The 72089-nt window shown below is 39.3% G+C and overlaps 1 protein-coding gene and 4 long non-coding RNA genes across 5 annotated transcripts; all 5 read right to left on the reverse strand.

Annotated features, from left to right (window-relative positions):
* Positions 1-6417: 6417 nt before the first annotated feature.
* On the reverse strand, positions 6418-30052 carry LOC121801220 (kinesin-like protein KIN-14A). The gene is made up of 4 exons (XM_042200669.1): positions 29920-30052; positions 29662-29760; positions 29432-29572; positions 6418-6746 (listed from the first exon to the last, which is right to left on the reverse strand). Exons 1-4 carry the CDS (start codon positions 30034-30036, stop codon positions 6741-6743), a joined length of 363 nt encoding a protein of 120 aa, XP_042056603.1. The 5' UTR covers positions 30037-30052; the 3' UTR covers positions 6418-6740.
* A 31-nt stretch (positions 30053-30083) lies between these two features.
* On the reverse strand, positions 30084-30669 carry LOC121801221. Its single transcript, XR_006050562.1, has 3 exons — positions 30646-30669; positions 30361-30520; positions 30084-30181 (listed from the first exon to the last, which is right to left on the reverse strand). It is a non-coding gene; the product is annotated as an uncharacterized LOC121801221 (long non-coding RNA).
* Positions 30670-30742: 73 nt separating this feature from the next.
* On the reverse strand, positions 30743-32035 carry LOC121800462. The gene is made up of 3 exons (XR_006050512.1): positions 31998-32035; positions 31532-31574; positions 30743-30836 (listed from the first exon to the last, which is right to left on the reverse strand). It is a non-coding gene; the product is annotated as an uncharacterized LOC121800462 (long non-coding RNA).
* Positions 32036-34605: 2570 nt separating this feature from the next.
* LOC121800416 lies at positions 34606-35214 on the reverse strand. Its single transcript, XR_006050499.1, has 2 exons — positions 34907-35214; positions 34606-34838 (listed from the first exon to the last, which is right to left on the reverse strand). It is a non-coding gene; the product is annotated as an uncharacterized LOC121800416 (long non-coding RNA).
* Positions 35215-55947: 20733 nt separating this feature from the next.
* Positions 55948-57751, reverse strand: LOC121801236. The gene is made up of 2 exons (XR_006050568.1): positions 56444-57751; positions 55948-56312 (listed from the first exon to the last, which is right to left on the reverse strand). It is a non-coding gene; the product is annotated as an uncharacterized LOC121801236 (long non-coding RNA).
* Positions 57752-72089: the final 14338 nt, after the last annotated feature.

Here is a 72089-nt window from a genome sequence, read left to right on the forward strand (position 1 = left end):
GCCAAAAGGACATTATCATTAAGGAGCCTTCCCTTCACAAAACCATTCTGGTTTGGTGCGATAACCCTCGGAAGGAGTGGTGTCAATCTCTTCGACAGGATCTTCGTGATAATCTTGTTGAAAACGTTGCACAAACTAATGGGGCGGTAATCACTCCATGACTCCGGCACTAGATTTTTTGGAATGAGGACTATATTCGTGGCCGTGACGCTTCGTGGGAGGTAGGCACCCCCGAAGAATTGACCAATTGTCGAAACCACATCTGGCCCGAGTGTCGCCCAACAGGCTTGGTAGAAAGCGGCCGTGAACCCATCCAGCCCTAAGGCACTGTCCCCGGAAATGTCAAAGACGGCTTTTCTATCTTCTTCTGTGGATGGGGGCTCGGGGAGTGCAGACACTTCATCCGAGAATGGGAGTTGTTGAATCAAACTGAGGTCTGGTTCCGAGAGAGTGAGGGCACCCGGAGCAAGAAGGTCTCGGAAGAACTCCACTGTCCGAGTTTCTAATTTCAACTTCATTCGAAATCTCTCGATCGCCCACCTTGATCTTACGAATGCGCATGCGAATCCTTTTTTGCTTGACCCAACTTTGGTAGAATTTAGTATTCTTGTCGCCCTCCTCTAGCCATCTAAGGGTTGCCTTTTGCCTCTAAAAATCCTCTTCCATTTTGAGGAGGCGAATGTACTCGGCGATGCATCTATTAACCTCTGTCCTGTTTCCCGGTGTTGGCCTTTCTTCAAACTCAACTTGGGCCAACGCAATCTTCGCCTCCATGTCCTTGAGGTTGCTATGAATATTTCCCGAAGGTGTCCTTATTCCACGCCTTTAAGGTTCTCTTTAGCCGAGCAAGTTTAATTTGGAAGTTGAGGAGACCATCGGACTCCGTCGGTTGGATCCAATCTCCCCGAACAAGGTCCTCAAATCCTTCGTGTCTAAGCCACATGTTTTGGAACTTGAAAGGCCTCCCCACGGCGTTGTTGCTCGTCAGTTTACATCTTACCAACATAGGCCCATGATCCGATGCAATCCGGGGCAGGTTCGTCACCCGAGTGGCTTCCAACCTCTGTGCCCACCACTCATTCACAAGGATTCTATCCAACCTTTCAAACAGGCCGTTCTTAGCACATGTGAACTCTGACCCATCGAAACCCAGATCTAGTATTCTGCAATCTTCAATAGCCTCTGCAAAGTCCACCATTTCAGCTTGGCGGTTTGTGTCACTCCCTATTCTGTCTCGCGGGTGGAGGATGGTGTTAAAATCCACTCTGATCATCCAAGGTGTGCCCTCCATGAGTATAGAACACTCCATCAATTCATCCCATAACTGGATTCGTTCGGCCCTAGAGCATTTTGCGTATACTGCCGAGACGCAAAGGTGGCTAGCTAGGCGAGGGGATCCAAAGCGGCCGAATAATGCCTGATCCGTGTCTCTCTCGGCCACGAAGCTGGCCCCCTCTTCAACGAACACCCAAATCTTCCCATTTCTATTCGAGCCTTGGAAAACCAACCCCAAAGCCTTTGAGAACTTCTCCGGGTTAGGGCTTGTAAGCGGCTCCATTATTGCAAGAAAGTGAATATTATGAGTTTTAATTAATTCTTTGAGAACATTTTGGGTAGATGCATTAGCAACTCCCCTAACGTTCCAAAACATAAGATTGATAGACATAATCAATGTTGAAGGATCTTACCCGGTGACCGCGAGAGGTCCCCCTGAAAATCCACCAATTGTAGTTGTTCATCTCCTTGGATCTCATCCTCATGCATGATCATGGGGTCTTCCCATTTGTCTTCGGGGATGGTTCGGGGTATCCCTTCTACACCTCCCCCCTCCTTGACATCATCATTATCATCTAAGAAGTCTTCATTCTCCATGAGAGAATAGTATTGGTTTGAACTTAGGACATTTCGGGAAGCTTGGGACCCTCGGCCTCTTGTCGAGGTTAATCTCAATTGCCCCCCGTCCGAAGGTATCCTCACCGATCCCCATGCACCACCCCACCAACTAGTGAAAGCCCCACGCCGTGAGAGCGTGTACCCCGTCACTGCCCCATGAAATTCACCCCCATGGGGGGTGGGCCTAGTGATCATGCCAATGTTTTAATTGAAAGTTTCTCGACCAAGGAGCTCTCGCCACCCGCTTGATCGCACACATCCGGAGCCACGTCGAAGCTCCCATGCAACTCGCCCATGATGTCCGGACCCGACCACTCCCTCGGCTCAGCTGCTTTAGCCGAGGGCCCAACCTTTGGCTGCCCCTTCGGCCCCTTGTGTTTACCTTGATGTTTCCCCTCATTGTTGCTTGGCATTTGCTTTTGTTGTTCCGGTTTTTCTTTGCTACCTTGACTTTCATGGTGAGGTTGTTTGTGTACAACAATGTTGTAGTTCTTCTTCGGTGGCCTTTCTCCCCTTCCCATCGCATAGCACATTTCACTTTTGTGGCCTACATGTTTGCACTCCCGACAGTAAAATGGTATCTTGTCCCACCTAACTTGTTGCACCGATTCCCGGCCGCAAATGTCAATGATGATCTCTTCGGGTGGAGGCTTTGAAATGTCAATTTCGACGCAAATGCGGGCGAAAGATAGCCGTATCCTATTGGCTGTGGCTCGGTCGACTTGAATTGGCGTGCCTAAGAGCTTTCCGATGGCGAACAAGGCCGACTGGTCGTATAAATGGATTGGGAGACCGATTAGGTTGCACCAAATTGCCGCAATGGGGGATTCACAATACGCGTCAAAATCCGGGGACCATATGAACACTCTCATCGGATGACGATCAATGTACCAAACCGGTGTTCCTTTGGGGCGCTTAACAACCGTGCATAGTCCGCAATATCCTCAAATTGGACGAGAATGTGTTTCGCATTAATGTATGTCCAAGTAAATCCCCGACAAAATTTAATATTCTCAAGAGATTTTTGAATTTGAAATGCGGCCGGGATGGAATGAGAGAACTTACCAACTATGGCATGGCTGAGGGACGTTGCCAATTTTTGGGTCTCGGCGCCGGAGAAATAGATCGCGGGAATGCCATTTGAGGAGGACGCAAATCCGATATTTTAGATATTCTCGGGGATGAACACTTGCGGCCCCTCGGCACTCGGTGTTCCCCTAACCAAATCCGCTAGAGTCTTTGGCTTCGTTCCTCCCTCACTCGCTCCGTGGTGATGAGACGGCTTCGGCGGCTTGTTCACGTCCCCGCCATCCTCGGTGTTGTGTCCATCGGTGGCTTCGTTTGGGATAGTTCGCTTCAACTCCGAGGCGGACGACACGTAACCCGCTCCCCCTTTTGACGCGTCCTTATCTCCAAGGCTCCCGTATGGTTCCATGTTGTCCTCCTTGTCGGCTCCACCCTTTCCTTCCCGAGCAAGGTTTGGCTCTGTTCCCCCGGTCTTAGCGGTTGAGGTGGTCTCAAAGGTCTCTCGGATTCGTCGGGTCCTCCCCTTCTCAAGGGGTGGGAAGTCTTCGAGCGATGGTACATGGGGCGGTGTGGCATTCGGCATATTTATGTCGCCGATCCGAGACCAAGTAAGGTGAAATGGCCCGTCCATCTTTTCTCCGTCCGGCGGGGCTCCGGTCAAAAGAGGTTGTACCTCCATCATGTCTAGTCTCTCCGCTTCACCTAGGGATGCAAGGTGTAGGATCATGTCCTTTTTCGGCTGCATGTGAGACTCAACGGTCTCAACCCCACGTGATTCCCCACCTAGGTAGTTGACCAAGCTACTTTCCAAAAGAGGATTTGTCTCCATTTCCAATTCCGGTAATGTACCTTTCTCTCCATCCAAAGCACCATGTGGCTCGCATGTGACATCCTCCTTTGGTCGGGAAATATGTAGCGTCAAGGCCTTTCCCTCTAGCGGCGGCTCGACGTCGGCGACGTCGCCGGAAAAGGCTGCATTTAGCACGGCAACCTCGGTACCTTCCATTCCAAGCTTGTCCTCCTCCATCCGAGTTTCCGAAGTGTCTTCCTTGGGACCTTGAGGGACTTCCGTAGAGGCGCTACCCGAGCTTGCCGGGAAGATAGCGACCTTGCATTTCGGGGGTTCGACGTTGGGTCCGTCTTCCTCACCAAAAGAGTGCTTTTTGCGGAGTTGTTTATCCTCCGGAAGAGGGGAGGGAACAAACCTCTTCCGGCCGTTTGCTTTGGAGGGGGGGCCGGAGTATTTTTCCGCCGAGCTTTCACGTTCTTTATTTTCTCGGCCTTCGTTGTCCTCTCCGGTTGTTTGTCGTCGCTTGACCGGAAGACCATTTGTTGGTCCGACATTATTCTCTCCTTCTCTCTTTCAACTGTACGGACGCTTTGTTGGTGCTCCATCTCGCGTTGTGCCCCCTCGAGATCGGGAGGGGTGAACGGTGGGGGCTCCGGGATATCCGGGATGCGCGTAGAGCCGGGGCAGCCGCTACGTTAAGAAGTTCCGGCAAAGAGAGGTCTAGGGTGGTGGGGATTTTGAGGGGAGGTATGGTGATTGCGGGATGGTAGGTGGCGGGGGATGGGAAAGAGATTGCCGGAGAAAAGGGGTTATGGCCGGGCGAGGTATGGTGGTAGACGATGAATGGTCGTGGGGGGAGGGGGTGGGCGGCGGCGGATGTCAAAGATGGTACAATAGGGTGGAATATTAGAGAGAAAGGAGAGCTTCTCTCTCTAATCTTTTGGTTTATACACAAAACATATGTACAACAATAATACTTATATACATTGCAAACGCTACGCTACATATACTAAAACAAAATACTCTATTAACATACTATACAACAAATATATACATAAAATTCACAATTTATACAGACATGACACCTACTACGCACACTCACTACAGACAATTTATACTACGCACTAAATGGACTGCACTAACAACCCACAGTCACTACGTACACAAAACACACAATTTAAATATACTATACAACAAACGCTCACATAAAATACACGATATATACATGACACATACTACAAATATTAAATACTTTATAAATAAAATACACAAACACAATATAAATAAAACACACTTCATACACATTGCGCACTATATACACACTACACATACCACAAATATTAAATACACTATAAATAAAATACACTACACATGTACTATAAACATACATGCCTACATTGCACACACTACGGGTAGTAGCACAAAATACACAATTTATACACTATACAACAATATACATATAAAATACACAATTTATACATACGTGGCACATATTACAAATATTAAACACAACATAAATAAAATACACAAACACAATATAAACAAACATTAAATGGACCTCACATACCACTCACGTTATACAAAATACACGCTAGTACACAATTTACAAAATAAACATACTAAACATCACTATACAAAAATAAAAACTTTACACTATAGACAATACACACACTACACTACATAAAATACGCAATACACACTACACAAGATACATGCACACACATTAAACACATAAATATAAAATAAACAATTAGGGATGTCAATTTAGCCCGCAACCCGTGGGCTGGCCCGAATAGCCCGCCAAATTTATAGGGTTAGGGCTGAAAATTTCTAGCCCGATAAAATTACAGCCCGATTAGCCCGCACCCGATTAACCCGCAACCCGTTAGGGCCAGACCCGAAAACCCGATGGGCTGGCCCGGAAACCCGATAAAATTTATATTGTTCTATTTGTTTGACTCTAATTCGACACTTCATTGATTATTTTATAATATAGATTACTGAAAAAATAACTTTCCATTTTATATATTAAATATATAAATTATATGTTAAGTTTTTATTAATATAATAATAGATAAATGAATTAGATACTTCAAATTCACTAAAAATATATTTAAATTTCTAAACATGCGTTAAAATTTCTTGTTTATGCTTTATTTTGCATAAATCTCAAATATTAGTATTTGATCATGTTTATGTTTGAGTTTAAGCATATATCTCAAATTTATAATAATTAAATATTTTACATTTTATAAATATAACTAATTTTCACCATTATTTATTGGATTGGTCGCATGTTAATTTTATCGATAGCAACCCGATTAACCCGATGGGCTAGCCCGAAACCCGAGCTTTTAGGGTTAGGGTTGAACTTTTATAACCCGGAAAAACAACAGCCCGATTAGCCCGCACCCGATTGACCCGCAACCCGAATAGGGTTGGCCCGAAACCCGGTGGGCTGGCCCGATTGACATCCCTACAAACAATACACACTGTACATAAAAAACTAAATACAAATATTATAAAACATACTATACATACTCGGCACATACTACGAAATTTCATCCTTTCTTTTTAGATAAACCGGGATATCAGATTGACTAATTCTCGTTGAGAGGACGTAAAATTTTCGTTGTAATATCTGACTTCGGAATAAATTAAATACTATTGTCAAGGGAAAAACAAAGTGCATTAAATTACTTCAAGGATAAAAGTGAAAGATATACTTTTATTAGATAAATACTTTGAGGAGTATTATTACAAGAATGATGGAAATACAAGTGGTGCATGCCTCGATTTCCACACGATGAGAACAACGTAACAACTAATCCTACTCTAAGCTTTGAAAGGAGCCAACTTCAACTAATGGCTAAACTAGGGCTTGGTCAAGAGCTACTCCAAACCTAATGCTTCAACAATTGCTAAACTTAGCAATAAGACAAGTAAGTGAGTGATGTAGTAAATCTCATCTCTTGTCTTCCTCCACATCTTCTCGATTTCCAGCCCCCACAACACTCCAAATGTGCAGCCCCTAAACCTGCAAAGATAGCACAAAATGGGGTTAGAAAATGTACTCATGAGAGAAGGGAGGGAGGGGAGAGCTTGAATGAAAATGGAGAGGAAGCAGGCTGATTTGTACAGCCAAGACGCTGCCTTTTTAGGCAGTGAAATCAGCCATTTTGTCACATTCTCATCTTTCATCAAAGTAGAAGTTAGAACAAATGAGCATGGTAGAATGAGCCCTATGTTCATGCACAAAATGAACATGAATCAGAGCCTCTTTCCCATCACCAAGGCTGGAAGAACAGCCAAGGAGAGCAGCCCCAAATATTCACCAATCTAATAAGAACAACATTATCACAAAGCTCGAAAGGAAGCTAAGAAAGAGCCCCAAAATAGCATCACAACCTCCCAAAAATCGGCACAAAGTGCCAAGAGAGGGGGGCTATATAAACAGCCGTTCACCACCTTCTCCCTCCCCATTTTCGAGCACTCAAAATTCACGTAGCAAGAGTGCAGCCGAGGGGAAGGAAGAGGAACAAGTGTGGACAAGGGCGAGAGAGCAGTCCGGCAGCCGAAGGGAACACCCCAGGCAGAGGTAACGACAAACACCCCCATACCCTCTCTTGCATCATGTTAGAACGATAGTTAGCCGAGTATAGAACTCGATAAGATATCCACGACAACATGAACAAGTATCACATAGGCTCAGCCTCAATAACCAAGTATGCCACAAAACAATAAGGGCTGCTTAAGCCAAGAAAACGGAAGAACTTAGCCTTAGCGAGAGGTGCAGGCCACCACAGTAGATCACACAATACACTCAATCGTCAAGATCACAATCTCACATAGCTACTGCCCAACTTACAACAAAACAAGAGCAAGCATAGTAACTGAGTAACGACGACAACGAAACAACGGGGGAAGGGGGATGTGACTTAGCTTTATGACGCGGAAGCGGCAACACCGCTGGAGAAATCGCACGAACGACGGTGAGGAGCCTTGAGTCCCGCCCGAACAGCGGCAGCAGCGGGAACCTCGCGAAGCATCGACGGCCTCCGACTAGGGCGGAGAGCTCGACTGAGGAGGTTCGGCCGTCGCGCGGAGATAAACCGACGGAGACCCGGCATCCGTCGAGATGGCGTTCCGACGGGACAGGGGAGGGAAGAGGCGACGCCTCCCCCCCCCCAACATCGGTAAATCCGCCGATTGGAAGGGAGAACCGGCGGCGAGAAGTCGGAGGCAGTGGCGGCGCTACACCCCACTTATATCGAAAATCTCCAGACTGTGGGAGGTTCCTGAAGTCCGAGAAAGGGGAAACAAGGGAATGCGTGAGATAGAGAGAGAAGCGCCGGAGGAAGGCGTGAGCAACGATGACTGATCCTCGCCGGGAGTTACGTCGAGATGAGAAAGCAGAAAGGGGATAGGCAGCAGTATGAAATTAAGGATTTGGAAGAGAAATTGATTTGGGGATTTGGCAGAGGGGAGAAATCGACGGGTGGTGATAAGGAGCCTGGCTTTGTGCCTTCTTAATTAATTGGAATTGGGCCACTAAAATATGGACTTCATTTTAACTCTTGGGCCAAGGAAATTCACCAAGAATGGGCCGATTCATGGAGTATGGAGGAAGTATAAATTAGTTGTTGGGCCACTTGATGAAATTAATAATTGGGCTAATTGAATAGGGACTCCAAATTAATTTGGCATTCGGGCCGAGAATAATCGTTGGGCTTGAGAATTTATTTTGTCTGGTTGGGAATTATTTAAGGAATTAAGCTGGGAGCTTAATTGATCCCGAATAAATTATTGGGTTACCGAGGATGGAAAATATTAATGTGAGACGTGAAGGGCCGACCGGCGCAGTGAAGCCGAGTTAGGTTTAAGAAAAATCATATAAGTTGAGACTAAGAGATAGATGTTATCCTATAGGATGCATGCATTCTTTTCTCAAAAAAATAGTTCAAGTACTAATTAGCGTGTTACGCTATTTATTTTCAAAGGAGAAATTATTCAAGGGCAACTGAAGTCAAACGAGGATTGTTAATTGGAGAAATTGGAGATGAATAACGCTATTTAATTGTGTGTGTGCGTGTTACACATGGTACACACTACAAACATTAAACACGATATAAATAAAATACACAAACACAAACACACACAACTCAACGACACTATAAAAAATGAATAACACTGCATACATACTATGTACTATACACCATAGCACTCCCTCTGCACATCACTCATATACGCACACTTTACACGCATACATATTAAAAAAAATTACACATTGTACACTAAATACATATACAAAAAACAAACATTACAAAAACACTACACTCAGTACGCGGCACATACTACAAACAGTAAACATACTATAAATAAAATATACAAACATACGCAAAACACATGTACAACAATAATACTTACATACATTGCAAACGCTACGCTACATATACAAAAACAAAATACTCTATTTATATACTACACAACAAATATATACATAAAATTCACAATTTATACAAACGTGGCACCTACTACGCACACTCACTACAGACAATTTATACTACGCATAAAATTCACAATTTATACTACGCACTAAATGGACTGCACATACAACCCACACTCACTACGTACACAAAATGCACAATTTAAATATACTATACAATAAATGCATACACTATATACATGATATATACATTACACATACTACAAATATTAACTACTTTATAACTAAAATACACAAACACAATATAAATAAAAAACACTTCATACACATTGCGCACTATATACACACTATACATATCACAAATATTAAACACACTATAAATAAAATACACTACACATGTACTGTACACATACATGCATACATTTCACACACTACTGGTAGTAGCACAAAGTACACAATTTATACACTATACAATAAATATACACATAAAATATATAATTTATACATACGTGACACATATTACAAATATTAAACACAATATAAATAAAATACAAACACAATATAAATTAAATAAACAAACATTAAATGGACCGCACATACTACAAATATTATATACAAAATACACACTAGTACACAATTCACAAAATAAACATACTAAACACCACTATACAAAAATAAAAACTTTACACTATAGACAAAATACACACTGTCCATACAAAATACGCAATACACACACTACACTACACACACTACACAAGATACATGCACACACACTAAACACATAAATATAAAACAAACAATACACACTGTACACGAAAAACTAAATACATATATTATAAAACATACTATACATACTCGACACGTACTACGAATAATATTACACACACTATAAATAAAATACACAAAACACATGCACAACATAAATACATACACACATTGTGCACACACTACAGATACTATTACAAAATAAACTATTTTATACACTCTGCCGTACACACAATATTATAAAACGTACAATACATATGCGGCACATACTACAAATACTAATACAAAATACACTACTTATACACTATACAACAAATGCACTATTAAAATACACAATTCCACACATTGTACACACTACAAACATTAAACTCGATATGAATAAAATACACAAACTCAATATAAATAAAACACAAACACACACAGCTCAACGACACTATAAAAAATGAATAACACTGCATACATACTATGCACTATACACCATAGCACATAACACACATTGCACTCACTCTGCACATCATTCATATACGCACAATTTACACGCATACATATTAAAAAAAAATTACACATTGTACACTAAATACATATACAAAAAACAAACATTACAAAAACACTACACTCAGTACGCGGCACATACTACAAAGAGTAAACATACTATAAATAAAATATACAAACATACACAAAACACATGTACAACAATAATACTTACATACATTGCAAACGCTACGCTACATATACTTAAACAAAATACTCTATTTATATACTACACAACAAATATATACATAAAATTCACAATTTATACATACGTGGCACCTACTACGCAAACTCACTACAGACAATTTATACTACACATAAAATTCACAATTTATACTACGCACTAAATGGACTGCACATACAACCCACACTCACTACGTACACAAATTACACAATTTAAATATACTATACAATAAATGCACACACTATATACATGATATATACATTACACATACTACAAATATTAACTACTTTATAACTAAAATACACAAACACAATATAAATAAAAAACACTTCATACACATTGCGCAATATACACACACTATACATATCACAAATATTAAACACACTATAAATAAAATACACTACACATGTACTGTAAACATACATGCATACATTGCACACACTACTGGTAGTAGCACAAAGTACACAATTTATACACTATACAACAAATATACACATAAAATATATAATTTATACATACGTGGCACATATTACAAATATTAAACACAATATAAATAAAATACAAACACAATATAAATTAAATAAACAAACATTAAATGTACCGCACATACTACACACATTATATACAAAATACACAGTAGTACACAATTCACAAAATAAACATACTAAACACCACTATACAAAAATAAAAACTTTACACTGTAGACCAAATCCACACTGTCCTTACAAAATACGCAATACACACACTACACTACACACACTACACAAGATACATGCACACACATTAAACACATAAATATAAAACAAACAATACACACTGTACACGAAAAACTAAATACAAATATTATAAAACATACTATACATACTCGACACATACTACGAATAATATTACACACACTATAAATAAAATACACAAAACACATGCACAACGTAAATACATACACACATTGTGCACACACTACAGATACTATTACAAAATAAACTATTGTATACACTCTGCAACAAATGCAAAAATAAAATACACAACTAATACACACGTGGTTCATACTATAGACATTAAAAATTTTATAAATAAAATACACAAACACAATATAATTAAAACAAACTATACACACAATAGTATAAAACGTACAATACATATGCGGCACATACTACAAATACTAATACAAAATACACTACTTATACACTATACAACAAATGCACTATTAAAATACCCAATTCCACACATTGTACACACTACAAACATTAAACTCGATATGAATAAAATACACAAACTCAATATAAATAAAACACAAACACACACAGCTCAACGACACTATAAAAAATGAATAACACTGCATACATACTATGCACTATACACCATAGCACATAACACACATTGCACTCACTCTGCACATCATTCATATACGCACAATTTACACGCATACATATTAAAAAAAAATTACACATTGTACACTAAATACATATACAAAAAACAAACATTACAAAAACACTACACTCAGTACGCGGCACATACTACAAACAGTAAACCTACTATAAATAAAATATACAAACATACGCAAAACACATGAACAATAATAATACTTACATACATTGCAAACGCTACGCTACATATACTAAAACAAAATACTCTATTTATATACTACACAACAAATATATGCATAAAATTCACAATTTATACATACGTGGCACCTACTATGCACACTCACTACAGACCAATTTATACTACGCATAAAATTCACAATTTATACTATGCACTAAATGGACTGCACATACAACCCACACTCACTACGTACACAAAATACACAATTTAAATATACTATACAATAAATGCACACATAATATACACGATATATACATGTTATTTCTTGATAGCTTTGAATCACCAAACTTGTTGGTAAAACCTTGTTGTTAGAACACGTATTGGCAGAAGCCTTGTTGTGTAATAACGTATTGGTCAGAACCGTATTGTTTGTGATCAAAATTTTATGATAAATTATTCCGTTATTAAACAACATATGGAGTATAAATGACATATTGGAAACAGTTTGCATAATGAAAGAAAACAGTATGAAACAAAAGAGATTTTGAAAACCAACTTTGGATTAAACTTTAAGGTAACAGAGGGAAGGAGGGAGAAGAGCAATGGTTCTGAGATCAGTAACCGGTGTGCTTCTCTTCCTAGAAAACCTCTTATTTATAGCCAACAACCCCGACTACATAGGAGTACAGTATCTTACAGAAACGTAAGCAGTGACGTAAAACACAATAATTTACATAGTGGGAAAACTATTACAAACAGTTATTTACAAAAGAGTGGCTACGTGGTGATTTCTTCTGGAGTAGCCGTCATTTTTTACTTTTGAGAGGAGAGCTTTTTTGAAGAAGGTGGCTCATAAAGTAATTATGCAGCCAATATGATGTTAATCCGCTGAATCTTATCTTTACAATTCTTGATGTATTGGCAACGTCTCCATTCTTCATTATCATGGTAGAAATCCATATGATGATTTCTTCTTATTCGGTATTTGTACATTTCTTCCAAACATCTTTCTTCATTAAGAATTGCTGCCTGGAGCCATCTGAGTTCTGATCTAAAATCGAACCGTTGGAAAGGATGCATCGGTCAGGCTGCAGTAATAATGGAGATAATTTTGAGAGTTCTTTTCATCCTTTTGATTCTATGAAAAATGTCATCAATGGCTTCTCTTAGAAATGGAAAATCCATTTCTTCCGGAGGGACTTCAAGAACAATCTTTGCAATCTCTGAAAGGGAGATAACCTTTTCGGTATCAATCTTGATATTATCAATGAGAAACCTAGAATAGGCTTCAATATTCTTCTTTCTAAAGAAACCTGTCATCAAAAATCAAAGGGGTCCTGACCCCCAATAGGATCACAAGAGACCGATTCTTCAGACCTGGATTTTGAAGAGACAGACTTTTGAGCCATAAAATCAAAGAAATCTTTCTTGATATGTTCTGGAAGGTTTTCCAGAAAATTATTTGGCTCCGAGGTATTGGCATTCTTTGTTCTTTCTGCCTTACTCTTCTCTTTCTTGTCCTTTTGGAAAATCACCTTTTCACTAGTGGTGAAAAATTGTTTGACAGCAGATTCAGCTCCAATATGATTTTGGAACTTAGCCCACCATTTAATTTATAGACCCTTGTCAAGGAGAAAGGAGTAGGATCTGGAAAGATTTTTTCAAAATTAAAATCCCAGGCAAAAATTTTTTGGATGTAAAGGTCATCATTTAACTTAGCCCACCATTTAACTTTAAGAATTTTTTGTTGTAAAGGTCATCTTGGAATTTTTGGATGCATAAAACGATGGATAAGATTTCTTTTTAATAACGGAATAATTTATCTGTGCATTATTCTAGATACCAGAATGGTACCTGACAAGATTTTCTTTTGAATCTAATCTTTGTTTTAAAATTCCTCCGTAACCAATGTTCGAAGCGTCTGTTTCAATGATCATAAAGGCTTCTGGATTGGGGATGCCAAGACATGGAAGAGTCTTGACTTGTTGTTTGATAGTTTTGACAACATTAGTATGTTCTTCTGTCCAATTTGAGGGGTTTTTCTTAAGCCTTTGATAAAGAGGTTTACAAGTTTCTCTAAGGTTGGGAAAGAAATCTGAGATGTAGTTCAAACATCCTAAGAACCTTTGCAATTGGGTTTTATCTTTAAATTCATTAGGAAATTTGTCTGTGAAGGTAATAGACCTACTGATGGGTCTAAAGGTCCCTTTGTCAATCTCGTAACCTAGGAACCTAATATTAGTTTGAAAGAGTTTCATCTTTGGGGTGGAGATGACTAAACCATTTTTCTCTATAGTCTTTAGGAAAATTCCTAAATGTCTTATGTGCTGGTCAAGATCTTGAGAAAAGACGAGAACATCATCAATATAGACAATGCAGAATTGACTATATGGATTTAAAATGTCATTCATGATCTTTTGGAATTCAGAGGGGGCATTTTTTAAACCAAAGGGCATTACATTCCATTCATAATGTCCAAAGGGAACTGTGAAAGTTGTCTTATATCTATCCTTCTCAGCAATTTGAATTTGCCAGAATCCTGACTTAAGATCGAATTTGGAGAATATTTTGGAACTATAAAGTCTATTTATGAGGTCTCTCTTATTTGGGATTGGATGTCTAATCCATTGTAAAACCGCATTGAGAGGTTTGTAATTAATAACCAGTCTGGGAGTTCCTCTTTCTAATTCTGCCTGTTTCATAACATAAAAAGCTGAACAGCTCCATGGAGAATTTGAAGGCCTAATACGGTTTTTATCTAATAAGTCTTTAATTTCTTTTTTAAAAACTTCAAGAAGTTCTTGGTTCATTTGAATGAGCCTTGATTTCGTAGGAATTTTACTTTCATGAAAACCTTCTTCATAAGGTAAATAAATCACATGGTGTTTTCTTTCCCAGAAAGCATTTGGGAATTCATTACAAACCTTTTGGATAAAATTGATTTCTATTTCTTTAATTTTTGAAGTAAATTTAGAAGTTTCGAGTTGCTCTTTAATCCTTTGGAAAGGAATTTCTTCTTTTAGATAGCCTATTTGTTTTTGTTTCTGGGTTATCTTATTGATCTGTCTAAAAATAGAGCTATTTTGAAGATTAAGGATTTCTTGTTTTAGAATAGGAGAAAGGAATTTAAATTTTATTTTTCTTCCTTGGACATTGATAGTGATGCCATTATCATCGACATAGAAGGGATAGATTTGAGTTAGGAAGGGTGTTCCTAGAATCATATTATAAGTAATATCTTCAACAATTGTGAAAATATTTTTGAAACAATATCCTTCATTACAGATATGGGCTTTGGAGAGTTTGTATCTAATTCTCAAAGGGTTATTATTGGCTGTACAAAGTTTTTCTTTGGTTTTATCGCAATATTTAGTAGGAACAATTCCCTCTCTAATTATGTTATAATATTAGTTTTGAAATCATTTATAACAAGAGTTATGTTAACATGCCATTTTTGATAAATTACCTCTTGGATGACTTTTGTGGAGTTATTTGCTGAATCTTGTTCCGAATTTTCCCAATTATTTACTTCTGCATTATTCTCAATGACAGAAAGTCTTGTTTCCAACTCAAAATTCTTTTCTTTTAATCCATAAAATTCTTTATTAATTTGTTTCTTAAGATTGTTAATCTCACTCTGGAGGTCTTTCGTTGTTATTTGTTTTGATATACTTTGATAAGGATATTTATCCCACAGTTTGTTTAAACTAAATTGTTCCTTGATATTAATCTTTTTGGAAGTAGAAGGTTCCTCAAGAATTAAGTCTTTTAACTTATTGAGATATTCATCCCTTGTTTCAGTGTCAGGAATTTGATGGACAAGATCAAGAATTGCTTCTTTATTTTCTTTGGAAATGACATTGACGCAAATTTTGCAAATATCCTTTTCATTTTCAACACTACTATGATAATTACTACTTTAAAAAATGTTTTGAATTTCTTCAATTTCTGACTCATTTTCTGAGTTTGAGGAATTATTTTCTTCTCTTAACATGTTATTAATTTGTTTACTTAATAACCTAATGTTTTTCTTCTTTTTCTTCCAACATTGGTCTTCAGTGTGACCCGATTTTTGCAGTACCAACATTTTATTTCATTTCTATCTTTATTATTAGTTGGTTTAAATTTTCTTATAGGTTTTGTTCTTCTAAAATTACCTTGGGGTGGTTTGTAATTATCTTGCCTTTGCGATTCTTTTTTGAATGTTCTAGTTTTCCTTTTGATCTTAGAAGAAGGAGCTTCAATTTTTTCGATCCCGAACATTTCACAGAAACATCCTAATTCATTTTTCTCCTTTTGTTTGTCTTTTCTATATTTGTTCTGTATTTTTATTTCCATACAAAAGGCTAGCCCTTCTTTTTTGACAAAAGCAAATAATTGGCCAAACGTTATATTTTCGAAAGGGATGTTTTCAGAGTTAATATCATTTTTGAGTTTTTGTATTATTCTTTCGCTAAAAAGTTTAGGTAATCCTGCTATGAATCTTTCTTTCCAAAAGGCTTGGTTACAGTCACTTCTCTTGAGGACATGAGTTAAAAAGACATCTTTGTACCATCTGTAATCAGATAAGAAAGGACACCTAAGGTTGTTTAAGCTTTCCAAACTTAAAGCGTTATCCTACCAATTTTTAAGTTGACCTGTAAAGCCATTAACAAGGAGGACAAAAGCTTCTTTTTCAGAAATACATGCGTATCTATACGACATCTTTGCCATTCCCATTTCTTGTAAAGTATTGAGAATTTCATATTCAGGTTTTCCATCAATATTCCACTCGGTAATTGAAGTTCCGTCATAACTGGATTTATGAAATTGACCTATTTCTTCGTAGAGTAAGTGTAACGACCCGCTAAACCGATATTATTATAATAAATATTAATAGCTCGATTATTATATAAGTAACTTTTATGCGATTAAATCCGAATTACGATAGATCGTTGGCGTTGTTTGTTTTGACATTAGGCAAGTGAATAGAACACATATATATAATACATTTAAATGAATAAATAAATAAGATACCAAAATTTAAAATCTTTATGTCCGATACATCCAACAAAAGTCCAACAAAAATTTAAACTATACATCCTGAGTTCTAAGAAAATCGGTTACTTCAACGAGGACAGCCACGAACTTGAATCGATTATACCTACACCAAATTAAATAAAGTAAGTAAACAAATCCTCAAATAATTAAATTAATAAACAAATGAAAAAAAAAGAAAAAAAGGGCATATCCGTGAGAATCAAGTGTCATCAGCAGCAATTAATGCTGCATTAATGAAGCCATTAATGAAGTGTGGAAAAAATCCTCATCCTCTGACACATATGGTGAACATTCTCTCCAAGAATAATTGCAAGATACGTTTTCCATCTTTTATAAATCAGTACATTTACTCACTTTCTTTCACCATAAAACATCACCATCATATATCCTAATTTTCCCTTCACAAACCCCACATAATCCCTTCACAAACCCCACATCAATCTCACAACAAAATCGGAGCAGGGGAAGGAAGCAATCCATCGAGACTTTTGCATATCATAAAGAAGACAAATCCAACAAGTCTTTTTCACAATCACATAAAGGTGAGTACCCACATCTCACTTTTCCCACATATTGAAACATTACATATCATCTGCCCAAACCATAATACCCAATATGTTGCACATACACAATTAGCTAATCAAGAACATAGTTGTTTGCTATAGCCTCTCAGCATAAGAATGGCAAATATCCAAAAGATGATAGGAACTTACCTTAGAAGATGAATCTGCCGGATTCCGATAGCAAGCTCGGCACTCCATCGTCGGCAATAGACAGCCCACGCTCCGAAAATCATCACTGGTTCCATTCCTTTAAAATCTGAAAAGGTTGAACTAACAAGGTTTAGATTAAAAATGTAATCTTTGAGGATTAAACAAAAGAAAAGAGAAGAAATAGATGAACAAATATTCTGACCACCCCTACCTGATGGGAATCGGCGTCGGCGGTTGGGGAAGCTCTCAGAGGTGGCGGCGGCGTGGGGCTAGAGAGGGAGAGAGAGACCGACCGGATGAGAGAGAGGGGGAGCGTGCAGACGGCGGACTTCCGGGAGGAGGGCGACGAAGCCGCCGCCTGTGCATGCACGGCGACGGCGGCGGATCGGGAGAAAGACAGAGGGGGATGGCGGCGCGACGGTGAAGAGGGAAGAGAAGAGAGAGAGGGAGAGAGACGAGAGGGAGGAGAGGGACGCCGCCGGAGCGGCGGCGCTGGCAGGGTGGCGGATCGGCGGCGACGAGAGAGAGGGGAGGGAGGCTGTGCATTTTGTCGAATGAGGGAAGAAGAAGAAGACTTGGGTTTTAACTTAGGTTTTCTTTAATTGGGCTAAGGGTTGGGCTAGTTCTTCTTGGGCTAATGATTTAAGTGGTTTGGGGCCCTAATTTAATTAGAATTAGGCTATGCGAATATAAATTAGAGCCCAACTCTTCTAATAATTGGGGCTGCAGTAAATAATTGAATCAAGACCCGATTTCGAAATTCACTTATCTTTTGGGCCGAAAATATTAAGGAGTCCTAGACCAGTTTATAAAATAATATCTTTTGGGAAGAAATCAAATTCCGGTAATCTAGCACGCTCCAAATTAATTATGGAAGAAGGATCTCATTAATATATGAGTTTTTTTGGAATTTCTTAAAGAACAGTGAAAATGAAAAGGGCTTAATTAGGAGGCATACATTCCTATTACTTTCCTATTAAATTTTAAGAGTTTCTTGAAGTCTAATTAGTATATATTATTATTTTTCTTTTTATGTTCCAAAAGGGTATCTTTGCATGTTAAAGTTGGAGCGAGAATTTCAAGTTAAGGGAACTAAACGATCAAGGTGAGCTTTCTTATACGAAAAATACAAATTGTATTTTATGAAAACACGAACACATGTTCGTGATTCTTAAAGATGTTGTCTTGCCATAAATATTTTTGTATGATGCCTATCTGTTTGGCTAAGGCCAAAGGAATTATGAATGATGATATAAGTCGAATTCGGGTCCTAGTGAGGGTGGTGTCCCCGCTCGGACTAGTGTACACAAGCTACCTCTGACATGTTGGGCAGAGCAGGTGACCGTGGAAGGTAGCCACCTTCCCGGCACAAGAATACCTCTGAAATGTTGGGCAGAGAAGGTGACCGTGGAAGGTGGCCAACTTCCCGGTACAAGAATACCTCTGACATGATGGGCAGAGAAGGTGACCGTGCGAGAACACCATCTCGACGGCACAATGTGATCAGATATGGCTAAGTACCGGAAAAAGGGGTTGCAACCCAATGTGATATTTTTAGTAAGCTCGGGTCTTTTCAACAACACCCCGAGTGTTACTGTGATGATGGCTTGACAATATTTTCAAATGTATATGTGTAATTTTCGGCAATGTGTTCACTAAGTACTTTTTGTACTCAGCCCTGCATATATTTTTAAATGTGCAGGTTGAGCAGCGAAGTGGTGGAGGAAGTGCTATTGGGACAAGACATTTAATTCAGTCAGATTTTGACTCTCGGAGGTTCATGTCTTCATACATGGAACCGCGTTCATTTGCTTCCGTTGTGCATCTTAAAAGACTCAGGTCTATTTTGTTCAAAACTCTGATTTTATTTCGAGCTTTTCCCATTTGTTTGGAGCTATGGTCGAGTTGTGTTGTTTTTCCCCTTTCTTGCCCGCTTCTTTAGTCCTCCCCTAGGTCGCGATCAACCGTGTTTTCTATCCTTAGAAAATGCGGTCGTGACAGAGTGGTATCAGAGCATTCTTTCTCGCTCTGAACCCGAGAGTCTTCTTTGAAAATCTTTGGTCTAGCCTTGTTCCACTAGACTGTCTAATCGATGAAAATGTTCTTAGCACTCCCACCAATCGCGCTCAACGAGGAAAAAGGTAACTTGTTTTTTTTTTTTTTTTAAGAAAGTCAAGATGTTTAAAAGTTTGAAATGGAGAAATAACTCATGCAGTTAATCTGAGTGAACAGATGAAAATACCAAGTTTAAAGAAAGAGTTGATGTTTCTTGATTTGGAAGCATGCTTAAAGAAAGAGTTAGTATGTCTTTTCTTGGCTAAATGGAAAAAGGTACTGAAATATGAAAGTATAAAGTATGCGAGTCTGGTACCAATTGTTGAAATGATGTCTCTTTTTGAGTTTGTGAAATGATACCTATTCTTGAGTAGTCATTGAATCATGTTGCTAGAATAGGGAAATCGAAATTTCCAAGAACTTAGAATACTTAGTTATGCGTTCCTTCTAGAACACAATATGAACTCGAACTTAGAAATACAGTATGAACATTTCTCGCTTTCCCGAGCGACGAAAAGAAACAGACGCGATAAGAAAGAAACTTCGCCACGAGAAAAGTAATCCAACATAGAACAAAACGATGTTTCTAGAAAGATGGTAGGGGTTGGATGCCACTTTCTACGTCCTAATGACATGAATAATCTGAGTTAGCCATTGTCTTTCTTGACAATCCAATCACTCCAAAGGATCATACCTTTGATCCAACTAAGCGATGTATACATACATAGCAAGAGAATATGATTACAATGTAAATAAAGAACATAGCTCTACAATATAAGTAAGCAGAAACGACGTGTTACGAGGATGAGCGTTATGACGAACCAAGAGTACCAAAGAGTCGTAATCCCTACGTATGGTCATCTGACGTGATCGTAAAGTAAAAATAGCTTGTGACCAAAGTTTCTCATAACTCAGTTACCATTCTCTATAAAGAATTAAACAAGGGAGTATCACCATTTTAGTTAACCAAGAAGATTTATCAGCAACGCTTACTTGGATTCCCATGAATTTCATTTTTCTCGCATTCCCCTCTTGATCAAAATACTTTTGTTGAATTAAGATATTAAATGACTTCTTTTACAAGGTTATGTGTCATTATCTTCCCTTTTCTATGTCAAGGTTGTGCATTACTTCTAGTTTTGAGCTTGCTCCCTCATGTTTTCTAATAACCTCCAGTGACTACGGTCCTTCTTTACTCATTCTGTATAAAAGTAATACTTTAACTCTCTGAATTCTTGCCACTAAACTCCTATACTCGGAGCTGCTTTATTTATAGCCTTCAGAATGAACATGTTTCCCTAAACTATTGTCTCTTCAATGATAATATATTCTTCAAAGATCATTAGTAGATCTTTAGTGTTTTCAAATGTGCTTGTTGACACTCATTAATTTATAAAGAATAGTCACCTCTTCTTAATCCCACTCATGCTTTGAGCTATTTAGCAACTCCAAGTCTAAAGTAATTTGCTCTCTTCCCGAACTAGTTTGCTCTGGTTGTCTTCTCTACTAGTTAATTTTCATGATTTGATTATAAACTTTGTGAATTCATTAACGCGATATAGTATCACGATGTTGTTGACCCAAAAGGGTAGTTCCTTGTTATTCGTATTTCACAAACCCACTTGAACCCAATTATTTTCAGTCTTACTATATTGGAGCAGCCATCTGGTGAGACCTTAAACCTTTTAATTTGACCATTTGTGTTTTCAGACATACTTATTGACAAGCTCTTTGTTTTACATGAGTACTCTCATCTTCTTAATTCAAATATGACTGTTGTCTCTTGATTCGAGCTTTTCTGCAAGCTCCATGTTAAAGCTGGCACATTGCTTCTCCCTTGGCTAGTTTCCTCTTGTTGCCCTCTTTATTAGTTAGTTCCCTGAACTGCTTATAAACTCTAAAAATTTCATTTATATGATCTTCTATCACAGTGTTGTCGAGCAAATTGCAATTGTTTGTTTTTCCTTTTCTTTTCAAATCCATTTGTAACCAATCATCTCAGGTCTTCCTGTTATCATCTGGGGGATACTTGAAACTTTTCTACTTCATTGTTCATTTTGATTATTTTATTGACAACCAATTATTGACATCTTCATTCTATTCATCATACCCCACTTTTGCAATTTATTCCATCTGGCAAGCTCTTCCCACAATAAGATTCCCAAACTCTATGGGTATAGCTTAAGCTCTTTGAAGTTGTATCTTTTCTTTTCCGGGAGTGAGTATAATGAGTCCAATTGAGCCTAGTCTTTGCACTTCATGAAAACCTTTGTTGCAAGCTACTGGTGAAAGTTTGTGGTGAACCAAACACTCACGTAATTGAAATAATTATAATCGTTTTATTTTCATGGCTACCTTGGAGCCTACACAAAGCAAGAACGATCCGAATATTTCTCTTGGAATCCCAAATTCAGTTCCTATCAAAGTTAAAATGGTTAGATCAACTCTATATTTCCTCGCAAGAGACCCTCATGGGAGGCAAGACATAGACCACTGCAGAAAACGCCAAAAAAAATTCCTACGCGACGAACGTCGAACCAAATTGAAATTTAACATTCGAGAGAAGGTCTTTTTGAAAGTAACCCCTTCCAAGGGAATAACCAGATTTGGACTCAAGTGTAAGCTAAAACCACAATTTATTGGACCCTATGAAATTCTGGAGGAAGTGGGCCTAGTAGCATATCGCTTGGCATTATCACCCAACTTTGGGAACGCACACAACGTATTCCACGTGTCCCAACTTCGAAGGTACGTGTTCGACCCAAAAAATGTGGTTTGCCACGAAGAAATCGATCTAAAGCCTGACCTGAGTTACGAAGAAAAGCCGGTAGAAATACTAGATCGAAAGGTGCAGCAGCTTCAGAATAAGTCGATTACTACAGTGAAGGTTTTGTGGAAAAACCACGGACAAGAAGAAGCAACATGGGAGCTAGAAGAGAAAATGAAAGAGAAATATCCCAAGCTTTTTGTCTAAATACATCCTAAATTTCGGGACGAAATTTCTTTTAAGAGGGGTAGAATGTAACGACCTGCTAAACCGATATTATTATAATAAATATTAATAGCTCGATTATTTATATAAGTAAATTTTATGCGATTAAATCCGAATTACGATAGATCGTTGGCGTTGTTTGTTTTGACATTAGGCAAGTGAATAGAACACATAAATATAATACATTTAAATGAATAAATAAATAAGATACCAAAATTTAAAATCTTTATGTCCGATACATCCAACAAAAGTCAACAAAAATTTAATCTATACATCCTGAGTTCTAAGAAAATCGGTTACTTCAACGAGGACAACCACGAACTTGAATCGATTATACCTACACCAAATTAAATGAAGTAAGTAAACAAATCCTCAAATAATTAAATTAATAAACAAATGAAAAAAAAGAAAAAAAGGGCATATCCGTGAGAATCAAGTGTCATCAGCAGCAATTAATGCTGCATTAATGAAGCCATTAATGAAGTGTGGAAAAAATCCTCATCCTCTGACACATATGGTGAACATTCTCTCCAAGAATAATTGCAAGATACGTTTGCCATCTTTTATAAATCAGTACATTTACTCACTTTCTTTCACCATAAAACATCACCATCATATATCCTAATTTTCCCTTCACAAACCCCACATAATCCCTTCACAAACCCCACATCAATCTCACAACAAAATCGGAGCAGGGGAAGGAAGCAATCCATCGAGACTTTTGCATATCATAAAGAAGACAAATCCAACAAGTCTTTTTCACAATCACACAAAGGATAAATAAAATGCACAAAACATATGCACAACATAAATACATACACACCCTGTGCACATTTTAGATACTATTATAAAATAAACTATTTATACACTCTACAACAAACACACACGTGGTACATACTACAAACATTAAACATTAAACACGTTATAAATAAAATACACAAACACAATATAAAAAAAACAAACAATAGACACAATATTATAAAACATACAATACATATGCAGCACATACTACAAATACTAATACAAAATACACTTCTTATACACTATACAACAAATGCACAATTAAAATACACAATTTCACACATTGTACACACTACAAACATAAAACACGATATGAATAAAATACACAAACACAATATAAATAAAACACAAACACACACAACTCAACGACACTATAAAAAATGAATAACACTGCATACATACTATGTACTATACACCATAGCACATAACTCACATTGCACTCCCTCTGCACATCACACATATACGCACACTTTACACGCATACATATTAAAAAAAATTACACATTGTACACTAAATACATATACAAAAAACAAACATTACAAAAACACTACACTCAGTACGCGACACATACTACAAACAGTAAACATACTAGAAATAAAATATACAAACATACAGAAAACACATGTACAACAATAATACTTACATACAATGCAAACGCTACGCTACATATACTAAAACAAAATACTCTATTTATATACTACACATAAATATATACATAAAATTCACAATTTATACATGCGTGGCACCTACTACGCACACTCACTACAGACCAATTTATACTACGCATAAAATTCACAATTTATACTACGCACTAAATGGACTGCACATACAACCCACACTCACTACGTACACAAAATAAACAATTTAAATATACTATACAATAAATGCACACACTATATACATGATATATACATTACACATACTACAAATATTAACTACTTTATAAATAAAATACACAAACACAATATAAATAAAACACACTTCATACACATTGCGCACTATATACACACTATACATATCACAAATATTAAACACACTATAAATAAAATACACTACACATATACTGTAAACATACATGCCTACATTGCACCCACTACGGGTAGTAGCACAAAGTACACAATTTATACACTATACAACAAATATACACATAAAATATATAATTTATACATACGTGGCACATATTACAAATATTAAACACAATATAAATAAAATACAAAGACAATATAAATTAAATAAACAAACATTAAATAGACCGCACATACTACACACATTATATACAAAATGCACAGTAGTACACAATTCACAAAATATACATACTAAACACCACTATACAAAAATAAAAACTTTACACAATAGACAAAATACACACTGTTCATACAAAATACGCAATACACATAGTACACTACACACACTACACAAGATACATGCACACACATTAAACACATATATATAAAACAAACAATACACGTTGTACACGAAAAACTGAATACAAATATTATAAAACATACTATACATACTAGACACATACTACGAATAATATTACACACACTATAAATAAAATACACAAAACACATGCACAACATAAATACATACAACTATGGCGCACACACTACAGATACTATTACAAAATAAACTATTTATACACTCTGCAACAAATGCATAAATAAAATACACAACTAATACACACATGGTTCATACTACAGACATTAAAAATGTTATAAATAAAATACACAAACACAATATAAATAAAACAAACAATACACACAATATTATAAAACGTACAATACATATGCAGCACATACTACAAATACTAATACAAAATACACTACTTATACACTATACAACCAATGCACAATTAAAATACACAATTTCACACATTGTACACACCACAAACATTAAACACGATATGAATAAAATATACAAACACAATATAAATAAAACATAAACACACACAACTCAACGACACTGTAAAAAATGAATAACACTGCATACATGCTATGTACTGTACACCATAGCACATAACACACATTGCACTCCCTCTGCACTTCACACATATACGCACACTTTACACGCATACATATTAAAAAAAATTACACATTGTACACGAAATACATATACAAAATACAAACATTAAAAAAACACTACACTCAGTACGCGGCACATTCTATGAATAATGAACATACTATAAATAAAATATACAAACATACACAAAACACATGTACAACAATAACACTTACATACATTGCAAACGCTACGCTACATATACTAAAACAAAATACTCTATTTATATTCTACACAACAAATATATACATAAAATTCACAATTTATACATACGTGGCACCTACTATGCACACTCACTACAGACAATTTATACTACGCATAAAATTCACAATTTATTCTACGCACTAAATGGACTGCACATACAACCCACAGTCACTACGTACACAAGATACACAATTTAAATATACTATACAACAAATGCATACATAAAATACACAATATATACATGACACATACAACAAATATTAAATACTTTATAAATAAAATACACAAACACAACTCCATACACATTGCGCACTATATACACACTATACATACCACAAATATTAAACACACTATAAATAAAATGCACTACACATGTACTATAAACATACATGCCTACATTACACACACTATGAGTAGTAGCACAAAATACACAATTTATACACTATACAATAAATATACATATAAAATACACAATTTATACATACGTAGCACATATTACAAATATTAAACACAACATAAATAAAATACACAAACACAATATAAATAAAATAAACAACCATTAAATGGATCGCACATACTACACACATTATATATAAAATATACACTAGTACACAATTCACAAAATAAACATACTAAACACCACTATACAAAAATAAAAACTTTACACTATAGACATAATACACAATGTCCATACAAAATATGCAATACACACACTACACTACACAAAATATGCAATACACACACTATACTACACACACTACACAAGATACATGCACACACATTAAACACATAAATATAAAACAAACAATACATTGTACACGAAAAACTAAATATAAATATTATAAAACATACTATACACACTCGGCACATACTACACTATAAATAAAATACACAAAACATATGCACAACATAAATACATACACACCTTGTGCACATTTCAGATACTATTATAAAATAAACTATTTATACACTCTACAACAAATACACACGTGGTACATACTACAAACATTAAACATTAAACACGTTATAAATAAAATACACAAACACAATATAAAAAAAAACAAACAATAGACACAATATTATAAAACATACAATACATATGCAACACATACTACAAATACTAATACAAAATACACTTCTTATAAACTATACAACAAATGCACAATTAAAATACACAATTTCACACATGGTATACACTACAAACATTAAACACGATATAAATAAAATACACAAACACAATATAAATAAAACACACACACACACAACTCAACACATAACACATATTGCACTCCCTCTACACATCACACATATACGCACACTTTACACATACATATTAAACAAAAACTACACATTGTACACAAAATACATATACAAAATACAAACATTACAAAAACACTACACTCAATACGCAGCCCATACTACAACCACTAGACATACTATAAATAAAATATACAAACAAAAACAAAACACATGTACAACAAAGATACTTACATACATTGCAAACGCTGCGCTACATATACTAAAACAAAATACTCTATTTATATACTATCCGGCAAATATATACATAAAATTCACAATTTATACATACGTGGCACCTACTACGCACACTCGCTACAGACCAATTTATACTACGCATAAAATTCACAATTTATACTACGCACTAAATGGACTGCACATACAACCCACACTCACTACGTACACAAAATACATAATTTAAATATACTACACAACAAATGCACACATAAAATACACGATATATGCATGACATATACTACAAATATTAAATACTTTATAAATAAATACAAAAACACAATATAAATAAAACACACTTCATACTCATTGCGCACTATATTCACATTATACATCCACAAATATTAAACACTATAAATAAAATACAATACACATGTAATGTAAACATACATGCCTACATTGCACACACTAAGGGTAGTAGCACAAAAAACACAATTTATACACTATACAACAAATATACACATAAAATACATAATTTATACACTATACAACAAATATACACATAAAATACACAATTTATACATATGTGGCACATATTACAAATATTAAACACAATATAAACAAAATAAACAAACATTATATGAACCGCACATACTACACACATTATATACAAAATACTACACAATTCACAAAATAAACGTACTAAACACCACTATACAAAATTAAAAACTTTACACTATAGATAAAATACTGTCCACACAAAATATGCTATACACACACTACACTACACACACTCTACACAAGATGCATGCACACACATTAAACACATAAATATAAAACAAACAATACACATTGTACACGAAAAACTAAATACAAATATTATAAAACATACTGTACATACTCGGCACATACTACAAATATTACACACTATAAATAAAATACGCAAAACACATGCACAACATAAATACATACACACATTGTGCACACACTACAGATACTATTACAACATAAATTATTTATACACTTTACAACAAATACACAAATAAAATACGCAACTAATACACACGTGGTACATACTACAAACATTAAACACATTATAAATAAAATACACAAACACAATATTATAAAACATACAATACATATGCGGCACATACTACAAATACTAATACAAAATACACTACTTATGCACTATACAACAAATGCACAATTAAAATACATAATTTCACACATGGTACACACTACAAACATTAAACACGATATAAATAAAATACACAAACACAATATAAATATAACACACACACATACTATACATATAATGCACATGTTGCTCACTATACAAAAAACACGCACTATGCAACACACATTCTATACTCACCATACCCACACAAGACATTACGGTGTGCACATATAAACAAAATACATGCCCAACAAACATACATACACAATACATATATTGTACATAATACTTACACTATATACAAAATACATACTCGTACATTATACACAAAAAAAACATACCTAAACAAAGTACACAAAAAATAACACCCTTTATGCGCCCAGTACAAACAAAATATACCCCCACTGTACACCATATACACAATATACATGCACTACACACAAAGTATACTTACACTACTACACAAAGTATACTAATACATATTATAAACTACACGTAAAATTCACACACTTATATACAAAATACTCATAGTGCCCACACAATAAACACACTGCACTTCACACACTATACACAAAATACACAAAATGTATCCACTGCCGGTACTACACAAATACACACACTTACACATACAGAAAATACAGACACTATAAACACACTTCATGATGAATGACAGAAAAGTTGAAGCATCTGCGACATCTGCTAGAAAGTTAAAAGATGAGAAATTGGATAAAGATGAAAAACCTTGACTTGCTTCAGTATGCTGTCGAGGGAGATTAACGACACTAGCCTTGCATCTTCAGCAGAAGTGGAAGGACTCCGAATAGGTGCAGCGCCACTTTCTAAATTTAACATCTCTGCGTCGTTTTTCATTTGTTGTAAAATCTGATTCGAGTAAGCAGTGTTTGCAGAATTTCAGTATTTGAGAAGTGAGGTAACCAAGAAAAAGAGATCCAGCGTGCTATAATACAGACCTTTCTTCTCTTGTGATCAACAGATTCAAGAGCTGAACGTAGCTTAGCTACTTGAGCAGAGTCTTCCGCTGCTTCAGTCGCCAAAGTACCAGCAATATCCTTATGGGCCAATATAACCGTAGATATCAGTATGTGAACCATAACAAACCACATTACTGTAAACAATATAAAAAAAGCATAAAGTAAAAGATCTAGATAATGGCACTCTGTCCGTAGCTGCACAAAGATGGGAATCTAAAGAAAATGGTAAGAGCATACCTTCAAATGTTGCAGCTGTGAAGTATAAAGACATCTGGCATATTCAGATAACAGCTGTCCAAGAGCATCGGTAGTCGGAGGCTGGGCAGCACCAAGTCCAGCCATCCAACCATCCATTATTGTTGTAGAGAGAAGTTCCAGCTGACCAGTTGCTCCTGCAGCCATGTCATCAGCAATGGAAAGGAAATCATTGATTGTTGCTTTGCTTCTGAAATGACAAGGTTAGAATGGCCCATCCACTGTGTGTGGATTTGTTGCTTTGCTAATACAAATTACAAGGAAATCGTTTCAATTTAGTATCTTATTCAGGCTTAAGCTGTTAGAGAGGTGTAACTCATCTATACAGAAATAAAGAATAACATAAACATGCTAGAATGGAAAAGACATTAAATCTAGCGATGAGTACAAATGGAATCAAGAAGGAAAACACGACTAATTTACCTGATCAATTCCACGTATCTTCAGAACTACTGATGACAACTTTGACTTCTTCTCTGGTTTTATATTTACTTTGAACCCTTGAATTCGGTCCCCAACCAGCATATTCCTTGAACTAGAATCGTAACGAACTAGAGATCTTCCAGCGCTCAACTGGAGAAACCTTACATCACGAAAGACATTTTCACTTTTACACTCGATGCTTATCATAATATAAGATTTCATGTTTCACTCAAGTAGAAAAATTTGTCTATTCAACTAGTAGATCGACTCATGACAGGGAGGCACCTTAATTGATTGTAGCTCCGGTGACGAGCAAGCAGGGACATTATATAGAAAATCCTAACACGAGAGACAAGCATCGTATCCATCACTCTTCTGGGCACCATTTTACGAATGAAAGAAAAAACAGCATCTCTTATTTCAGCTAGGATTTCATGCTCTCTAGAAGCACCTGCCGTAATGACTGCAGCCAGTACCTGCACATAGGAAACCAAGTAGTTATCAGGAAGCTATAACCCATTAAAGATGTTAGAATTAAATTTTTAACAATCGAGTTTTTCTCGGCTGAGACACATACATAACAAATGCATAAGGATGCAAATGCATACAAAATAAATCTTATTGATTAACCTAGGCGATAGATCCAAATGTATCGAACACCCTCAAACCATAGAAGGAAAAGGTAAATCTTAACAAATACTTCAGAGCTATGTCATTAACACATGCTCTGGAACCAAGCTAATTTTCTTAATCTTCTCAGATGCTAATTTTCTTAATCTTCTCAGATGCCAGAATGTTTCTTAAGGCAACTTATTTTGCAGACTGAACTTGCTGAGCAGATGCAATCATGTCATTCTTCAGCACAGTGAATTTCAGCTTTCTCATCACCATGATACCAAAAACTATATGTTGCCGACTGTATTCATAAGAGGAGGTAGAAGGTGCTGAACAGAGAATACTAAGGCGAGCGTAGAAAAATGCAAGCAAGGAACCGAAGGGTGTCCTCAAGGAGATCCAATCCCCACAAAAAATTATAGAATGATCAAATTTATAAAATGATGAGAGAGCTAAAATTTGAATGACCGAAAAATTTAAAGCATCTGAGACGACATCTGCCAAGCGCTTTATATTAAGTTCCAGTGTAGTAACTTGCCTCGGAGGGAGCATATACCTGTCTTGAATCTATTCCAAGCTTTTACCAGCAATGCAAGAACCTATACAAAACAAATGCCCATGATAATGATAGCACCAAGGAAAAATGAAAATTTTGATAACTAATATGTATAGAAGGCAAAATCTTCTCAAAGTGCAGATATTGCAATGTTTATTGTACATTAAATACTATAAACATTTGTTATAGACCCAATTGCGACTAGGCATTACTAATAAGTAGTTAAAAATCACAAGAAAAAGTTGGAAATGTGTCGTATTTGGATTTTCTCGATGTGTTAAATTTCTGCAGTACATTTAAGATTATTTCAGTTCATTTCAGAGTACAAAACTTTGATTTTCAATGTAATTGTAACAATAGATCTAAAGGGTCTGGGAAATCTTTTTTATTATAAATGCAATGAACATATATCTCTCTCTGAGTTATGACAGAAACCGCATGATACTTTGATTTTAGAAACCAATACCTCGAGTCCAACAGACTTTGCCATATTTTGAGTTGTTGTATTGCTGGCCACCTCATCCAGGTATGATACACTTTTAGTTTCACAGAGTTGCAAAAGCTGCAGCGGAAAAAATCACACTTACTTTAAAGAATTAAGGGCCTGTTCACACAACCACACCAAGCACAAGTACAAGCACATAAAATTTTAAGGTGTGCTAACTTTACCAACAGTTTTAAGATTTAAACACATATCAACTTATATTAATTGGAAAGTGCACTCACAATAGATAAAGCTTTAGATTTTAGGCAGGAGATAGCAGCCATATATGAGGAAATATTGTCTGAGCCCGATAACTTTAAGTTCATGACGGCCTGAACCAGAATCAGAACGCCTCCATTACCCGGTGTGAAAGGAAACCAAAAGTGCACTACTCCTGAATTAAAACAAATAATAAATAAACAAAGGGGGGAAAGGAAAACGAGAAAGTAATCAGGAATGAAGAAAGAATTCAGAAGTGTGAGATTTTATTTAACCGGTAGGATAAAGTTATATGTGCAATTAATAGAACTTGTAATATGCTAAGTCATAAAAGCATAGGAAAACCAAAAGGATCAAGATAAAGTGTAAACAGAGACCAAAAAATTATAAGACAGTTACATCCAATCACCTCTACGAGAGTTTCTGTTCTCAAAGTTGTAACACCAGTCCCAATGTTAATGTAATCCATAAAGCGCACAATGAGAGAAAGTAGCACAGTTAAACGTGATAATTTACTTGCTGAGGTTGATCTAGAAGACCATGGTAAACCCGATGAGGCAAATTGTATTGACAGCAAAGCACCACTGAGTGACTGCATTGTGGGTTTGAGTAGATTAGCTCACAAAAGTAAAATAAAAAACAAGGTAAAAATAGAAAAAGTATCAAGTGAACTACATCAAAGAAGACAAAGACCCTATTACTTGCCTTAGGAAGGGTAGGTGTGTTGTGATGGCTTCATGTAATTAGGAGTCAACTCTCATCTAGAGAACTTGGTGGTCTCTGTTGTAGTGAGATCGAAGAGGGGAATTGCTAATCCACACGAGATGCTGCCAGGTCCGATCAGAGAAATGATGGGCCTCCAATCTGAAACCAAAATGACCGCATCGATGATCAGCACAACACTATGGCGGCCAACATCAGGTTAAGTATAAGCCGTTGAAATACTGTTAAGATCCCTCTCTATAAATGCTGCAAAGTGTAGGATATGATGGCAGTATTGTGGCCACTCAATAAGACGGTCCACAAACTGCTCCAATGCCTTACTCCCAAATGAAAACATCATAATGTCATAAATCCAAGGTCAGACTGTAATTCACAATAATAACATTCACTGATAACCTAGGAAGGAACAAACTTCCGAATCTGCAGGCTTCCACAAAGCATCTAAAACAGCTCGTAAAGCAATACCCAACGTAAGGTGAGTCACGCGTTGATGCTTAATGACTGATCTGAAGTAGAAGCATTCACAAAGGATAAACATTATAGGCAAGCTGAAAATTTTACAACAGAGTAACATTACAATTAACATAGTTAGGTTGAAGAGTATTTTATGACATTATTTATCTGGGATCATGTTCACTCAGTAAACCAATAATTTGATTTATCAATCATAAACATCAAACGGACAGGTAAAGATAAAAAACTCAAACACAGTAGACTAAGTATAAAACTACCTAACTAGCATATAAGAGATGTTAGGTCAAAATAAATTGTTGAGGAACTTGACCAAACAGATCACTTCAAAAAGAATATGCTGAATTATCTCAGTAGCCTCAAGTGCAACAGGATTGGCACACAGCTCTGAAATCTGACCCAAAAAGAATTTCTTTCTTGCACACAGACAAGAAAAGGGTTACACGTTTAGTGCAACACGTAGAAATTATTGTATGTATTCCACTTCCTACAACTAAACAAAAAATTATATCTAAATGTATGTACAAAGAAGAGAATAACTAACCACACATCCTGGTATCGTGTTCTTCAGAATTAGACAAAGCTAGACCAACTTCAATTTTATCAGGTACAGACAAGTGTAGAGCATCAGACTGATTATGCAGAAGTTCTTCATTGATGGCTTTAGTATGAAATGGCACACTTAATATCGAACTAAAGTTAGGTTTAATAAATAAAAGTTTGAATATTGAAGCAAATATTGGTTGCAGCTTTATACCCTTCAACTCGCTGGAATAAATAGTGAGGTGGTCAAAACTAAACTGGAGCAGTACTACTCAATGAGACGGTCCAGAAACTGCTCTAATACCTTACTCTCGAAGGAAAACATGGGAATGTCATAAATCCAAGGTTAGACTAAAATTCAAAATAATAACATTAGAACAAACTCTTGAATTTGCAAGCTTCCCCAAAGCATCTAAAGCAGCTCAAGCAATACACAGCATATGGTGAGTCACAAGTTGATGCAGCAATACACAGCATATGGTGAGTCACAAGTTGATGCAGCAATACACAACATATGGTGAGTCACAAGTTGATGCAGCAATACACAACATATGGTGAGTCACAAGTGATGATTATTGACTGATACTGAAGCAGAAGCATTCACAAAGGATAAACATTACAGGCAAGCTGAAAATTTTAGAACGGGGTAACATTACAACTCATAGTTAAGTTGAATAGTATATTACAACACTATTAATCTGTTCTTATGTTCACTCAGTAAACCAGAATTTGTTGTATCAATCATAATCATCAAACGGACAGGTAAAGAAAACAAACTCAAATATACAGAAATCGAAGTAGTCTAGATTCCATCTATTGTAGTTAAAGTATTTACTACATAGTGGCAACAAGCTGCAATTTCCATTCCTGCATTGCAAAAATATTAAAATCATGAGAAAGATCAGTCACCCTGCTACAGTAGTGGCAACAATAACCTCATATAAAGTATCTTTACTTGACACTAATTGAGTCATCAACCAGTTTCCAAGGCCCACGATTTCTTTTTTAGATGCAAGTCCTGCAAACTGAATGCCAAAGTAAAAAGGAAATGTGTGTAGTAAGTAACTGGGAAAGAGCCTATAAAAACATTTAACAGATATATTAAGAAGCCAAGACTTGACAATCAATGGGGTTTACATATCAAAGAAACACTTATATAGCACATATTTGTATAGGGCATATGAGACAAAGAAAAATAGGATGCTATCTATGTATGTATGAATTAATTATGCTGCAAGGTAGCAAAAAGTGGATTAGAAAAAGTAGAAAAACGTCGGGCACAGTATAACAAACAAAAATAGAATATATGTAACAGATCAATTATAAAGCTGCAAAATGCAGCAAAGAATGAATTAAATAAGTAGGAAAAATAGAGGCGCAACAACCAAGAAACAGAAGATCACAAAGTAAGCTCAAAAATCAATAAATAGACTTTTGCCTTCAGTTTTCCACCGTGTCCCCCTCATCTTTTAAGTTAATAACTCAGTCGCCCCCTACCACCCTCGACCTTCAGATCGACTAAGTACTTTCTAGTCTATTTATGCACTAGGAACTATCACAGAAAACACCTTAGTTCCACGAGAGATAACATTTGCAAGCACGAATCTAAATGCTTAGAGAGGCCTTCAAATCGACTAAGAGTAACACGAGAATATGCTGAATTATCTCAATAGCCTCAAACGCAACGGGATTGGTACACAGCAGCTCTGCAATCTGACTCAAACAGAAAGTCTTTCCTGAATACACAGCCAAGAAAAGGGTTACAGGTTTAGTGCAACAAGTAGAAGAATTCCAAGGAGATAAAAATAATAAAGTGTTGTATGTATTCCACTTCCTACAACTAAACAAAAAATTATGTCTAAATGTATGTACAAAGAAGAGAATAACTAACCACACATCCTGGTATCATGATGATATCGTGTTCTTCAGAATTAGACAAAGCAAGTCCAACCCCAATTTTATCAGGTACCAACAAGTGTAGAGCATCATAAAGATTTGGCAATAGTTCTTCATTGATGGCTTTAGTATGAAATGACACACTAAATATCGAACTAAAGTTAGGTTTATTAAATAAATGTTTGAATATTGAAGCGAATATTGGTTGCAGCTTTATACCCTTCAACTCGCTGGAATAAATAGTGAGGTGGTCAAAATTGAACTGGAGCAGTAGTACACTACCCTCCATTCCATCCATTTTGTAACAACAAGTTAAACAATTACCCACACACATCAATTACTTCCCAAACATAAGTCTTGCTCGCCCTCAAGCAAGTTAGATAAATAAGCACATTCACAAGACATTTGATAATCCTCTACTTCAAGTCACGTCAAATCACATGAATCATTTAGAGAAATTAGGTTGAGCCCGAATTCACGCGCGAGTAAGACTTTAGAACAAGAATTGTACACGAACTAATTCCCTAAGAGCTAGGCATCCAATGCTTCAATGTAAGTTCGATTTATGTCTTGGGAGTCTCAAACCATCGTCGCTAATTCATAAAGAGAAATTCTTCCAGCTATTCTTTATTTTAAGCACATAAGATCTTTCTCCCAAAATCAAGCAAAATTCATCGCTCACAAGTCAATATGATGCATAAATCAAAAGGTCTTTTTCATTTGGATGTAACGGGGCTTTTGGTAAAGGTGTGATCATATTTGGATAAGTAGCTTATCACCATTCTTAAAATGCTAGCACATCCCTCACAACATCCTTCACAACATCCTTCCCATCTCACTGAATGCGTACAAAATTCTGACAGCTCAACATCCCAAACTTGAGATTTTTCTACCATCTAAACCAAGTCATCTTATTCTTTTGAGCATAATTCTATTTTTTGCTCGATATTCTTTTTTCTAGCCTTGGCTTTTTTAACTCATGAAAGGCTGCCTTTTTATTTTATTTTTTTTTACTTGCCTTGGCTTTTTTTTACACATGAAAGGCTGCATTTTTATTTATTTTTTTCTAGCCTTGGCTTTTTTTTACACATGAAAGGCTGCCTTTTTATTTTTTATTTTTTCAAGCCTTGGCTTTTTTTTACACATTAAAGGCTGCCTTTTTATTTTACTTTTGTTTGAAGAGACATCTTTTTTCATTTGTATCTCAATATAAATGAATACAACCTAATGAATGTTCCAGGACTTCCATCTTTTCCTTACCACCATAAATACCCTCCCAGGAATGTGCTAGCACTTTAATTTTAGTGACTAGGGTAGAAAATATAGGCCAACAAACGGATATAATAAGTAGGCTAATAAAGTGACTTCAAAATTTTCAACAAAGAAATTAGGCTTTTGGGGCTCAAACCGGCTCACTAGTGGTTTATGTAGGGTTAGGCATGTGATAATTTGGATATGAGGCTTTTAGTCCTATTGCCTAAATCATTTTTATGCACCAATATCAACAAGATTGCAACTCATAAAGCTCTCATTCAGTTGATCGGCCCTATGGCTTTTTCAATTAATTTTTCAAAACCGGAATAGTTCTCTCTCCTTAGCTCAAGAAATCGGGCACCAAAGAACACTATTGTCACTGTATTTGAAGCACGGGAAACCTAGTTCTCCAGAAGTTAGTAAGCAACAACAAGTTTACGGACCAACCCTCGAGAGAAACGAACTCTACACTAATAACCCAAAAAAAGTGGTGAAAGTAGTGACAATCAATGGAGAGAAAATCTTGCATGCACACACAAATAGCAAGTGGTGAAACACTGTTACACTGTTCGTGGAAGCTTTTCGTTCTCACTACAAAGTAGCATAGTACTAGGGCAATTTTTGGGTATTTATGAAGCTAATATCCTTTGTTTATCGACTGGTGATGTGTATGAAATCATTAAAAACTAGGGAGATGCACATATTAGAGAGCCGTGACAGACAACCTCACGAAAATTTACTCTTAATCATAACATGTCAATTAACATTTAAATTCTCTATAAAATTCAACACATCAGGCATGAATGAGAAAAAATAGCAGCTAGGCACTCATGTATAAGTAGGAAACATCTCAAGTTGAGTATATACGGGTTTGAATAACACCGAAAAAGATGGGAAGTAGATTTACCAGAATCCTCAAAGACTAGGATTTTGACGACTACAAAGATGAGAAGTAGAGCTACTCCTTTTTTCATCAGGGCCGAGTCCAACACAGGAAGCTAGTTGCTCTGCAGTCCACCCCTTCCCAAGCTCCTGCAAGAAGAAACAAACTTCATTAAAATCTTATCAAGAAGACAACGGATATGATTATGATAAAAACAGATGCACTTAACATTTTATGGAAAAGGATGACTGATATCCATAGGTTAAGCTAGGTTAAGCCAGAGAGGTTTTACATGGACTAAATGATCTTCCGATGCAGAACGAATGATTCGGGACTCAAATTGACTTATAAATAACCTACAAAGAAGATTGTCAATCTTAGATATCCTTAAAAATACATTAAGTACAGAATGCATGCATGCACATAATGATAAATGTGGTGAGTGAAGCAAGTTTATTAAAGAAATGTCAATGCGTTCAGGTAGTAAAAATTCTAATCAGATGACAGGGTAAAATCTAGAAAAACCTGGTTGTTAACAATGCATTCCCGGAACATCTTTTGCTGACACAGGGGCTGTAGAAATTGAAGAGAAGAATCACACTGCTGCCAGAGATGATTCAAGGTCTCTTCAGTAGTAGGGGATGCACTTCTAGATGAATCGTTGGTCTGCAGATACTTGACATCTACACAAACAGCAGCAAATGCTGCCTCTTTGAATATGTACACCTGCCACAAACTCCACTTACTCAGCCACAACATAATTTGATAACACTTTGAAATAACAACAATCAAGAAGATGAAGTGGGAAGATTTATAACATTAAACTAGTAATTTAATGTTCTCAGTTTTCACCAAATCCTGGATTGCTACCTTGTAATACACAGTCAATGCTTGAGCAACCTCTTGGTAATGTGGAGAAACAATGACTGTCAACAATTGTAGACTGCAAGCTACGAGAGCCGAATGAAGAAGAACCATGTCATTGGGAATGGTGTGAGATTCCAAGATACTAAGTAGTAAGTACATATCTACAAACAACAGATAAAAGACCAGGTCAATCAGTTGTTCTGATATCTTCATATCTTCAAGCAATATCTGAAGAAAACATATGATGATATATGAATTAAGGGGCATACTGAGGATGTATACGCATATAACCACATCATAACACACGTAAAAAATATGTTGCCAGATGTTGAGAATGACTATATTTCAAGTACAAAAAACAGGGAAGATAAATTAATAAAGAGCTAGGATCAATGTGAAGATAAGGAGCTGTGAATCAAAGTAATTAAAGGTTAAAGGTTAAAGGTTAAAGGGCTCTGGAGAGGTGGAACTAAAAAACCTATAAAGCATTAAGTAGTCATATCATACAAATGATGGGTGAGTTTATGATCTTAGAAAGTTGTGGTTTATGCAAAAACATTAGCAACTGCTGTTACAGAAAACTAGAGGAAATTATGCAGAAAGGTTGTCAGGATAACTACAAAAAAACTTGTTAAAATACTTTTAAACCTGACTGCAAATCTCATAATATTGAGAATGAAAAATGAGAAGCAACCAAAAGCAACTTAAAGCAAAAAAAGGAAAGCGAAAACAAACATATTGTTACATGATGCAGTGGAAAAAACCACAGAGAATAAAGTCACTAGTAAAGCAACCAAGTCAAAATAAAGATTTTCTTTCCATCCGTTTATGTTTGTTGTCTTGCATCAATCAGCACACAAATCCAATTATAAGTGTAATATAGGACTTTTTGAAAATTAACAAAAAAATAGAGCAATGCCATCTGCTTGATATGATGATAGATAACACAGTATCACTTCCGATAACCTGTTCAATTTTGGGCACCCGAGAGGCAAGATCACACATAGAATGTAAGAGAAGAATTCCACATAGCAAATACTTGAACGTGAATTTTTCCCTTTCCCAAACCATAATCTCTGCAATAAGGTGAAGAGGAAGATTCCTTGCAAATTTTTCCAAGTCAACCTGCAATAATCATGTGCATTCTGACGTGTAAATAGCAATAACAATATCTGTAACATAAATAACAACTTTAGCAACAACCCTATTAATTTCTATGAGTACATCCCAGATACAACAAGCCAAGAAATTGCAGATTTCACCTCTGCCGAAAATCCCAACAAACTACAGTTATAGTGTATATGATGGACTGACAGCATGACAGCCGTGCGACGAGGCAGCTGGTGTGCGCGACGTCGGTGATTCCAGACCGAGGAGAGTGCAACTGGAACGGAGGGAGCGACTCCGAAGCGACGGAGGCCGCTGTCTGCAAGCGAGTCCAGTGAGTGTGTGCGCAAAGGAGAGAAATCGACCGAACGGAGGCTGCGTCGAATTGTTTGGGGAGAAATCGGATCGGTGATGGAGTGTAGTCGCCGGCGTGAGAAAGGCGGAAGTGTGCCGACGGGAATTGGTTCCTTCATTTGGGGAGGTGATGGAGTGTAGTCGCCGGCGTGAGAAAGGCGGAAGGATGCCGACGGGAATTGGTTCCTTCATTTGGGGATCTATGATTTGGGGAAAGTAAATTCAAATTGAAAGATATAACGGCAATTGAAATTTGAGAGGAAACCATGAACATTTTTATTTATTAATTTATAGTACTTCGTAAATTTACTGTCAATATAACACTTGTCATTTTTTTGGAATCCGCGTACATTAATCGATTGTACAAGTAAAAAAATTAAAGGGACGATGAAGTGTCTATTGCATTATAATTTATTTTATTTTTTTTATTTAATGAAATTATCATTGCACTTCTTCATCCGTATTTGTGTTGAAATTTTAATTCTGTAAATTGTTTAATTCCGTAAATTGTTTAATTTGGTGAATTTGTGAATTTTTATTATTGTGAGAAGTCCGTCGGGACGTATTTGTGTCGAAATTTTAATTCTGTAAATTGTTTAATTCCGTAAATTGTTTAATTTGGTAAATTTGTGAATTTTTATTATTATGAGAAGTCCGTCGGGATGTCCTTGGGGATGTCTGTCATTGTACAGTGGAATGTCCTTATAACGTGGCAGAAATTGAACCATTAAAAAAAAACTAAAAATACTAATTAACGCCTATCCGACTACATATTAATGTTGCCAATCGCCCAATTCCATAGATTAAGAATGAATTCGCAATTTGGCAAAAGTCACCAATTAAAATCATGTTCAATTTTTAATCACTACCACTTCTTTATTTTAATTTTTATTTAAATTTTTATTTTAGTCTCCTAATAAATTAGGAGAAGAGACAGAGTGAAACTGGAAGATAAGTTCAGAGGATAAATTAATCGAAAATAGGAGTAAATTTTATAGAAGAAGTGCGGCCTGTTTGTATTGAAAACCTAGAGTCTCATTAATTGTCAATCAATCGACAATTTACCTTAACAACCTAATTTCTCTAAATTTCAAAACTACAAATTAAATGATAGTTAATCTCATCAATCCCATGAATTAAGATTAATCTCATTAATTGATTTGTCAATCAATCAAAAATTCACTAATTAAAATCATGTTATATTTTTGTTTCAATTGTGCAGTTTATTCAAAAACAACACATTTGAGTATGATTTAGTGAAATGCTGCCACTATTATATTTTGCATGTCTAATTTGCTAATTATTAATGTAAATTTATAATGTTTTAAATAAATACATAAAAGAAAAAAAAAAAATATATATATATATATATATATATATAAGGAGGAAAAAATATGGTGTAAACGTGTACCCTACTAATTATTAATGTGACTCATTTTAAAGGCTCACTTTACCGGCAGTTAAATGTACAAATCCATAAGCAAAAATCAGTTTCAATTAAATTTTAATTTTTAATTTAAAATGGTAATTTTATAAATATTCCCAAAACTCCCCTTCAATAGTATAGATAGACATATTCTTGGGGCTGTGAGTACTTCCATGATGAGCCAATGAATTGTATAAAATAGGATTGACTTTAAGTGGACTATATTTAAATAATTCTTTAAATGGGTTGATTAATTAATTCTTTGGTCTAGATTGATTACTTTAATGGTGGCTAATATGTTGGATTATTTTGGTAACTTCGACACGAATTAATATCCAGATTTAATTAATCAATGCAAAAGAATGTGTTCCATAAGAAAAGACTAGGAAATAAAATTATCACGCATACATTCTATTGAAATTCGAATATTTTATTGAGTCTGGTTAGTATGGTATTCTTATTTTAGAAGGAACTATACCGGCAAGAAAGTTAAGATTGAACTGAGAATTTCAATTAATAATCTAAGCAAACATGGTGGATTTTCTATCCTACATTATTGTTATTGTGTGGTATTTCTTCCTAAATACTCCCTCCGTCCATGGAAAATAATCTTATTTTGTCATTATGGGATTTTCATAAAAAATAGTCTCATTTCTAAAAAGATAGAAAGTTTCACTCTCATACTTTATCTATTTTTTCTCTTTCTCTCTTACTCTATCAATTTCTCATTAGAACACGTGTCGCCCACAAATGAGACTATTTTTTATGGACGGAGGGAGTATAAGTTGGTTTCATGTATGTTTTATGAGAAAATGATGTTATGTAATGCCATGTTTTATTTTGATCATTTTCTATTTGTTTGACTAGCAAGGTGAGCATACTTATTTGGCTTAACAAAACGTCTTTTTCGAAAAATAAATACTTTGGCACAACCAATCTACTAAACAAATGATTTGACTTACTTTTTTGTTATACATTTAAATATATAAAACAACCATTAAATATAAAAATATAACACATGACAAAAATAATTTGTTTTATTCCTTGAAAAATAATCGAAGGATTTTTACAATATTCAAGCACTCGAAAAATATTTTACAGTACACGAAATACTAATAAAGAAAATATGAGACAATTTTTTATAGATGAAGTGAGAAAGTATTAATTATGTGTAGTGTGAGACCATTTACTTAAAAAAGTAAATTGAACTCAGAATTGCAATTTGCATACCCTTGCTATTTACTACCTCTGGCCCACATTAGGAGTCACATTTGGTGTGGGCACGAATTTTAAGAAATGTAAATAAGAGCATCAGCAATGGCGGACGTCGCCGCGGAAATCCCATCGGCGTGCGTGAATTCTGTGACGGACGTCCGCCATTATGCGTCCCATGCACGGATACGGAATTCCGCAAAGGAATTCAGAGTTCCACGACGTTCCGCGAAATGTCGCGGGGAATTCCGCACTGACGTCCGCCATTGCATTGACTCGCGCGGAATTCCTGTTTAATGCATTAAATGTTTTTTTTTGCGGTTCCTATAAATACATCCCGTTGAACTTCATTTCATTCGCACCACTTGTATTAACAAGTTTCTCTCTCTCTAAATTTCTTTTATATATCTGTAATGGCCGGTAGTGGTAGTGGTAGTGGTAGTGATAGTAGTAGTAGTAGTAGTGGTGGTGGTAGTGGTAGTGGTGGTGGTGGGCATTATGAACGCATGATGCGGATGATACATGCACGTATGCGGGAGGCCGCGGAGAGGGAGGAATAAGCGACCTCGGCGTCGGCGGTGCCTCGACCCATCCATCGTCGCACTATAGTGCCCCGGGACCACCTCGCTGCCCACAGGCGGTTGTACGAGGATTACTTTGCGCCGGACCACGGTTTGGGAAGAACCTATTCCGGCGACGGTTTAGGATGCATCGTACGCTCTTTATGCGTATCGTGGGTGCTTTGGAGCGTCGATACGGGTATTTTAGGGTGCGGGAGGATGCGGCTGGTAAACCCGGCCACATGCTGATTCAGAAGTGCACTGCCACAATTAGGCAGTTGGCATATGGAGGTTCGAGCGACATGTTCGACGAGTACCTCCACATATGCGAGACGACTGCCCGCGACTGCCTGATGTATTTTTGTCAGGACATTAGAGAGATATTCGGGGATAGGTATCTTCGGAAGCCTACCTCTGAAGATTGTCAGGCTCTGCTGGATATGCACGGGAATCAGCACGGGTTTCCGGGGATGTTAGGCACCATAGATTGTATGCAATGGGAAAGGAAGAACTGCCCCGCTGCCTGGAAAGGGATGTACACTACTGGTTTCAAGGCCAAGAATCCCACGATGATCCTTGAAGCGGTAGCTGACTACTGGCTGTGGATCTTGCATGCCTATTTTGGAGTAGCCGGGTCCAACAATGACATCAACGTCCTCCAGTCGTAGCCCCTTTTCAACGACCAGTGCATGGGCGTTGGTCCGGCCATCAACTTCGTCGCCAACGGCAACCAGCACAACATGGACTATTATTTGGCTGATGGGATATACCCTATGTGGCTCGTCTTTGTGAAGACGATAAGATGCCCAGCAGATGAAAAGAAGATATATTTTGCGTGTTGCCAGGAGGCAGCGCGCAAGGATGTGGAGCGGACATTCGGGGTGCTACAGGCTCGATGGGCGGCAGTGAAGGGTCCAACACGGCTGTGGTATGTTGACAGCATCGCCGACATCATGTACGCATGTATTATCATGCACAACATGATTGTCGATGAAGGTCCAACACTGACTGATTGGACCAACGATGACGCTGATACTGCGGGGTCCAAGCCACGGCGTGACCACTAGCAATGTCCGCATGGGGATACCCCACGACGATGTCGATCGAGTCCGTGCATTCGCCGACATGCGCCAAAACAAGCCCATGTTCGACTCCATAATGATATTATTGAAGAAGTATGGCAACGGAGGGGTCGTCGTTGATGTGGGGGTGGGCATTATTGAAATGTATTTTTTAATTTGGTAAAATGTACTTTTCTTTTTTTATTAATGGAATATTTTTCCCTATTTGTGTCGACTATTTAATTCCGTAAATTTCTTACTTCCAGAAATTGTTTAATTTGTGAATTTGTGAATTTTTTTATTGTGGGAATTCCTTCGGGAATTCCGCGGGGAATTCCGCCACTGTGCTGTGGGAATTCCGTATGACGTGGCAGTGTAGTGGGAAGTCCGTATGACGTGGCAGGAGGTGTTTTTAGGAATTCTGCCGGGAATTCCGCGCCATTGCTGATGCTCTAATAGTGGGTTGAAAAAGTTTTTTTTTTTTATCGAACACCTTCACGGTGGAGGGTTGAGTAGGACCCTCATCCCCTATATATCATCAAAACGAAGAGTTTAAACAACAACCATCCCAAAAGTGGACGATCATGCAAAAGCCACAACCAACAAAACCATTACAAAAGGAAATTCAACTAAAAGACCATCAACACTAAACTAACAAAAAACCATATGCTCCATTGCATCGTTCCAATAACCGAGCCAGCACTAGCTTTCCAGCACCTCAGTCCCCAGCGCCACCCCCAGACCAGCACCGCGCCTCCTTCACCAACCTCCCTGCAAGATATTAGAACCCCTGCAACATCAACGAACCTCAGAACCGGAAATTCGGCCATCCCATCTGATCGAGCCTGCATAACACCTTTACCCGAGAAGGCACCGAATCCCTTGTATACATCAGTCTCGAGCCTGCCTGCAAATTCATACCTGCAAGGAAATCTGCAGCCTTGTTTCCTTCTCTAAAAATATGGGAGATTTTCCAATTACTTCCCTCCAGCTCTCTCCTAACTTTGGCCAACTCAACACATACCTCCGACGGCCCCAGCTGACCCGTGTCAAGCCATCGAACCACTGATTCCGCGTCAGATTCAATCCAAATGTTCCTGCCATATTGCTTTGCCAGGGCCACGCCAACCAAAACAGCTGCCACCTCAGCTCCCAAACCTGATCTTACTTCAAAACCTGCAGCAAATGCAGAAAGTATCTCTCCCTCACAATCTCTTACCACACCCCCCCACCGGCCCTATGTGTATTAGGCGAAAAAGCACCATCCACATTGATTTTCACCCAACCCATATCTGGCGGCCGCCACTGCACCCTCTCAACTCTCCCCCTCCGTCCCACACTCGTCACACCAACCACACATCCAATCGTGGGCAGCAGCCCCTCCACTGATATGGGCCTATCAACTTTTCCAAGACCAAGTATCTCAACTGAGTATTTACTTTCTTTATCACATTCCCAACCTCAAACACCTTCTCCCTATGCACACATGCTGACCTGAACGTACATTCAGCTGTCTTTGCCACCACCTAAACCGTAGTTCCAGATTCTCACCGACCTCCCCAAACTCCGAAGCTTGGGGGAACCATCTCGAGAAATGCTGCCAAATTCTCCTAGCTGCCTCCCCATTTATAAATAAATGCAGCCTCGATTCCACCTGGGGTTTTTTACAACATCTACACATGGATGCCAAGGAAACTCCCCTCCATTGCAACTTAGTGTCCACAGGAATTCTGTTGGCAAGAAGGCGCCATAGGAATATGGAGGTAGAAAGTCTAATACCTTTACCCCAAATCATTTCAAAGATGAGCCTCTTCCCAGCTTTACTTCTCACCAATTCCCAAGCTGAGGCTACAGAAAACTCCCCATTTCCAGTTAATTTCCATCTACCCCTACCCCTAACCCTCCTATCAAAAGGAATTTGCAAAATCTGCACAACAACATCCTCCGGCAGCCCCTCTTCCTCCATCATCCTCCAGAGTTCCATTTCATTCCACTGTTCCCCCGTCCACAAATCACTGACATTCAAAGATGGAAGCAACGGCCTGGAGTTGTACCTACTTGTAGCGGGTATTCTTTCACCCAGGAATCATACCAAAAGTTAATGTTTCCATCCCCCACCACCCACCTGACCTGCTCCCTGCATAATTCCCCAACCTTGAACAATCTCCTCCACATCGGGCTAAATCGGTTAGACCTATAAATCACCAAAGGAAAAGAAATTAAACAATACTTCTGCATCATATAACGAGCCCACAGAGATTCTAGCCCTCTAAACCGCCACCACATCTTTATGCTAAAAGCCTCCACAGTATCAGCCAAGCTTCGAATGCCCAAACCCCCTTCATCACCCCCTTCATCTGAGAGCAAACACACTCTCTGCCACTTAATCCAATGTGTCTTTTTTGAAGTATTACAAGAACGCCACAAGAACCGAGCCATCACTTGCTCAATCTGTCTCATCGCCCCCTTTGTAGGCTCAAGCACCTGAAAAATATGTATTGGAAGAGCTCCCAGGACGCTCTTTATCAGAGTTAGCCGACCCCCAAATGACAAATGCCTGTGACTCCAACTATGTACTCTGGCCGAGATTTTTTCTCGGATAAAGAGGAAAAGACTTGTTTTTTTCCGACCCTTAAAGATTGGAGCTCCGAGGTAAAAGAAAGGAAGACTCCCCTGTTGGAACCCGCTAACCTCCCTCACTTCTCTTGCCCAAGCAATATGCTTTTTATCCAAGTAGAAACAGCTCTTACTCACATTCATTTTCTGGCCCGATACCTCCATGTAGTGTTTTAAACACTCCGTTATCTGCAAAATAGAAGAACTTTTGGCCTGTGAGAAGATCATTATATCATCTGCATAAGCCAAATGCGAGATCCCCATAGTGTATCTTGCCGTGCGATATAACATTTCCTTTCGATCCAAAATAAGGCGGTCAAGCAACCTCGACAGGTAATCAGCTGCAAGGATAAATAGCGAGGGGGAGATTGGATCTCCTTGTCTAAGCCCTCTTGTCGACTTGAAGAAACCAGCCACACTCCCATTAATTAACACCGAAAACCAACAGGGGGTTATACAGTTCCCAATCATCATTAGCCATTTCTCCGAGAATCCCATCTTTCCTAGAACTTTGAGTAAAAATGACCATTGGACACGATCATAAGCTTTCTCCATATCAAGCTTTAACACCATATTTGGAGACGTCACACCTTTCCAGATTTCATGAAACAACTCCTTAGCCAAAAGTACATTGTCACTAAGTAGCCGTCCTTTAACAAAGCCGCTTTGATTTGGAACTGTGAGCAAAGGTAGCAGCGGGGCCATCCTTGAGGCAAGAAGCTTTGAAATAATTTTATTCATTACATTACACAAGCTGATCGGCCTGAACTCTGCCCATCTTGTCGGATTCTTCTTCTTTGGTACAAGAACAATTAGAGTCGCTGCAATACCTCTTGGAATCTGGGAGCCACCAAAGAAGTCCAAAACAGCCTCGGTCACATCTCCACCAATAATGTCCCAACAACTTTGAAAGAACAATGCAGAGTACCCATCCGGCCCTGCAGCACTATCCACATTCATGCTGAAAATAATCTGCCTAACTTCCTCTGCCACATGAGCCTTCTCCAGCAAATCCATGTCCACATGCGGGGGTAGAGAAGAAATAATATCCAGATCTGGATCTACAAGCGGTCCTACATCCTCCGTCAGCAACCCCTTAAAGAAATTCCCTGCTGATTTACGGATGTCCTCCTCTTCAGTAAGCACCTGCTCTCCCTCCTCAATCATAAGGATTCCTACCTTGCCTCCTCATACTTCCCTGTCTATATGTTGAAATCACCTCCTACCAACCAAGGACATCCATCTAACCTTGCTGCCAACTCCCTCAGCTTAGTCCACATTTCCACTCTTCCCTCCCTCGAGCACTTCCCATAGGCCACTGAAATAAAGATCGGGGCAGATAATGTTGGGAGGCTATATCTACCATGAAAAATTTGTTCCGAGTCATCCCACCCATCCACCTCAATTCCTTCCGCAACGAACACCCAAATCTGTCCATTAATATTCGATCCCTTAAATCTCAGACCAAAAACCCTACTGAAGAAGTCAGGCTTAGGCCTGATAAGTGGCTCAATGATTGCCAAAATTGAGATCTTATTATCCTTCACCAATCTCTTGATGACGTTCTGAGTGTTTACATTAGCCACACCCCGGGCATTCCAAATCAGAATATTATGTGACATGGGAAACATTCACCGAGGCAACCCCCTCACTCAATCTTCCCTTTTTTACAAAGTTTTGCTCCACCGTCCTTTCCAATTCTAAGTCAGCTCCCCTCTTCTCCACTGATTGCTCCAACATGGTCTCATTCTCCCTATCCTCCTCATCCTCCCATTCTTTCTCATCCTCATACACCTCAGTATCAAAATCCCCACTCGGAAGCATCTTTAAATATTACATCTTCGTCTTAGCCTCCCTTGCTCGCTGTCCAAAGGAGATGTCCTCTGACTCCAAGGATAAAGTACTCAAAACCGAAATTCTGTTCCCAGATGCATGGCCAGATCCTCCTCTTTCTGCCCGAACCAACTCTCCCCCTACATGCTCCCTTACACCGCCTTGTCTCGCATCCTGACCACCAGGCCAAGCAGAAAAGGCCGAGGCTCCAGGAACCCCTATCCTACTCCCTCCCCCTCCATCCTCGAGACCACCCCGATGAACCCCTTCCCCAGGAATCCCCCCTTCAGGCCCGAGGCTCCCCCACCTCCCTTCCCCTTCCTTCTCCCACGCCTCTTTCCTTGTTGCAGAAACTCCCCACCCCCCTGCTCCTCCCCCCCCTCTGAACCTAGCCCCTCACTCCACTCTTCTCCATCCATTCCCGAGCCATTCCCTTCCTCCCTTCCCTTCTGATGCTCTTCGTTCTCATCCGACCTCTTGAACTCCCTTCGCATTGGCTTCTCCCTATTACCATTTGCGTAGCACACCTCACTAGAATGTCCCACATGTCTACACTCCTGACAAAATAGGGGAATACGATCCCACTTAACTGCCTGTCTGATCTCCCTCCCTTGTAGGTTGATTATAATCTCCTGGGCCAGAGCCTTGGATATATCTATTTCAATGCATAGTCTCGCAAAGGACAATCTAGGCCGAGTGACTGTCGCATGGTCTACCTGTAACGGATCACCAAGGAGGCTCCCAATTGCAAACAATGCAGATTTCTCAAAAAAGTGTATTGGAAGTCCTATTAAATTGCACCACACCGCCGCAATAGGTGATTAAAAAAACGGATCAAAGTCTGGCGTCCATTTAAAAACTCTCATGGGGTGACGATCAACAAACCAAACCGGCATACCATTAGGTCCACTTAACAGTTTAGCATAATCCTCAACCAGTCCAAACTGAATTAAAACATGCTTAGCATTAATGTACCTCGAGGAAAATTCACCCCTAAACTTCATACCCATAAGCGTCTTCTGAATGTGCATAGAAGAGGGAATAGAGTGTGAGAATTTACCCACTATAGCAAAGCCCAGTTTCTCAGCCAAAAAAGAAGATTCTGCACTTAAAAATTGGATTGAAGGAAGCCCACAGGTTTCACCTGTCACCCCCATCTTTCTAACCTTCCCTGGCTCAAAACTCTCTGGTTTGTTTCTCTCCGGATACCCCCCTTCTGCCAAGGAGGCCTTGTAGTTTCGTCCTCCAGCCCAGCTGTTCCCCTTCCCACTCGTCCCCGCCTTAAATTTCCCTTCCCCCAGATGTTCATCCCCCCTAAAAACCTCATTTCCCCCCTCCCTTGCTCCTTTCTCTCTCCTTTGCTGACCTCAGATTGTCCAAGCTCAAAGCCGGGAATTCATCATCTCCACTTCTCTGCTCCAAATTACTTACACCCCTTCCACTATCCATATCCTCCACTTGATGAGAATTCAAAATCATGTTGTCTTTCCTATTTGTTTTGGTTATTACTTGCTCCCCAATAAAGGCCATCTCCTGAAGAGGCTGAGCAGAAATGATATCCACAGCCAGGTCAGAAATATCACCAGCAGGGATCAGCTCCAAATGAAAATCACCATGTTTAATCGAATCCACCATCCCCTCCCCTTCACCAGATCCCCCTTCCCCCTTCCCACCCACATCAAAACCTGAAATCTCCCCAGACATCCCATCCGGACCCCCAACCACAACAGTAGCTCCTGCATCCACTCCAGACATTTCAGTCGAACTTCCAAAATCACCAGAAGCTTCTGGAATTGAGGGCAAAGGCGACCTCCCCTGCAACCCCTTTTCCCCTGCCCTCATCTCCCCTTTCCATCCCTTCACACCAGAACCCTCTATCCTACCCGAATGACGCAAAGCCCTTCCCCGTAGTCCCCCCTTTCTCATTTCCGCCATCCTCAGCAACGGCGATTTTGGCTTCGACTTATCTAACCGACCGCGAGCCACAGTGGATCGGAGCGATTTCTTTCTATCAGAGCTTCTGTCGTCCGGTGATTCAATTTCATCCTCCGCACCCAAAGTCACCCCCCCCCCCCCGCCCAGCATTCTCCGGGAGAAAGACCACAAGGTCCGTCACGCAATCGGACAATACCCCCGCTGGCGGATCCCCCACCTGACGGGCCTCCATCTCTCGCGGGACCCAGTAGCACAGGGCGAGCCCGAGAAATCACCGGATGGAGCCACACACCCCCCAGCAGCAGAGAACGAGAAATTTGATGAAACCACAACCGGAAATCAGTAGACCAGGAAAATCGCAGCAATCGAACACCTCAGCAATCATAAAACTCACGAGTGGAATTACTATGTGTAAATCGCACACACTGAGTATGAAAGTGAGAGCATTCTCCTCGGATTCGTCGGATTGAAAATCGTGGGTTGAAAAAGTTAATGGAATGTGGGGTCTAATTTTTTATATTGGTTTTATAATAGAATGTGTGTGAAGTGAGTTGGTGAAATGTGAGACCTACTTACCATTTATGGTAAAAGTGAAGTGTGACTCTTATTGTGGGATAGACCGAAATGGCAAAATGTGACTCTTATTGTGGGACGGAGGTAGTATTATTCAATCTATATTTATATCTCAATAGGATTGTATTTGAATGACAACCATATTTAAAATGACAACACACCACCAATGAGGACCTTAGATTTAGGAGCAGATTCAATCTTACTCTTGCCATGTGGCAGGCTTGCTTGCTTATGTATCGCAGATTGTTTGATTATCTCTAATTTCGTATCACAGATTGCTTGGAACCATATGACGAGTTGCTTGCCTATGTATCATATATTGCTTGCTTATGTATAACAGATTGATTCCCTAGATTGTCATTTTAATTATGGTGTCATCATAGTTGTCACGACCGCCCTTTAGGGTTAATAAATACGGGCGATCGTGATTAAAAGAACTTAATAAACAGACGAAGGAAACTAGGGTGTCAATAAAAAGTTTGACCAATAATTAATATTTAATAAAAATGGGCCAAGAGGTTGACATTATCCAAATAATTAGGTTCAAAGCTAAAAGAATGATGAATAAAAACAATGTCTCAGCGGAAGCGTTCAAGAGAAAGAGTGACGTCATGTGTGGAGACACAACGACACTCGTAGTTCACAACTAACCAAACCATGCTTCAATTTTAAATTGCTCAACACCACCAATTGCTTGTCGCTGTTCAACCTGCACATAGGGAAAACACATGCAGGGCTGAGTACTTAATATACTCAGTGGCTTATGCCGAAAACATTTGATGAAAGTTATGTCATCCATACCATAGTGAACTCGAGTTATAGATTTAGAAATGAAATATCATCGAGTATCACAAAACAATTTCATAGACTGGCCAGTCAAAACAATCTCCCCACTTTCTCAACAAACATTCAATCACATCCTCTTTCCATAGTGCGACGAAAGTGTGGCCACACTATTCGCCCACGAGACCGGCCGACTAGCAAGGACGGCTCACGATCCCACCTGTGTACACTAGCCTGATAGGGTTTGCGGCCCTACTCAGACCCGAATTTGTTTAACATAGCCCTATAGCCTAATGGAGCGAACTCACAAACTAGACATCAGGCAACAATATTATCATCAAGCAAACATGGCATGACATAACAATTTAAATCACCCTTATTACACCATAATCATACTTTTGAAAACGTTAAAGAGTTTCAGTAAAAGAAAGCCCACTTCAACTCCTTAATTCTCAAGTACTTTCTTCTCCTTGGTATCACGATTCACTTGCGATGATTCACCTTTAACATTTAGATAATACATAAATCAACACGCTTTTCAACTAAATAAATAAATATGCATGCCCCCTAAGTAAAGTCTTTTATCTCGCTTCTTGATTTTTGCATATTTTCGATTATTCAGCTGCCGCTTGTGCCCATAATTCCTTTGTTGGCTCCTCGTACTTTACACCACGATGTCAAATAAATTCCCAAAATTTATTCAAGCGCATAACTTGAATTATCGCAACTATTTCCCTTTGTTAAGAAAATTATGTATATATTCCGGGCTTGAGATAAATTATTCATACTTCAAAATTAATTCAAGATTTAATTAAATAGTTTCGTCACGATTAATTATCGGCCCAAAGATTTATCTAAAAGCCCCAAAGCTTAATTATTTACCCACCTTATATCTCCAATTAAAATTTTAAAGCCCAAACAATTAAATGGAGCTCATACTTTAATAAATCCTCTAATTTAATTATAAGGCCCAAAACCTTTTTCTTCCAGCATTCTACACGCCTCTCTCATTCTCTCTCTCGACAAACTCGGAAATTTCCAGAATCTCCGTCGTCGTCTCTGCTGTTCGCCGACGGTCGCTGCTGTGCAGTCACCATCGCTCGGTGCCGGGAGACGCTGCTGTCGCCGCGTCCAGATCCTCCACCATCGCGTCGACCCTCACACCGGCGGCCTCTGCTCGTCGATCAGCTACTGCTCGCCCCTCCGTCGCACGCCGCGTGGGGTCACAGCTGTCGTACAGCAGCGCTGAGTCAGGCGCCTGCTGTCGCTGCCCATTGTTGTTGTCCGGTGGCTGCTCGACGGTCCCCGAACAGCTCCAAAACGACACCGCGTAGCCCCGAAACCAACCTGAACCACCCCGCAAGATAAGTTCTCTTTACTAAATTTTGTTCTTTTGTGTTTTCGATTAATCACAGCGGGTGTTCGATTATTTTTTTTTTCGGTTCATTGTTGGTGGTGTGGTTTGATCGGTGATGTTTGTTGATTGAGTTATGTGGGAGGTGGAGTATGATGATATGTTGTGAACAAAAGCTAAAAATTCACGCTTTAGAATTGGATAGAAATTATACCTTGGTTGTGGAGTTCACAAGGCTGAAAGAAAGATTCTTGAAGTTGGAAAATTTCGATTTCTGTTGATAGCAATCGATGTTAGATTCTGAAATAGGAGCAATTTAGATACAAAACGATAGAGAAATTGTTTACCACAATTAGGACTGAGTTAAGGATTAGGCACCCTTCGAAGTCTGTCGTGGATTTCAAAATGAAAACTTCCCTGAATTCTTGTTGCAGAGTTGCAGCTCGTTGCAGAGATGTGGGAATAAGGGGAATCTGATTTAGGAGAAAAATATATATTAGAGTGAAGATGGTTGAAGGGTAGTTTAGGTTTGGGGAGAGATTTATGGGAGAGAGGGGAGAAACGGTTTTGGAGTCTTGGTATTTATTTGATTTTATTGGGGGAGGGAGGGGGGGATTTCGAATTTCCTTTTTTATGTGATTTTAATTTAATTTGGATTTATTTGGTATTTATTTGTAGATCACGGAGGAAGAAAATCTCATCACGGATGAGGGAAATCTCTGCAGAATCTTTAATTAAAATAGAATTAATGCCGATTGATGAACAAGTCAACAAGGATAATATTTAACTACATTAGTGTAATTCACAGTCCTTTGTATTTTATTTTAAATTGTGTAGTCCACAATTTTTTTATCACGGACTGGATTTTTTTTTATATTATTTATTCAATTTATTCGATCCAACTTGCAGATTGAGTCCAATATATTTATTTCTCACGGAAAGGAATTATTTTAAATTTGCGCAGTAATTTATTTCAAAATCTCTACTCCAGCAACAATTCCACTCAACAATTAATTCACGGACTTCGCAATAAATATTTCATTAATTGCAAGTACTTCAGGGTTAAAAAAGAATAGGTTTAGAAAAATGGGGCGTTACAATAGTGCTCTGATTTCATATCGTAGATTGCTTGGAATCATATGCCGAGTTGTTTGCCTATGTATCGCAGATTTGAGTATCAAAGTTGCATTACATGTCCATTATTTGCGTATATTATCCATTTTAATATTTTGACGTGTTTTGTGAGAAATGTGCAACATAGAGCTGAAAAAGACAAATAAAGGTCAAAATCTGGAAGCTGGAGAAAAAGCACAACCCAGTGGTGTGTGTTGGACCCTATCCAGCGGTCGCTGAAAGTTGCACAGAGAGGTCAAAAACTTTCCAGCGGCTCGCTAGGCCAATTCGCGCACATCAGCCTCAGTTCAAACTCATTTTTCCGGAGATTGTGAAGTCCAATTAAGGCGTTCTACACACTATTCTCTTTGTATTCGAAAGAGCTTAGTGTTGGTACATAGATCATCGCAATCGGAGATCCTTGGAGAAAGTTATGGCTATTCTACGAATATTGCAAGGTGGAGTCAAAGCTGACGGGAATTTAGGAGGAAATTCAAGGAAGAGAAGTAAATATTACCTTTTGAAGCCAAATGTTTTCCATTCCTTATAGGCCACAAAAATAACCATCTCCAAACCTTTTTCAAACATATAAATACCAATAACCTAATTTATATTATTCACCAATCTTAGAGCCTTCATTCCATCTCATACCTTACACATAAATTCATCCATAATTCTTCCATCTTCTACAAGGAGTAGAGAATTCAAGGGAGATTAAGTAAGAGCAAGATTAATTCTTCCGAGTTTATCTAGTTTTTGTTAGATTGAACATGTCTTATTTTGCTTATATTTATTTAGTTTATCTGTATGTGGATAGCTAAATTTATAGAACCTAGGGGATGAATGTAATTGACTTTATGTAGTTCTTTTTATTTGTTTAATATTCGGAACTCGCTTTACTTTAATTATTCATTGGTTTGTTTATATTTAGTTGCTAGGTTGTTTCTTTGAGTATTGTTAATCTCTAATCGGTGATGACTTTGATTGTGTAATGACCGCCCCCTTTTCATATCCATTAAACGAAGATGAAGTCAGATAAATAAATTCAAATTTCGTAAATTGACATATGAATGGAAGTATTTATTTTCGTGAACGAGAAATGTTTGCTAATTCGTAAAGGGGATAAAATTTAAAGTGTTATGAGCGAAATAAAAAGAAATGGCGCTCTCTTTATTTTCTTCCCAAAGTGAACGCTTCAAATTCATACAAGAAAGGAAATTTAGAACATAAGTTTCGTCGCTAACTAATTATATTACAATACACACTCATACAAGAAAAATACTAGAAACTTGATTCTTCTAAAAGAATCTATTACATGACTTAACTGTGTATTCTTTCTAAAGGGATCTATTACATAAACTTAAGCAGTTGTGCCCACAAAATGAAGTATACACAAAGGGAAAGACGACAAGGGATTCGCTCTCCCTTCCAACCAGGCCACGCAACACGCGGAGTCCGTAGAGCCCTTCGGGCCGAGAGTTTCAAACCACGAGATAAGCTATTCCCTCCAAGACCTACAATATGAACCCTGAGTTAACACAAGACAAATAGGATAAATGGCAGACTAAGTTAAAGGGGGAAACGGGCGGCTTTGAAAGAGGAAATGGGCAATGGGATCTTTTAGGAGAGAGTAAGAGGGACTCACCATATGGGGAAGTCGTGGTAGTGCAACAACCTGCATCCCAGCCTTTATCCAGCTGCTACGGGCCAAGAAGGACCCTCATCTGCAGCCCTCAAGCTGCAGATTTGTAGGGGCAAGCGCCTGCAGAAAGTGCACCGAGAGCACTGGTTGTGCAGCAGAAGACAAGGGGCTGAGATACCCTGTAATATGGGAACAAAAGAGGTTGTAAATTCCAATTAATGCACGAGTACATGCCTGCATAGTTGCAGGAAAAATCAGCCAACAAAGGGCAGCCTAGGACCCCTTACTCTGGCACTAAATAACAACCCTGTAGCTTTCAGTTACACACCCACTATACATAGAGATGATCTCTCAGTTTTACCTCCTTCACCACCACATATCATCACAATCAGTAAGCTAGAGAGTGAGAGAGACCGAGGCTTGAGCAGGAGTTTGAGCCGAGCAAAGAAGGTAAACTTCACCTCCCCTCAAACTCAAAACGTTGATAATACCATCAATTCATCATGTAGCAACATTTTGCACTAGGAAACACATCGCATGATAGTGGTGAATAAAGCCTATACACCATTCAAGCCACGATAGAACGAGAGAATCAGACTCATGCTCGATAAAACATAGGCCTCTTCATGCCAAGCTAAAACCAGTAGTTCCTCTAAACTTATGCAATAATTAAACCAAACCACAGAGGCATCGCACAACGAAATCAACATCAGATGCAGTGAACGAGAAATTCCAGTCTTAAACGAGTATCGAATGTGTCAAAAATCATGCTAACTCAGGGTATAGCTAGATAAAGTATATGAACCCTTGAATCCTACTTTAGACCTCAACAAATAGAATCAACAGACGTAGGGATATAGGAAGCGACGGGTGGCTAGAACTTCGAACGGAACCGTAACTCGGAGGAGTCGACGTTTGTTTTCCCTCCACCTAGGCGACGTGATTGGATGGTGGCGGCGACGCCGTGTCATCACCGAGAGCATGGAAGTCCACGCGACGGCCTGGCTCAACTCCGGACGATCTGGCTGCAACGAGAGGCGCAACGACCGGCGCAAAGGGGAGGACGACCACTCTCGTCCAATGGTTACCTAGGGTTCGACGTTTTTCTCCCCGATTGGGGATCTTCCCATTCAATTCAAGAGGAGAGTAGAGGGGAACTGAGGTGCGACGGCGACGACGGACGGCGGACGCCTCCGGGAGACGCGACGGAGGTGGCGATCCGTGGGTTTCGCCGAGGGAAAGGAGAGGAGTCTAGGGTTCTTCCCAATTTGGGGAAGAATTGTGTTTCGTCTGGAAATGGCCGATGGTGGAGGGGAGTATACTTTGGGCCTCACCAAATTGTTAAGTAATTGGGCCGTGTCTTTTATTTTTAATTAGGCCGTCTTTTTTTCTTTTGATTTGGGCCTGATTGAAAAAAAGAAACAAATCATGTGGGCCGGTTAGTTTAAATCGTGCCTGCTTTTAATCCCTCGGGCTGTTGAATTAAACGTTACCAGGCCGTAATCTTTTCGACCGGGCCATGATAAGAAGGAAAAAAAAAGAAAAAGAGAAATAGTCATGTTATGTCATGTTATACCATGTCAAATAAATGATTAAATGGAACTTATATTAATTTTAAGCAAAGTAAGTATTTTTAAGGTAATTAAGTATTTAAATCCAAGAGGATTTAAATTTGAAATTAGACATATGATAATTTAGATCATAGCGTGAGCCGCTAATTAAAGCATCGGAATTAATTTATAGACTCCCCTAATGTCATGCCAAATTAAATAATGGATAGCCATATTAAAGTTAAATATCTGGAATTTAACTAATACTCGAAAAAATCGGCGAATTCCCAAATAAATTAAATCACTTGATTTAATTTATGCTCAAGAATTTTATGGATTTAGGAGGAAAAAAGTAAAAATAATTACACAATTAGGTATGCATACACGCTAAATAAATAATTGCTTAAGCCTAATTTAAGTATATTATTTGTTTATAAAGGGGCGTCGTCGCGAGACAAGTAAAATCAAGTCGAGGAAGGCTCGCTTGAGAATTTAAGCAAACGAGGTGGTCTTTTCTTTCAAAACTTGATTTTATGTGAAAACGTGAATATTTTTGAATAAGTTGTCATGCCATGTTTTGTTTATGATTACCTATCTGTTGGCTATGCCAAGCATGTTAAATTGAATCTGGGTCCCAGTAGGACCGCGCAGACCCTACTCGGACTAGTGTACACATATGGGACTGTGTGCTAGCTTTCCAGTTGACCGGTCCAGTGATCGTCGTGGAATGTGGGCACATTCCCGGTTCACACAAGATCAGATATGGTATGTTATGATATGTTATGTGACTGCGCAGTTAAATTTACGAAATGATAAAGGATTTAGTGACCAGGGATTTATTTAAAGAAAAACACCGCGCTCACTCAAGTATGGCTGACAACTAATGAGAAATGTTTTGGCACTAAGTCCACTGGGTATATCAAATACTCAGCCCTGCATGTTTGTTTTCTTAACGTACAAGTTGATCGTGATCGGGGCGAGGAGGTGTTGGGAGAGACTAATAAATAAGAGTAAAACAGAGTAATAATCCAGATTCAAACAAAATATATAAATTCGGACATCGGAAACTGACGATTAATCGGAAACCAACAGATCTACTTCTACTAGACGAAGCAAACAGAACACAGAAATGAAACAATAAATTTTATCCGATCAACCAACTCAGCTTCAGATCTACACATCGAACGCTTAATCCACTCCGGATCCAAGCAATCCGAACCAAACTGCAACCAAAAACAACTCCATGAACTCCGCTACAACAGATCCACGCCGATCAACGGTAATCCAATCACGATTCAAAGCCGATTCAACAGATCAAGTGCGAAAAGCATCCATTCAAGTAAATAACTATAAACTCAGAAGCAAGCATCATCCATACTCGAAATCGACATCATCATAACGGAAAATAGAAATTGCATAGAAAGATTCAACAATACTTCAACAGTCAACAAAAGCCGAGCTTCGAACAGCAAAGACTCGGTGAAATTCACAGCAGCAAACGAAATGAAAGCAGTAAATTGTTTCTTCGTCCTACGTGAGGACGGTGGTACGCAACAACAAACTAAAAAAACCCTCTCGTATCCGAAAACCAAGTGTGTAGAAGTGTGTGCGAGTGAGCTGAGAGCCCAAAAGTAAAAACTGTGGTGTGAATTGTCTGCTCTCTCTTATATAGGTGCGGAGGTGATCTTCTAGAAGCCTTCACTTGAAATTTTTGTCCTATCCTTCGGCTTAGCGACCTCCTCCGTCTGGTTATTTCCTTCATAATGCTCATTTTTATCTCCAAATTTCCTTCGCCAGGCAATTGTCTTCCTTTCTTCCTTAGCCTGACGATATCTACTACACACCTGGCTTAAAAAGGTGCGTTAGACCCCGTAAATGCATGAACTTAACCCTACTACCGATGCATGAAATTAGCCTTATCAAACCGCTCACACTTAAACCATACTTGTCCTCAAGTATAAAGACAAGAAAATAGAAATAAGACGAATTTCAATGCATGGCTATCCTATGACCGACCCTACAGACACAAAGTCCTAGACCTAAACACACTAACAGACTCACAAAGAGGAAATAAACACACAAAGAAAAACACAAGGGCATGAACTAGTTTCAACTTTTAGGCAGCCGTCCCCACAAGCTTAAGGTCTATCCGATCATCTACAGTCTCCAAATCCTCCCATTTCCTTCTTCTACCTAATCGGTCTGTCAGTTTGTCAAGATAGCCTATTGACTTCCCAATTGTTGGATTCACTCGATCTCTCATTCCTCATCAGGGATGTTAGGATCGATTCACTCTTAAGTTATTGCCACACCACTGATGCTTCGGGTTATGAGAGTTCCTCCTACCTAAAGTCCCATTTTCTTTATTCCTGGGTCAAGTTACTATTGCTTCATGCCCTTGGATTTCTTTTCCTTCTCTTCCCCTTTTTATATATAATTTTTTTTATCCCCTGGACTTTGTCCAGGTTATGCCTCCTTTTCCTGGAATTCGTCCAGCTTATACCTCCTTTTCCTGGACTTCGTCCAGCTTATACCTCTAGGACCGTTTTCCTAACTTTTTTTCCTTCCGACTCTTCTCCCTAAACATCCAGTGGCGGCCCTCTTTTATTCATGTTAGCTCTAAGTGTTTAGGATTATAACTCACTTTTATAGTGGGGCTTCACAACTAGGTTATCTAAGACATCCTCTATCATTCTTACTTCATTCAAACCGATGTCAGTTTATTAAGGAAAAAGGCCTCAAAGTTGCCATGCATCCTATCTTCAATTGCTCTTACTAAAGGAATCTTGCCTTATTGTATTCACTAGCTCATGCGACACACAAAAACCTAGATCTAAAGACTCCTATTCACATTAAACACTGACTGCACTAACTCCCTCCCCCTCCCACTTCACTCAAGCTTGTCCCCAACCTATCCCAGTGAAGGGGGGAAACAGGGAAGTATTAACAGACCGAAACAAACACAAAAACACAACACACAAAACAACAAACATGCACAGGCAAAACAAACTTCTCACACTTAGACCGAGCAACGGGCTAAGTGGGAGAAATTACAATAGAACAAAAGCCTAAACATTCCTAAAAGAAACACAAACTTCTCACACATAGACTAAAGATTGGGCTAAGTGGGAGAAGACACATATAAACCCAGATACATATATACGTCACGAGGCATGCTAGAAAAACAAACACAAAAGCACAAACTCAAAACAGCAAACATATAAACATATAAAAACGGAAAGAAAATGAAAATAATACTGAAAAGTAAAAGTTACTTGGTCAATGGGGGGTCTCAATTCGGGGTCTGCCCCCCCGCGGGAGCCAAACTGGGGTGGAACATAGGGGCGGGTCACCTTCACTTTCTTCCTAGCCGGCGACGCCGGCTTCTCTTCTTCCTTCTCACTTTGCTTTGACACGTGCTTCTTCACAGACAAGGGCTTGGATGCAGATGGGGCTAACATGGGCTTAGACGCTGATGGGGGTTGCTGAAAAGAAGAGGTCCTGGCTGCCGGGACACACTGTTGGGTCCAGAGGGCAGCTTCTTCTGGGGCTGGGGAAACTTCTTCTGCAGCCAATCGGTCATCATCATTATCAGCTTAACGACTTCCGCCATGCGATCGCACTGCACGGTTGACCTTCCCACCAAGTCAGTGATGCTTCCCCTAAGGGCCTGCATCTCCTCCCGAACTCTGCCGAGCTCCTTCCGCATCATGCCCATCTCCTTCTTCATCTCTTCATAATCCACGCTGGCTATTGTTTCGACACCATCCTGCTCTGTCTTCACCTTGGGTTCCATCATTCCCACCTCATAGAAACAGACATCTTTCCCGTGCATGTAGAGTAGACCCTTGTTGAAAAAATAATCAACACTGAATATCTCTGGGGGCTCTCGCACATGACTACCTCGGGTACAGATTTGGCTATCATCATGATTGTGTTGCGTTGGGGGTATGCACCGAGAAGATGACACGTATACATGTGGCGTGAAGGGTTGGCGACCATCTGATGACAAGCCTGAGCCAGCCAATAGCCCAGGTGTACCTTCACATCTTTCGCCATGCACCATGTAAAGTAGAGGTCAGCAGTGGTCAAGGCAGAGTTGGAGGTTCCCATCAGATTGTAACTTATAAACGTCTAGGCAAAATGGAGGATGCGGTTGTCAATATGGAAGCCCTTGGAATAGCTTGTTTTAAACGTTCCCACCTTGGGGTGGGTAACGAATTCCCATGCCGACTGTGCTTTGAACCCGGGGGTGTACTTCGGAGCTCCTACCATGCTCTCGTTCCAAATGCCATCATCGTCCTCGGTGCGAGTGAACAACCCCATCCGTAGGGACCACTCCCTGATACTCATCTTGTGCTCCTCAGTAAACAGCCGGAAGGTGATCGAATCCGCGTCAAGGTCGGTGGTGGCTTTCAGCCTGAATGTCGAGAAAAACTCCCGTGCTAACGACGTTGGCACCTCCGCAGTGCTATGTTTCAAGAGCCAATCTTACCCAATAGCACCAATGTATTGACGGAACTCCTCGTATGAGTCAATCTCCCGCAACTCTTCCGGATCATACTGTTTCCCAGATTTCGCCAGCTTACCAATACCGCTTCGCTCCTTGTAGGTTGCTGCCCTCTTTGAATCATCAAACTTCCCTATTGCTTCAAGCAACCCTTTTGTCAAACTTCCTCTTGCTCATCCATCGCTTCATCCTCGGACTCACTAGCCGGGTTAGGGCCGACCTGTTCCTTAGCGAAATGAACTTCTGTTGGGGCAGGAAGTGGAGCTTCACCAGATTTGTCCATTGCGGTCTTCCTGGACTTCTTGATCTGGGAGGGAGCCGCATGCTTTCCTTTCCTTTTGCGTTCCGCAGCTAGGCAGTGTTCTTCTGCCTCATCCTCATCCCTGCTCGACCCAGGAGCTTCCTCCTCTTGTTCGCCCTCTGTCCCTGAGGCTAGGGATTCCTCTGCTGTAGGTTGGGCGAGATCATTAATCTCATCCCTCAAACTCCTTCTGGCCCTACGCCTGGCCTCCTTTTGATCCACCGGCGAGTCTGTGTCCTCCGGATTCTCTACCAGATCTACCACCAATTTTAGCCCACTTTCCTCGGGCACCAAAAATTCATCAAGAACGGGGGCCTCCCCCCCTCAGACAAACTAGGGGCCCCCCCTCAGTATTAACATGGGGTTCTCCCTCAGCAACTGTTCTGTCAACAATAGGGGTTTCCTCCTCAACTACCTAGTCATCAAAAACTAGGGTTTCCCCCTCAACAACATCCTCTGCAGAAACAGGGGTTACCCCCTCAACAACCTGTGTTGTACTCTCTTCACCAACCACCATACGCTCAAGTTCTCAGGCCGACCCACTCTCATCCTTCAGTTCATCGCCCACCGCTGCGTCTCTCTCCGGCGCCTTGGGTGTTAGTTCGGCTTCTGCATGCGAAATTACGGGTTTGGCTATCGAATCATCTTGAATCATCAGCGGTGATGGTGCTGCGGTTGTTTTTTCGGAAGGTTTGGCATGTTCCATCATCGCTGAGAAGAGGGCGAAGGCCTTCATCGCCTCCTCTGCACTACCAAACTTTCTTGTTAAATCTGCCATGAACGCCACCGCGTCGGAATCTGCGGAGGTGGTGGGGTTTCCGGCCTTCTCGGTGTGAGCGGGTGCCTTCGTCATCTTCTGATTATGCAAAAACACAAGAACTTGGAAGAATTCTGGTGATTAGGGTTAGAAGGATTGTGGGTATTGCGAGAGAAAAGATTTGGGGAAGAATATAGAGTAGAGAGAGAGTTCGGTTTTTTAGAGATTGGAAAATAAAAGGAAAAGGAGTAAAAATTGGTAATTTTAGATAAGGAAAGGGGAATAGTTGCAGGGCGGTTGCAGGCGTGATGTAAGCAACCGCACATCTCCCCATAAAATTAAAATTTGGAGGAAATGCCACTACACACAACTCAGAATTATCCCTAAAAACTTTCACTCGATGACCATTAACAAGGAAAGGGACAGAGTTCGAGGCACTTCCCTGGATTTCCACAGCTCCATTTGCTCGAAGGCCAACAATTGTGTACGGCCCAATCCACTTGGACTTCAGCTTCCCAGGTATCAGCTTGAGCCTGGATTGGAAAATGAGGACCTTCTGACCCACTTGTAGTTCCTTGACCCGGAGATTTTTATCATGCCAGAGCTTTGTCTTTTCTTTATACCACATTGCGGAATCATACAACTCCAGCCATAACTCTTCCAGCTCCTGAAGTTGCAATTTTCTCTCTTCCTCACAAGCCTGGGGTCTCATATTAATCTCCTTCACCGCCCAATATGCTCTATGCTCCATGCTCCATTCTCATGGGCAGATGGCACATCTTGCCAAACACCAGCCGGTAGGGCGACATCCCAATAGGAGTTTTATATGCAGTCTTGTAAGCCCATAATGCATCGCCGAGCCTCTTGCTCCAATCCTTCCTTGACGGGTTCACCGTCTTCTCCAAAATTGCCTTGATCTCCCTGTTCGAGATCTCTGCCTGTCCCTTAGACTGAGGATGATACGGGGTAGAAAGCCTGTGATGGACTCCGTATTTCCTCATTAGAGCTTCTATGGTTCGGTTACAGAAATGCGTATCTTGGTCAGATATAATAGCTTGGGGCACACCGTACCAGCTAAAAATGTTAGCTCTAAGAAACTTAGCCACCTCTTTGGCTTCACAAGAAGTGGTTGCTTTGGCTTCTATCCACTTTGAAACATAATCTACGGCCGCAAGGATGTACGTATTCCCGTATGAAGATGGAAATGGACCCATGAAATCCATCCCCCAGACGTCAAAGATTTCACAAACGATTACTGAGACCTGCAGCATCTCATCTCTCTTTGAAATTCCTCCAGTTAGCTGGCATCTCTCACAGTTTTGACTGAATTCAAAAGAGTCCCTGTGTAATGTAGGCCAATAAAATCCACTGTCTAGGACTTTCCTCGCAGTCTTCCTTGGTCCAAAATGACATCCACACGCCAACGCATGGCAATGATTAAGCACGTCCCTCTTCGCCCATTCGATTCGGGGATACATCTCCTGATTACTTGGTCAGCTCCCATCTTCCACAAGTAAGGATCGTCCCAAAAATAATACTTAGCCTCACTCTTAAGCTTCATCTTCTGGGCCCGGGAAATTTATTGTGAACTAGGCACCTCTCCAGTGACCAAGTAATTTGCCAAGTCTGCGAACCATGGTTCCGCGTTCAGCTGACACTTCCCTTTCTCAGCATCTCCTGGACCTATTATCGCTATTATCATTTCCCAACTAATAGGTCTAGCCGTCTAGGAGATTCTCCTATGTAGTATAGATGTTCCTCTGGGAACGCGTCTGGTATAGCTTCCTCAGTCTCTCCCTGGAAAATTCGACTCAGTTGGTCAGCCATTTTATTCTCTATCCCCTTTTTGTCTCTCATTTCCCAATCAAATTCTTGCAAGAATAACACCCAACGGATTAACCTTGGCTTCAATTCTTTTTTCGCCAGCAAGTACTTGATAGCCGCGTGGTCGGTAAAAACTATCACTCTCGACCCCAGTAAGTAGGGTCGGAATTTCTCGAATGAGTACACGACTGCTATTATTTCCTTTTCCGTGGTGTCATAGTTTTTCTGGGCCAGGTTGAGTGTCTTCGATGCATAGAAGATCACGTAACGTTTTCCATCAATCCTTTGACCTAGTACCGCCCCCACGGCGAAGTCGCTTGCATCACACTTTATTTCAAACGACAGACTCCAGTCGGGTGCCCTGATGATAGGGGCAGATACTAATTTATCTTTCAATAATTGAAATGCCTTCGTACACTCTTCATTGAAGATGAAATCAACATCATTATGCAACAGGTGGGTGAGAGGCTGAGCAATCTTCGCGAAGTCCTTTATGAATCTTCTATAAAAACCTGCATGCCCTAGGAATCCCCTGACTTCTTTATGATTCGTAGGGTAAGGCAATTTTGAAATCACATCGACCTTTGCTTGGTCCACCTGTATGCCCTTCTCCGAGACTACATGCCCTAAGACGATTCCCTCGGGTACCATGAAGTGACACTTTTCAAAGTTAAGGACCAAATTCTTTTCCTGGCATCTCCTTAATACTACGTCCAGGCTAGCTAAACAGGAATCAAAAGAGTTCCCATATACGGTGAAGTCATCCATGAAAATCTCGATACAATCCTCTAGTAGATCTGAGAAGATACTCATCATGCAGCGTTGAAAAGTGCCTGGCGCATTGCACAGCCCAAACGGCATCCTTCTATAAGCATACGTGCCAAAGGGGCACGTAAACGTAGTCTTCTCTTGGTCTTCGGGGATCTACATAGATCTGGAAGTATCCACTGTATCCGTCAAAGAAGCAAAAATATTTCTTTCCAGCCGGCCTCTCTGGCATCTGATCAATAAAAGGTAGGGGAAATGATCCTTCCTGGTTGCTTCATTCAGCTTCTTGTAATCGATGTACATCCTCCACCCAGTAACAAGTCGAGTGGGCACTAATTCATTCTTGTCATTCTTGACTACCTGAATTCCGGACTTTTTAGGCACCATATGAACCTGACTGACCCATTCGCTATCTGGTATGGAGTAAATGATACCTAAGGAAAGCAGCTTCAAAACTTCCTTCAGAACTTCCTCCCTCGTGTTTGGATTCAACTTGCGTTGTGGGTCCCTGTAGGCCTTCGCACCTTCTTCCAACCTGATGTGGTGCATGCAAAGATCCGTACTGATTCCTACTAGGTCTGAGAGAGTCCATCCTATTGCCTTCTTGTTCCTTCTGATTACCTCCAGTAAATCTCTTTCATGTTCCTCGGTCAAGTTGCTGTTGATGATGACTGGGAAAATCTCATTTTCTTCTAGATAGACATACTTGAGGCATGGGGGGAGCGTTTTCAGTTCCTTATTGGGGGTACTTGTTTCCTGGGGCAAGGGATTTTTTTCTGTCTCATCTGTTATCATTCCCTTAGCAGACCCAGAAGAATTTTCCATGCTAGCCACATGGGCTGATCCCCTTGACCTAGCTGACTCTGGATTTTTACAAAACTCCGAAATAGCTTCGGCTAACTCCTCATCCCTTAATTCCCTTGTGTGTATTGCTTCACACCAGCCAGCTACCTCTATGTCAATAGAGTAACTTAACTCTGAATTTTTAATCTGCTCCTGCATCAACTCGGTCTCAAGATATTCCTGGACCAGGGGGTTAATAACATCGATAGCATGCAAATTCTCTACATCCAAAGGTTTCTTCATTGCTTCATCTATGCTAAATGTATATTTCTCCCCATTATAGTCCAATCATATTGTTCCATCAAAGACATCGATAATAGTTTTAGCGGTACGCAGAAAAGGTCTTCCTAAGAGCACGCCGCTACACTCTGCAGATTCATTATCACTCATTTTAATAACATGAAATTCGGTCGGATACAGAAAATCATGCAATTTGACTATAACATTTTCTAAAACTCCCCCCGGATAAATGCATGACCTATCCGCCAATTGGATCACCACTTTTGTATCCACCATTCCTACTACCAACTTTTTGTATATGGAAAGCGGTAAAACATTTATCGACGCCCCTAAATAACACATAGCATGCTCAATTCTGACATCACCAATGGAAATGAGTAAGGTGAAAATACCTAGGTCAGTGCATTTCGAAGGCATCCTTCGTTTCTGAATCACTGCTGACACGTTCTCTCCAATCAGTATCTTCCCACTGGGTCTTGTCTTCCCAGCGATGAACTCCTTTATGAGTTTGCTGAAGACCGGCAATTTCAAAGCCTGTAAGAACGGTAGGTTTATCTCCAACTTCCCAAAGATATCCATGAAGTCCACCGGTTCATCCTTCTTCTTCTTAACCTCTCCTCGGTGCGGAAATGGTTTCAATTGTTTCCCTGCATTTGTAGATCCTCCAACTGGAAGCTCGCCGGTTTCCTCTTTTGTTAATTCATTCTCTGCTTCTGGCTCTGGGTCTAGGAAAAATGGTTCAGCTTCACTAGGTAGCGGTTTCTCTAGATCACCTTCTTGAAGGTCATCTCTTCTTACGGCACTGCCCCCCTTCGAGTTTCCAAGTTTGGGAACTGAGTTCTTCCCTTCTATGCCTTCCGCAGGCGGTGTCTCTTCATTCTTCCTCATCACTGGACCTTCATAGCCACGCCCAGATCTTAAAGTGATTTGACTGATGTTAGCTCTGTCTGGTGGCCTTACTGAGGCAGGAATCTTTCCTTCATTCCCTCGCATCTCGTTCAAGGAAGTTGCGATCTCGGAAAATTGCTTTGCCAGCATATCCATTGCTGCCTTCTGCTCCAACTGAGCGTCCTGAAGCTTATGCACCACGTCATTGTTGGATTGCATGTTATTCTGTATATGTTGTTGAGAACTGACTAGATCATGCACCATATCATCAAGATTCCTTGGTGGTTTAGAATTGGGTTGGCCGGGATTTGGTCCTGAACACTGGTTCGGTCCACTCCCTTGGTTCTGGCGAAAGTTTCCCTGACCCCCTAAACTGTTGTTGCACTGAGTTCCCGGCCCTTGATTCCCCTGGTAAGTAGGTTGGGAATTCTGATAATTTCCTGGGTAATTCCTTTGGTGTGGCGGTACATAAGAGCTCCCCTGGTGATTTTGATTCCTGTTCCCCCAATTAGAGTGATCGCCCTGACTCCGGTTGTTCCAGTTGTTCTGCCCCTCCTAATTTCTCCCAGACCAGTTAGTCTGCCTCTCTAGTTGTTGGGTAAACTGGGTGTTCTATTGTGGAGGTGGCTGGGTCGGGTCATTGTCAGACCATCTAAAATTAGGATGGTTTCTCCATGGTGCATCCCTCTGTCTCCCTTGATTCCAACTCCCATCTGGATTCCAACTCGCCATCGAATTAACCTAGGGGTAATCTCCTTCTTGAGGGCCATAGTATTGCTGGGGTGGAACTTCTCCTTGACCTGGAGGCTTCTCCTTCTCTTGTGAGGCTGGTGGATTAGTCTTCTCGATTGCCTTCAGTAGTGCTTTCTCCAGCCTATCTGTTCTCGCCTCGACTCTTTCGTCATCTTGCTCCCTCAGCGCATTTGCTGACCCTCTCCTCGTAATATTCCTCGGGCTGTCTTACGCCTTTTTGGCCTCTATCAACTTTCCCAAGATCTCTCTCGCATCACTTCCTTTTTTCTTCGTAAAGTTTCCCCCGCTCGAGGAATTCATCAGATCCTTGGATTCAGGGCTTGCTCCTTCATAAAACAGATAATAAATTTTTGCCTCGATCATTCTATGATTCGGGCAAGCGTCTAACAATCCCTTAAACCGCGACCAATATTGACTAAGAGATTCATCATACTCCTGCTTATACTCCACGATTTCCTTCTTAAGAGCGTTTGTCTTGTTTGAAGGGAAAAATTAATCCAGAAACTCCAACTTGAAATCTCTCCATGTATGGATGGAATCCTGAGGCAGCCTCAACAGCCATGTGTTAGCCTCTCCCTTGAGAGTACGCGTAGGCGATAATCTTCCTCCGTGGTGTCGTTGGGCCTTTTCTGAATATTGCACAACTTGCTAAACACATTTAGAAACTCGTAAGGACACTCGTTCCTACGCCGGAGAACGTCGGTAGAATGCCTAGCACATTTGTCTTAATATCGATGGCCCTCTGACGCGGATTCATAACTATAGCCTGGGCTGGCTCACCATCTAAGTGGGCAGTGAGCGAACCGATCTCAGGATCTGGATCGACTATCTGTGCCACGTCTCTGATCTCTACCTCCTCTGTTTCTGTTTCTGAAGACGACTTGGGATCCTCACTTCCTGACGAACTCCAATCCTCGTCACTTTCTGAACAAAACGGAAATGGATCTCCCGTGGATAATCTCGATCTGGTGGTGACCGTAGATGCTGTCTCTCTGACTTGCCAAGTAAACCGCTCGTTCCTCCACCCAGATGAGTTACCCCAGTGTCCAAACCGTGAGCCTCTGCTCATAAACTGAAAATAAAGAAATAAAAATAAATCAAAACTATATACGCCAAAATCTCTAAACACAATCACAAACTACGCCATCCATCCCCGGCAACGGCGCCATTTGAAGCTTGCTCAGAAACTGTGTGCTTTTGTGCTAGATCAAGCTTCGCAAACCCAGAGAATCCGCTAGATCACAAGGTCTAGGAACTCAGAGGATCCTGGAAGTCTCGGTCGTCGGACACACAAATTCCGCGTTCAAAACCCTCAACCTGGTATACTATGAATTAGTACATGGAAGCAGGGATCGATCCCACGAGGACAGATGCGTAAGAAGGCATTTAAGAGACTCTGGAAAAGATGATTTGGCTGCTACCACGCAATTTTGGGTTGAGGAAAGCTATTACTAGACTTAGGAATAAAATCTAACACTAGACCGGGATAGAAAACAACATGTAAACATAGAACATCATCTTAACTTCCATACCTCAAACAAACTTCATTGACCTAGTAAACGGCTACCTAAATTAGCTAGACAGAAAGTAAACATGCAGTGGGGACCATTTCCAGAAACGGTAAAGTACGAACGAAAAGCTGCAACTAACTAACTCTGCATTTAACAAACCACAACCTGCATCTCATTACCTGATTCAAACACGAACATGGAGAAAACAGAGTAATAATCTAGATTCAAACAAAGCATATAAATTCGGACGTCGAAAACTGACGATTAATCGGAAACTAACAGATCTACTTCTACTAGACGAAGCAAACAGAACACAGAAATGAAACATCAAATTTTATCCGATCAACCAACTCAACTTCAGATCTACACGTCGAACGTTTAATCCACTCCGGATCGAAGTAATCCGAACCAAATTGCAACAAAAAACAACTCCATGAACTCCACTACAATAGATCCACGCCGATCAACGACAATCCAATCACGATTCAACACCGATTCAATAGATCAAGTGCGAAAAGCATCCATTCAAGTAAATAACTATAAACTCAGAAACAAGCATCATGCATACTCGAAATCGACATCATCGTAACGGAAAATAGAAATTCCATAGAAAGATTCAACAATACTTCAACAGTCAACAAAAGCCGAGCTTCGAACAGCAAAGACTCGGTGAAATTCACAGCAGCAAACGAAATGAAAGAAGTAAATTGTTTCTTCGTCCTACGTGAGGACGGTGGTACGCAACATCAAACTAAAAATGGAACCCGAATCCCTCTCGAATCTGAAAACCAAGTGTGTAGAAGTGTGTGCGAGTGAGCTGAGAGCCCAAAAGTAAAAACTCTGGTGTGAATTGCCTGCTCTCTCTTATATAGGTGCGGAGATGATCTTCTTGAAGCCTTCACTTGAAATTTCTGTTATGTTCTTCGGCTTAGCGACCTCCTCCGTCTGGTTATTTCCTTCATAATGCTCACTTTTATCGCCAAATTTCCTTCGCCAGGCAATTGTCTTCCTTTCTTCCTTGGCCTGGCGATATCTACTACACACCTGGCTTAAAAAGGTGCGTTAGGCCCCGTAAATGCATGAACTTAACCCTACTACCGATGCATGAAATTAGCCTTATCATACCCTTTCACTCTAAGACGTTGTTCCTTGAATTAAGTACTTCTCTATGACAAGCTTATGACTAATGAGTTTAATTTAGTTGCGAAATAGCTACACTCACTATTACTAGGGAGTTGTGGTCGTGACAGATTAGTTTTTATTTAATGTGTCAATAATATTTGGGACATCAGTGTTGATACACGATAGGAATAACTCTTAGTAGAGATTGAGTCGGATGAATATAGAACTAAATTATTGGAATTACAAATGAGTTAATGAAATCACTACCCCAGGATTCCCTTGTCTCTTTTGCTTTCTCATACCAAGTTAACTCCAAACTGCGTATCAGTTTCATTAATTGCTTTATTTATTTCGGTCTAGTTAATTAATCAACCCAAAAAATCATATTTTTCCAAATATATATGAGGCTGGGTATGTGGTAAACAATCTGTAAATTTATGATATTGGTGGCAAACGGTTTATGCTATTGGTGTGATGAGACTCCTAACCACCATTGAACTAAGAGGAAATCATTTGTGATACATACAAGGTGGATGAGTTCAATGAGGAAATCATTTGTGATACATACAAGGTGGATGAGGC

Source organism: Salvia splendens, chromosome 4, assembly GCF_004379255.2.
Source record: "Salvia splendens isolate huo1 chromosome 4, SspV2, whole genome shotgun sequence".
In the NCBI taxonomy this organism is placed as follows: domain Eukaryota; kingdom Viridiplantae; phylum Streptophyta; class Magnoliopsida; order Lamiales; family Lamiaceae; genus Salvia; species Salvia splendens.

What these genes read in the sequence shown, in the direction of transcription:
- LOC121801220 (XM_042200669.1), bottom strand. Translation starts at nt 30,036, where the DNA reads ATGGATGGTTGGATGGCTGGACTTGGTGCTGCCCAGCCTCCGACTACC. An exon ending in CACAGCTGCAACATTTGAAG is followed by an intron (nt 29,761 to 29,919) that starts GTATGCTCTTAC and finishes TTGGCCCATAAG; the next exon opens with GATATTGCTGGTACTTTGGC. An exon ending in TTGATCACAAGAGAAGAAAG is followed by an intron (nt 29,573 to 29,661) that starts GTCTGTATTATA and finishes TACTCGAATCAG; the next exon opens with ATTTTACAACAAATGAAAAA.